Source organism: Cajanus cajan, chromosome 8 (genome assembly GCF_000230855.2).
Source record: "Cajanus cajan strain Asha chromosome 8, NIPB_CcT2T_4, whole genome shotgun sequence".
NCBI classification, from domain to species: Eukaryota; Viridiplantae; Streptophyta; class Magnoliopsida; order Fabales; family Fabaceae; genus Cajanus; species Cajanus cajan.
In genome coordinates this window covers 21,719,696-21,780,643 of record NC_138524.1, presented here as the reverse complement: position 1 = coordinate 21,780,643, position 60,948 = coordinate 21,719,696, and the positions used below count along the sequence as shown (strand labels likewise).

Below are 60,948 nucleotides of genomic sequence, written 5' to 3'. Positions count from 1 at the left end.
ACTTGGACAACTTGCACACCATGTTCTTTTGCTCCCCTTTAAGTGGATAACCCAAAGGAACCTACATGTATACATCTTCAACCAAATCACCAATTGAGAAAGACGTTACTTATGTCATGTTGAGTAAAGCTCGTTGTTGTTGAGTTGTAATGGCCAAAAGAACCCGAACTATAGTCAACTTAACCACCAAAGAGAAAGTATTAAGAAAATCAATCTCGACTTGTGTATATTCCATTGCCACCAAATGAGCTTTACGCCTATCTAGGGAACCATCTGTAGTGTATTTGACTTTATATAACTAGTGGCAACCAATAGCTTTCTTACCTAAAGGAAGGGGTTGAAGGGTCTAAGTGTGATTGGCTTCAAGAGTAATCAACTTTTCAGTTATAACATGTCTCTATTTAGGGTATCTCACTACCCAATGATAGAATTGGAGCTCTTATGATTGAAACTTGCATGATGAAGTCTTGGCATGATTGGGATAGTTTTTTATATGATAAGTGGTGTTGGATGGGTAGGTCACATAACATATGTAGTCTTAGAGGTGAGAAAGGGGTCTATGAGGGTGTGTTGATCGTCGTGGTTGAGATGCAATGGTGGGCATCTGTGAAGGTGATATTGTGTTAGCTAGGTTGAGTAATAGAGGCACCTACCTCACATTGTTTCGCATCTTAAGATAGCAAAGAAAACACGTTATTGATAAATGGTAGGGGATCCCAAAAAAGAATCTAGCCATTGATATGATTGAAATCTTCATCAAGTCCTATAAGGAATGTTAGAACATATTCTTGCTGAGGATGATCAACAAAAGGTTGCACTCCACCACAAGTGTAATAATGAACAGGACAATATTCACCCAATTCCTTCCAAAGAGACTCAAATATAGTGAAATATTGACTAGCAAATAGGGATCCTTGAGTTTAATCAAGAATATTCTTCTTCAATAGGAAAACTTAGGGACCATTATTTTGTTGAAAGTGTTCTTGACATCTTTCCAAATATCTGCAAAAGTTGTCAAATAGATGACACTAGCTATGATTTCTTTGGAAATTCAGTTAAGAGGCCAAGATCAACAACATTGTTGTTTCTCACCCAATATTGATACATATAAGATTTTTTCTTTTATTTGGAATGGAAATAAATCCTTCAATGAACCCAAGTTTGTTCTTGGAGTTAAGAGCCATGCACATGGCACGTCACCATGAACTGCAATTTCCTCCATCAACGATTGAGAAACAAGAATCTAGCCAGGATTGTTCATAGGATGCAAAAAAATTAGAATCATCCATGGAGGATGTTGGAAAAAAAAGACAAAAGCAACAATAGAAAAAATGATCTTGTATAGTAATGCAGAAGAACAAGATTCAAACTAATACCATATTGAGTTGAAAAAAAAAGACATAATGTTTGTCGTGAAATTCGTTTATGGATTCTTTTTGTTCGAACTAGTAGAGTTTTCAATTTAGGTAAGTGACAAATAGGAATTCTTTGTATTATTACAACGTTAAGACATTGCGCGAAATTATAATAAAATAGGCTTTAGATAATACATATTCTTAGTATGCATTGAATTTCCAAGAATGAGCCTTACACACATAAAAGATAGATGACCATAATGAAATAAACATGTAAAACTAGTCGATGTCCAATTTTATGTGAATTAACATGTAAAGATTTTCAAGTGCTCATCGATAGTTATCACAAAATAAGTTCCATGCATATAAACATTCAGGTGAATTGAATGAACAACATATATGTTGATAATGGAAATCATAATTTGTTTGCTTCAAATAATTGCTAGATTACAATACATAATGATTATGAGAAATAAAGGAACTACAAAATTACGTTACACTAAACTAAGATAGAACTATCCTAAGAAAAGAAAAATAAAAAGGGTGGCCAAGAAATCATAGTCAGCAATCTCGTGCACGAGAGCCATGAACGTAGACAGTAGATGCATGTAAGCGTGTAAGTATTGAATTTTTGACCTCTACAAATGAGCCTGCCTTGTTTATTTATAGAAGATAAGGAAGACTGGTTATTTTTCATTAGTTCGACGTGGGACATATAACCACTTCATACTATGCGACGTGGGTAACCCCTCTCAACCGTTATTAACTTCTCACAATTGCTTACTATATTTTCGATTATCGAATAATTCCTTCGAGACTCTTAGATTTAACTTCGCGAAACAGTTATTATGCACAAGTCCCCTATGATATATAACTATTTTGGCATTTACGCAATGTAAGGAACTTGCTTGACCGCTTGTAATTACTCTTTTTCGATTGTCAAATGATGTCTCGAGAATACTTTGAACACTTCAAAAAATTTCACATTTTTACCCCCAACACATAAATAAAAGATATTTTGTGCTGCTCATTGAGAATGAAAAAGTCAAAACTAGATTTATCAAAGGTTATTACAAGTATATATAGGTCTAGTTAACAATAACTAACTTTTCTATCCGATTGTGAACCAATGTAATAACTAAAATAATAGCTTTCACAAAAATGAATCTAATGAAACAAACTTTACACCTTTAATTAATAAAAAAAATTAAAATTACATCTTAAAATTCAAATACTTATTGTTTTAAAAAGATAAAATCAACTCAATTGAGAATTAAAGGATGAATATAAATCATTTAACAATGAAAAGGATCGGAATGAAATTTTCTAATAAAAAATAAAAAATAAAAAAAATTGAAAGAAAGAAATGAATAAGGGTAGTACGGGAAATATATAATATCACATCGAACCTTCAACAAATAACAATCATCATCCTCTCCCCTCAACGGATAAAGAGAGAGAATAGCGTCTTCACTCTCTCTCACACACACAGAGAGAGAAAATGGCAGCATCAGTTTCGTGCTCATGGCTAACCCTTCCCTCCCAAATGAGAAACCTTTCCCTAACTTCCTCTTCTTCTTCTTCTCCTTCCATCTCCAATTCCGCTTCTCTCAGTTTCTCCCGAAACCTCTCTCTCCCTCTCTTCTCACAAGGTACCACACCACCCCATTTCTCTTTTCCCCCATTTTTCCATCGCAAAATGCGAAAGGTTTGGTTTTGGTGCGGTTTTGAATTGTGGGTCTGTTTGGTTTCAGGTAACTGCTTGTCGCTGAGCGCAGTGCAGAGACGCGCTTCTGTTGTTTGCGAGGCTGCGCCGAAGAAGAAGGTGGACTCGGCGGTGAAGAGAGCTCGTCAAGCCGAGAAACGCCGCGTTTACAACAAAGCTCGCAAATCGGAGATTAAGACGCGCACCAAGAAGGTGCTTTTCTACTGTGCTAGTGGAACCGTTTAATTTTGGATTGTGTTTTAATTGGTTGGTTTTGAATTGGCTAGAGAATCTGTTTGGATACAAGCTTGTAAGTGCTTTTAAGAGCTTCTCTAGTGGAATTAGCTCTTTATTTTCTGTAGAGAAACTTTCAAAAGTAGTTCCACCTTGTATTCAAACAGAGCCAGAGTAGAATTGGGAATGAAATAGACTAGCTTATAAATGCTTTTAAGAGCTTGGAATTAACTCTTTATTTTCAGTAGACTAGATTTGTTTTCAGAAGTACTTCTATATTAGATCCAAACAAGCCCAGAGTAGAATTGGGAATGAAAAAGAACCTAGGCGAGGTTGTTTCATTTTGTTGGTACAAAAGTATGAATGAGAGTTCCACATTGGATAGAATTGTTGAGTAGCATGTAAGTCAGAAAGATGGTTTTAGGTTGAAACCACTTTTTGAGCATCACGTGTTGTGGATGACCAATTGTATACCTTGTTTTCATCTTGAGAACGTGAGTTGGAAGTGAAAATTATCGTCTAGGCCCCAAACCTGGGAGATTCTATTGTCACTCTTCTTTAATTAAGTTTCATGAAATTTTACTAAATTGGTAGTTTGATTAATGAGTTGTATGTGTTTTTCTGTGAAGTAATGTTAGTTGCATGTAATGATGCCCTAAACGCTTTACTAATAATGCTCCTAGTTTGTGTTAGTGCGACAGTATTCTATGTCACGTACTAGTGTAATACAACTAATACAATCTCAGTCCACTCTAACATAATAAGAGCTTATTTAGATACAAGCTAGAAGTGTTTTTGAGAGTTTTTCTACTGAAAATGAAGAGTATTTTTAGTAGGGAAACTTTCGAAAACGATTCTACGCTTGTATCCAAATAGGCTTTAAAACACTCCAAAAACTATCAATCAACCTGACATGGTAAAAGATGTTGTAACTGCAAGTGCTTATATTGAGTACTTTCAAACACCAAGATTTATGTTTACTTAACATTGTGAACCATAGCTATGGGTATGTTAATGCACCAAATGCTTCTCATCTTGCTCAGGTTATAAAATACTCTCAAAATACGCCTCCTGATTCTTGTTGAAGCTCGTGTTAATACCTCTCCTCTGTACAACCATCTCAACTTCTAGCTTTTACATTTGCTTGGAGAGGAAATCTTTTGATCAATCTTCTAATCAATGGTGTGCAGGTTTTGGAAGCTCTGGAAGTGCTCAAGAAGAAAACAGATGCGCAAGCAGAGGAAATCCTCCCAATTGAGAAGTTGATTGGAGAGGCATACTCAGTAATTGACAAAGCTGTGAGAGTTGGCACACTGCACCGGAACACCGGAGCAAATCGCAAGGCTCGCCTTGCCCGAAGAAAGAAGGCAGTGGAGATCCATCATGGCTGGTATAGCCCAGTTCCTGAAGTAAGTGTTTGAAACAATCCTCTTGCTGGTTTACATGGAGTAAAATGAGGTATGCCAGTGAAGACTCTGCAGATTTTTTTCACTCTGTTAAAGCATTGTATTTAGTCTTCTTTGGTGTTGGTTCAAATTGGTTTACAGTTCCATACTTCATGTGTACCATCATCATGTAGAGCCATTGATTTTAACAGCATCTTCGTGATTAGCCTTTATTGTACTTTTTCCATGTTGTATAATGTAATGTCTCCTTAAACTTAATGATACTTCCACTGTGGTGAAAACTTAATTGTTATTGTAAAAACCTTCTCATGATAGCAGGTGAATGTGATTGTCACCACTTAATGTTTGCAGCTTTTTAGGAAGAGACTTTGCCGTATTAGATTATTCAGGTATAGCACCTTAATAAGACCACTAGAAGAAAATTGATACATGCAAATTGCAATAGCTACACAAGTTTTTCTCTTAAAATAACGTAGAAGAGTAATGATATTTAAACAAGCTTTCATTTACCATTTTTCCCGTATTAGTATATACGTCATTGGATACACTATCTTGGTTCCATTGGTAGTGTTTGTTGACACATTGATTCTGTTTGGATAAATTTTTTTGGAAGAGCTTTTAAGAAAAAAAATAAAAATAAAAACTGAAATATATTTTTTTTTCTTCTATTTAGCTCATGTATTTGTTAAAAAATATTTTTTTTAAGAAATTATGAGTTTTTATAAATTAGTAAATCCATAAGTTAATTTTTTTATTTATAGACAAGTTTACATATTTTATTTTTATAAATATTTTAAAAAAAGTTTATCCAAAGATACTCATAAAACGAAATGAAATGAATAATTCGTTTAAAGTATATCATTTTGTTATCCTAATATCTCATTTTGTTCAATATTTTAAATATATTAAACAACTCATTTTATTGTTTGTTTCATTGTAGCTTAAATAATAAATTTATCGTTGTAGCTTTCACAATGGTCTGAATTCTGCAACTACCTAGTTTGTGGAAGTCAATTTTTTTTTTTCCACCTCAGGATTTTGGCTTTTGTTTATCAAGTGGCATTTCATCATGTATCAAAATTGGAAATAAACTAACTTCCTAGGAAAGGATCCAAACAGAACAAAGCAAAGATCTATGGAAGACGTACAAGGATGTTTAAGGTTCACCAAAGAATGCTACTGAGTTATTTATTTATTTATTTATTTATAATTTTTGGTCAAGATTGTGTTAACAATAAACAAAAAAGCAAATGGACCTTTGGTAATTGGACCTCTTTAATATCCATCGGGCTTTTCAAAACTAACAATATCAAGTTTTGCGTATTGTTGTCTTATTCTTTCGTTTTACAATTTTCATTATACTACCTCCCTCATAGGATCTTTTCAACTAAATTACATTTAAAAAAAAAAATAATTATTTTAGTTAAGAATATTAAATTTATTAATAATTTAAACTATTTTTTTTTAAATTACCCTTAAGATCTTTTAATTAATCTTGCCTTTTTCTACTTAATCATTTATCATCTAATTAATTATTTTTTTAAGAGGGATATTTATGTGTTTATTTATCTTCTCAAATCTTAATAAAAGTGTTTTTATCTTATTAATTTCAAGTATTTATCTTTTATGTAAAAAAATTGTTAATTATATAAGAATATTTAGAGAATATATAATTAATGTAATTAACAATTAGAAGAGTCTTATTAAAAAAATAAGAAAAAAGTGAAAAATATCTTATATAGCAACAAAAGTAGTACTTGAAATTTGTATGTATCTCTTGTTAGTAGTATTGTTAATTGGTAAGAGCAAAGTTGAGGCTAACTTGAAGTAATTTAGTGTGAAGGAGAAATCAAGGTGGCTTTTAGCATAGGAAAGGTGACATAAGTGGTGACGGAGATGAGTTGACAGAGATCAATTATGCTAACCAAAGAAGACAAAGAGATTTGATTTTCACACCCTTTTTTCATCTTCTCACCCTAGATTTTTTTAATTAAAATTCTTATTTTATCTCTCCCTTCCGTTCTTTTTTCTTTTTCTACTCACCTCCATTTGTCATTCTCTCGCACCTCACCATATCACTCTTGCCTTTCTTCTTCTCTCAGCTGTCTTATTGTGTCCATTACAATGTTTTCGGAATTGAGTCGGTGATCAATTTTCTATGAATTAGTATATTATTAAATATATAATTTATATTAATTATATATTATAAAAAAGTATATTTGTCTCATATATATATATATATATGGAGAGATCCATTTATTTTAGGAGTAAATATACTTAAACTTATTCCGTTCAATAACTTGTGTTTTACACAGTGTTTTAAAACCCGGACCGACCCGGCCGGTCGGACCGGTTGGACCGGGAACCGGTGGTCTAGCCGGTTCGAATCTGAAGTTGGATCGGTTATGCAGTCGACCCGTTTCAAACCGGATTGAACCGGTCAATTTTTCGGTTTAACTGGTGAACCGGTGGGTCAAACCGGTTCAACCACTTTTTTTCTTATTTTTTTTTAAATTTTTTTAAGGGATCATAAATCACAAAAATAATAATGAAAATTGAATCTCTTAATGAAAAGCAAGGAGTCTTATTAAATATAACAATGACTACTTGTTCTAATATATTTGTTTGTAATATATACAACTTAAATAACTTTTATAGTATATTATTAATTTTAAATTATATATTTAATAATGCAATATCTATGTAAATATTACATATATTATTTTGTGATATTAATTGCAAGCATATTATATATGTACATATTATTTATATTTTTAATTTGTATTAATATACCGTTTAACATGTAATTTTTTTATGTATTTTTTTACAAAATAAAAATAAAAATAATTTTAAATAAGATAGAAAAATTGAAATTTAAAATAAGATATGAATTTATTAAAATTTATAAGTATAAAATATATTTAATATAAATATTTTTTAATAAAAATCGAGTCATGCAGTTCAACTAGTGACTCACCGGTTCAACCTTTGACCCACTAACCCAGTACCTTAACCGGTTCGATGACCGGTCCGGTTTTTAAAACTATGGTTTTACATCATATTTTAATGATCTAATCGTTCAATTTAAAATTCTTAATGTATAAATTGATCTGCAAATTTTTAAAAAATTTAAAAATTATTTGATACTTTTTTCATTAATTCAAATTAATGTATAAAATAATTTTATAATTATTCATTAGTTTAAATTAATGAAATAAAGTATCAAATAATTTTTAAATTTTTTAAAAATTTACAAATTTAATCTATATATTAAGAACTTTAAATTGAATAGTTAAATCATTAAAATTTGATGTAAAATATAAGTTATTGAATGAAATAAGTTTAGATAGATTTATTTTTGGAGCAAATGAATCCCTTATATATATATATATATATATATATTACATATATAGTATATATATTTAATGTGCTGCAAATATATCCAAACTTTGGCTTGGAGAAGTGGTACAAGCATTTTTTTAATGCTTCTTTTTCACTTCTTCTCTTCGCATATTGTCTTCTCCATCATGCTTTGGTACGTGAGTATTATTTTTCACACTTTAATTTCCTCTCTTTTTTTTCTCCTATCGCCAAGCAGATAAAACATGTTTTCATTATGTATCCCTTGTGTTATTCTTTTAATACAAAACAAAAACTTGGTCTTATTTTGTTATTTTCAAATACAAAATAAATATATTTCCCATTTATATTGAAAAAATAACAGAATGAAAACAAGTTTCCATTTTGTATTAAAAAATTTGGTTTTTTTTTTCTGAATAATTTATTAGTTTTAATATTTATAGGGTTTCAATTATGAACCTAAGTTGGAGTACACATTTTTTTATTTTATTAATTGAGCATGTCAAATAGTTCAGGAAATTCAATAGAAGCAAAGCGAGAAGCATTTTATAGAGGTTGGGAGTGAATCCCCACCTTTGTGAATTGATTATAGTGAATTATTTATTGGTAAATTAATTTAATATTAAATGGTGAAATTATTTTTTTTAGTGAAAGGTTTTACACTAAAAATTTATAACTTGCATTTGACATTAATGACTAAAAATGTGATTTTTTATATTTTTTTAATAAATTTCAACTAATAAGAGTGTGTTTAAAAGAGTGTGACAAAAAATTGTGTTGTTAGCATTTATCTAATTATATATTAAACTTTTGTTGAAAATGATAAGTCAACTAGCAAACGACTTTGGTTAATGTGCTTGTTAGAACCAAAAGACTTGAAGCATTCACCCTTATACATTGTTTTAATGATAATTAAACATATTAAAATCATGGGACAAAAATCTTGTTTGAAACAAAACACATGTCAACATCTTTTATGAAAATCATCCAATGGACTACATCTTTATAAACCTTCAACCTACAAAAGTTACTTTTAGATAAAAGGTCCATATGAAACTTTTGTAATAATGAGTTGTATACTTGTAATAAGTGTAAATTTTTTATCTATTAGATGATACTTTTATCTAAAGTAATGTAACTACATAGTACCAAACAAGTGCTATGAGATATATCTCAGTTTTACATAAAATATATTTGGAATATTTATGTATTTATTGATAAGAACATGTCTCACCAACCTTAAAGTTCTCTGATCAAGACATCCTATCATAATTGAGGAAAGTAAGCAAAAAAGAAAAATATTTTAAAAATATGCTTTGTGCCCAGTCAGAAGAGAAAATACATTTTAGACATAAAATTGTCACTTCCAACTATTGTGACAAATTCTCTCTCTTTCCTTTTATGTGTAGATCCATCCATGCATTGAATGCATCCAAGTGTGAAGAAAGTTATCTCCCAACAGATTTCTCACTATCGTCTATATAATAAAGCTTCAAAGAAAAGACAAAAGACAGTGTCAAAACATTAATAGTTTATATTTCCTTTTTAAAAAGCTTATTGTTGGATGATCTAAATCACACTTGTAATACTTGTTTATCTTCAAGTGTCGAATTGTGCTTAAACTATAAGCTCTTTCTTGTGAGTATTCTTTCACTTTCTATGTAAGCAACCTTAGTTAAGAGATTATAGTAAGTAAAGTTTGAAGAGATAGTGAAAAATACTTGGGTTAAGTAACCTTTGGGTTAAGTAAGTGTAACCTGAAGATACAATAAATACTTGTCTATAACAAAGCTTGTTATAGGGGAATACCTTCACGTTGAAGGGATTGGACGTAGATCTTGTTGAAAAGTAAACAAGTATAACTCATGTTAAAAGATTTTTTTTCTTTATCCTTCATCACTTTATGAAAACATTTTTCTAAGTGCTATTTGTAAATTTTATCACACACACACATAAAATTCAACTCCTTTTCTTGTGTGTTTATTTTACTTTAGTTGGTGTTGGAACTCTAACTTGTGGGGTTGAATATCTTAAAGTGTAAAGGTAAATATCATATCAAGCATTATGGAAAACGAAGGATAGTTAACCACCAAACCTCCCCTCTTCAAGGGACAAAATTATGACTATTAGAATAGCAAAATGATGGCATTCTTTGACGTATGTCACACAAACATGTGGGACATAGTTAAAAATGGAAACCATGTGCCCTATGATGAAAATGGTGATGAAGCTCCAATAACTACTAGGATAGAAGCTCAAAAAATAAGGTATCTCTTAAACTTGAAAATCTAGAAAACACCATAATGTGTGCTTTATCTGATAGTGAATATGAGAAGGCACCTAACATGAAAAGTTCTTAATGAATGTTGGATACTCTAGTACTTGCTTATGAGGTAACCTCATAGGTAAATGATTCCAAAATAAGCATGTTGGTAAGACAATATGAGTTATTTAAAATGAAGGAACATGAAAACATTAAATAAATGTTTAGTCAATTCCAAACCATTATAAGTAACCTCAGGTATCTTGGAAGAACCTATACTACAAATTATCATATTTACAAAATTCTTTGTAGCTTTCCAAAATAGTGGAGACCTAGTAGTGCCCTAAAAATGTTTAAGGATCTCAAGAGTCTATCTCTTAAAAAACTTTGAAGAGCTCTTAAAGTGTATGAGTAGGAGATCATGGAAGATGAAGGACATAAAAAGGTGACATTTATAGCTTTGAAAGCATAGAAGGGTCACTAAGGATCCTTATCAAAAGCTTTCAAAGTTGAATAATCCTTTAATGAGAAAACTAAGAATGATGACTTTGACATATTCTGTATGGGAAATAAGGGTGGCTAGAGAAACCTCAACAAGAAGTTTTCCAAAAGAAGAAGGTCCATATGGGGAAATAAGGGTGGATCTAGATAGAAAAACCTCAACAAGAAGAAATCTCTCAAAATTTGACCAAAAACATTCATATGTTGTTGGACGAGTTAAGGGTAAGTTTGACCAAAAGCACTAAAAGAAGGTTGTTAGTGCCTTAAAAACTAACAAAAAAGAACCAAGCCCATTTGGGTACCTAAATCCGTTATTATTCCTATTTCCAATTTGTTTAACTATAGGAAAAACATCCATGTCATGGCACTTAGCAGTGGTTGCTCACAACACATAGTGAGAAAAAGGTATATTACTCATGTTTCCTTCTCATTCCTTCTTATCGAGGTTTTTTCTCAAGGTTTTTCCTCATGTTGATATTGATCACTGTCTTAGCTTTGTTGAAATTCTCCTATATTGTTATGGAAAGAACTTGAGCGGTGCACAAAACATTTTAGGTGCTTGGTTTCTATGAGTTTTTCTTATAAGAGCACACATTTTTCGGTAATGTGTTTGATAGTGTTGTGATGCTAACATTATTTGGTTTTGTCAACCTTAGAATGTGTGGGGTGCTACTCTAGGCCTTGTATCAACTTGAAGTCAAGGGCTTCTTTTATGACCCTAGATTGACTATTGGTTAGAGGAATGTTCCTTGCAAAATATGAATTCTTCAAGTCTTGGCTTCCCTCGAGATGGTCTCAACTTCTATTATTTTCTTTTATGTCTTAGTCTTGGTAATTTGGGTCCTCCTCTTGAGCTTGACTTTGGAATTCTACCAATTCCTCCATTTGCATGCATTTAGAAGCCCTCCTTCATAGTTTGTTCATGTTTTTTTTTACTTCTTCCACAGGTCATCAGAGAAAAGGTATTCTTATAGGATTGTGATCATGTGGTACAACACCATGCTACAGGTTATGCTGTAGATGTTCGTGGAAACCTTTTTAAACATGTCTATGAAGACCCATAAAGATTCCTTATTTTTTTTTACCTTATTTTAACCAGTGCCATAAAGGTCAATTGGTGTTGTGAACTAGTCACAAACTACGCCATGACCAAAGTCCTTAAATTATCAATAAAGTTAAATGAACTAGCTCAAGGTGGCCCCTCTTTCAAGAAGTAGAAAAATATCTAACACATAACATCATCATCAATTGGTTTAAAGGCTAACTTAGGTGAACATAAATATTGATGTGCTTATTTAGATCAGTGGAAGTATTATACTTGTCAAACATTAATTAAAACTTCCACCCTTAAGGGTGAGCTTGATGTGTCTTTGGTCACAAAGGAGGTTTGAGGGAAATTTTCACCATGTTGGCTGGTTTCTTAGCTAGGGTTATGTGTGAAAAGGCTCGATCATGAAGGAATAAAGCTCTCCCTTGATAGTCGTTAAGGCTTCTAGAAGGCTACCAGGATCGATTGTCCTCCTCTAATCATGAACATTTGCTCTTACCATTCGTGTTCTCCTTTATGAAGATCTTGAGTTCTTTCTTATTCATCATTCTTTGTTTTTTGTTTTGTAACTTCATTTTTCCATCTCTTTAAGTATTTTTACATGGACATGGTGATTCATCGGGGAGCTTTCAACATTTACACTTTATAATTCTCTGGGTTGGTTATATGCTTTGTCTACCATTCTTCTAATTGTTGCCATTCTTTTTTGGCCATAAGGAAGTTTGTCATGGCCTCATAGGGGGCTCACATTGTACCTGCAAAGATTTGGGTATTTCTTTTCTACTATGTAGATAGTTCTCCTTACAATAGTATTCTCCTTGTTTCCAAGTCTTCCAACTCCTGAAAAAGCACTTGAAAACTCAAGTTAGCAAGTGTGATAACACGGGCATATAGAGAAATAAGAGTAATAGTTAAAATGGACCAAACCTGACAGCTTCCCCTTTTATAAGTATTGGGGTCTTATTTATAGTTTGCATTTATCAAGTTGTATATAGGAAAGATATGATAGGGATCATTTGTTACCCTTACTGTACACTAGTGAAGTATTCCCAAGTTTCTCATTGTCATTTATTAAATAAAATTACTTTATGACCATCATTATTTTTTTAAATTATTGTAATGCTTAAATTAATTTGGTTATGTATCCCTATAGGCCTAGGGTCGACCAACCTTGTTAGGTTACTCAATTGTTGATTGATCTCGTCATAAAAGGTTAATTGATTGATGTGTCTTGCCAGTTACAATAACTTAAGTAAAGCACTAGATAAGGGAAATTGTAGCCTCCTTGGACCATGTCCGACCTACTTCCTAGGCCTGTGGCCGACCTCATTCCTAGGCCAACCTCCTTGAGGCTAATCATCTTAATAACTATCAACCCACAATAAATCCAAACCATCCCAAGTTTATGGACTTGGCCCGTGAGACTACTTGATAATTAATATACTTACTAAACTCATATAAGTCAATAACCGACCGAACATGTTTATGTTATCCAATGTCGACCAAGCTTGACATAAGAGGGTAACCAATTGATCTATCGTTCTAAGTATAAGGAATTGATTAAAATGCAGAATGAAGGATATAAAACGCTACTTGGTAAGATTTGCACTTGGGATACACAAAACTTAGGGATTATAGACTTAACAAACAAGTATCGAGATTAAGATTAGAAGGGAGGCCAAAAAATAAGGGCCATGAAGCCTTACTGTTAGGTTAAGAAGAGAGAGATACTTTGAGGGGAGGGAAGTCCTCATTTTAGAAACAAAACACAATTCAACAAGAATAGGAAAAGGAGAATGATTGAGTGTTCCAATGGCGAGATCATCTTTGTAGTTGGAACAGTTACAAATGTCCATTTTAGCATATGCAATGCACATGTATATTTATTATATATAATAATAAATTTATAACAAATTATCATTACAAAAAATTCATTATTTTAATATATAAATTATATTTAAAATAAGTATAAATAAATATTTTTAAACATATAAATTATATTTTAGATTTATGATAAATGATTTGTATTAAAACATTTTTATTTATTGATAATTATTTTGAATTATTAAAATTTAATTAATAAATAAAATTCAAATTAGATAATAGATTAAAAAAATTCCTACAAATCTTCTTGTTTAAAAAAATTATTGTGCAAGTTAAAAATTTGTGTTTAATGTATAGAAATTGATTTAGGTATCTTAAAAAATATAATAATAAAGACACTAATAAGTCCCACTTAAAATGATCACTTAAAAAATATAATAAATATAAAAATTTATAAATTACAAGAAATTATAATATTAAAGTGAAAATAAAATTATTAAATAACTTTCATAAAACTTCGTGATAGGGCATGTGTATAATTACCTTATTTTATATTAAATAAACAAATTTTTTAAAAAAATACAAACAGAAACGAGTCTATAAATAAAGCAAAAGCAAAAGGCTTTCCATTTTGAATTAATTAATTAGTAATTTAAAAGAGAAGCAAGAGTTGGTATTGTATTAGTCTTGTGTGTTGTGTCCCACTTATGACTAAACCGTACCAAACGTATTTCCAATAATCTTTCTTCGACGGCGCTGCATCATAACATCAACTGTTCGCGCAGGGGCGGCTATGCGTGTTCCCCGCCAGGGATCCAAATAGCCACGTGTCAACATCCAAACTGCACTTCCAATTTCCACCCTTCGATCACCACCAAAAGAAATATCCTAATAATTCTAGATCTTCCAAATTCTTTGTACCAACTCTAAATTACTTTTTCTTTTCTTTTCTTTTCCTCGTAGCAAGTGTCGCCTGTGTTTTATTTTTTAAAAGTCTCAAATAATTAAAGATTATAATTTATTAAAATAATGAATTTTCGGAAGATAACATTTATGTGGGTATCGCTACGCTACTTTTAAAAAAATGAAAAATAAAAATAAAATGAAAATTAAAATTATGGTCTTGTTTTGGTCGGATCCGTGGCACGCGGCGATGGAGTGAAGCGTGCCGACAAATGCATTGGGAATCGGGAAGCATCCTGAAACTGCCGTCATGTGTCCGTTTATGGTAACACACCAGATGTTTTAACCGCCGTTAAGTCCTACGCCGCCTCCGTAGGCCTTGTCGACTCCACGTGTCGCGCCCGTAGAGGAGCACGTGGCGGTGTTTGAGTGAAATTGGAATGGATACCCATAAAAAGCTTCCCTATTCTTTCCTGATCAATGAACGTGCATGTGCGGCCGCGTCTCATGTGTCTGTCGCCTCTTCACATTAGAATCTCATCCCATCTCAACAGTACTATGCTACTACTTTCGTTTTTCAATCTCACTATTTAATATTTATCGCTGGAAAATTAAAATTTAATTTTAGAAATAATTAAATAATTATTTCAATTTTTCATAAAATAAAATATATATAATTTTGTATCTTGTCCTTTAGATTTATTTTAGTTTTTCATTTTTTAAAATGTTTATTTTGGTTCTACATCTCTTAAATTTAGATTTATTTATTCTTTTAAAAAAACGACTATTTTTTAATTCTAAGAGACAATTATAAATTTTTTGTTGTTATATTTAAAATTTAAAATTTGTCTCTTAGGTGTATTTGTATGAAATTCAATTAAAATTTAAATTCAAAAAGGACATACACAAGTGAAAGTTATATGAAAAATATATCTCACGCATAATTAAAAAATAATATGAAATAAATTTTTAGAACTTTTTTGTTTCTTTTTGGACTTATGTATATGTAATTTTTATTATATTTATAACACTTTTTGATTTAAATTTCAGTTACGTTCAATAAATTTTATATAAGTGAAATTAATGAGATAAATTTTAAGTCTTGAACCAATCAATAAAAAATTTAAATTTGTCTCTCAAAAGTAAAAATAATCATTGATTCAAAATAACCAAATAGACTTAGAATATAAATAACTAAAATAAACACTTTAAAAGATAAAGGACAAAGTATAATTTAGTTTATATATCTATATGTGTATATATATGTCTGTGTGTATATATTTATGTGTATGTGTATACACATACATAAATAATTTTAAGTTTTTATTACAACATTAATTAAATTTAATTGTTTAACAAAAGTTTATAATAGTAATTTTAAAAATTTAAATTTAAATAATTTGTATATTTATTTCCTTGAGTTAATTAATAAGGTTGGTAATTATTACAAATAATAATAATAATAATAATAATAGTTGTAAAGTGTATTTATTTATCCTATGTAAAATTTGTTTGGAAAATAAAAATGAGAATGTGCTATACTTTTTATTTGAAAATGCGAGAATCTATTACATTTTCACTTTCGTTAATTGTGTGTATGTTAAAATATATTCATTTTCACTTTAGTTGTGTGTATGGGTACTCATAAAAACACTTCCATGTTTAAGTTAGAGGGGAACTTAGATTAAGAAACGACATTAAGGTAGAATGAAATCTAATCCCCCCATATATGCATGATTGATTGCATTGCATGATCTCAAGAGATAATCTTGCGCGATAGTTAGAAGGTATCGCATGATTGTGCACGTCATTTATTGTACGAAAATATTATTCCTAATGTGTCGCTCTTTAATGTATTCCAGGATCTTTGGAGGTATAGTGTTGCCATTGTTATTTAATTGCTACCCAAGTTGTATTCAAAATGATGGGTTGTTGGTACTGAGTTATGCTTCGAGCTTGTCATGAGCTTGAATCGTGTGCCCGACTTGCAGGGTACACAAGTCCTCCCAATTCCAAGCTTCATAAGAGGGAAGAAACTATATATTTGGTCAACTTCTTTGAGTGTTGGTCATGTGGGTTGTGGCATGTGATGCATGCTTGTGATGGTTTTCCCATGTACTTTAATGGACAATGATTGTCGTTTTTGTTATTAGATTTGGGTTGTTCATTGTGCCTTGATTTTGATTGTGGTTCGTTGATGTGGAGAGAGAGGGGTTAGGAGTTTTGCGTTTGGTTTTAACATTGGCCTTTAGTGACTATTCATGTTTCACTATTGTTGGTTTGTGTGTGGTTCAACAATCGTTGTTGCTTTGGCATTTGTTGTTGTGATAATTGATCAACAGTGCATGTACCCTTCTACTCCCTCATTGCCCTTTTAGTTTTTTGGTATGTGTTGTATTCGAATAGGGAGGAAGCGTGTGGTATTGTCTTCTAAGGATAGTTTTTCTTTCGAAACCGTGATGAGATTACCTCATGAGAATGTTGTTACTGGTCTCCATGAGGGGACATTGGGTGTGGATGTTGTAGGAGTGTTGACTGCTAGTTTTGTTTAATAGGTGGTGATGGTATAACCCATCTTCATTAGGGTTGAAAAGGTTGTGGACTACTTATCAGGATAATTGAGTGAAAACAAAGGCAAAGTGTAACATCCCAAATTTTCTTAATATATTATTAAGGATATTTTAATTTTATTAATTGAGAACATTTTGAAAATAAGAGTAATGGTTAAAAATAATATTTTTTGAATTAGTTGTTATTGATAATTAAGTTATTTATTTTAAAATAGTGAGAAATAATTAAATTGAGCTTTTACTGATATTTTATGTATAAGATAGGGTTGACATTTCTATAAATACATTAGTAAGGCTAAGGTTGCCACACTTATTAACACACATCTCCTTATTTGAAAAGGAGGGAGAATTAAGGGCAACGGAAGAAAACCTTGAAGATCCAAACCAAGAGTTTAACATCCATCAAGGTAAAGGGGAGTGAGAACCTCACTTTGGATGTGTGTTATTTGTTGGGTAGAGAGATTGACCCTCAATCCCATTGTATGTGTTTGAATGCGTGAGGGATTAAATTCAAATCCATTTTTTTGATTGTAATGTGTATATGACATCCCTTTGAATTCCAAACATGTTATGGCATTATAATTGTGACCTTGATCTATAAATCTTTCTTTGATATGAATCTATAAGTGTTTATGCCCTAGTTTGATGTTGTAGGAGGTTGTTGCATCCACCGAAAAATATTTCACATTTAGTGCCGTGGTGCATTTGTCGTTGCCAAACTTTGTTAGGAGTTTTATGTAGCTGTGCATGTTGACTTATTCACCTGCAAATCCTAGCAGGGGTTCATTGTATGGCTTGATACTGTTGCCAGGAAATTGCATTTGGAGAAAGGTGTTCCAATATAGGATGTCGACTAAATTGCCTTGATCCATGAGGGTTTTCTTCACTTTCCAATTGGCGATTTGGACAAAGATGACCATGGGATTGTCTTGATTCGAATCCATGCCTAGGAAATCAATGTCAATAAAAGTAACCAGAGTTGAATAATTCTTAAGTGCCTTTTGTAAGAAGAGTTGGTGGGATCATCGCCATCAAATATGCCAATAGTGGTGTGCATGACACCTTTTAATTTACCTTCCTTGTTATTTGAAGCATTGACATCCTATCTCAGGGGGCTGCGATTGCGCCTATCTTTTCAATTTCATTATCCCTTCCTAGACTTCGTGCTTGTCCCCGAGGGTGATCCTCAGCGACTGCTTCTTTGGACGAACTGCTTGAGGTGACTTGCTTGGATGAGTTCTTTGATTTCGTTGTGGAGTGTCCAACATTCTTCAATGGTATGTCCAATGGTTTTGCAGTATTAACAATGTTTGCTATAGTCGAAGTCCTTATGAGGTTGCTCGAGTTTAGGTAGGGTAAGTATTTTTGTACTAAAGGTTTCCTTAAATATATTTGTGTGGGAGCAATAAAGGGTGTGTGGTTATTATACCTTGGTGGTTTAGGGGGTTTTCCACTTTTGCATTTGTTGTCGTTGTGGGGGCATAGCTTGTCTAACTTGGGGAATTTGCTTTGAATGCCGATCAAGGACCAATTTTTGCATTGACTTGCTTCGTCTTATTCCTTCTTAATGAAAATGGCAATGTAAGTTCGTAGATCGTTCATGTCCTTGGGTGTAGTCGATAAAGGTCATTCAAGAAAGGTCCTTTTTTTTAAAGCATTTAGGATGGTAGTAAGGGTAATTTGAGGTTAAAGGTCTTGTATCTTACTAGCAATAGTAGAGAACCTCTCCATGAAAGCACAAAGAGGTTCGTTGTCATCTTGCCTTATGTTGAGCAACATTGGTGTGGAAGTCTTGTGAGGTCGATTGGTTGTGAATCGAGCTCTGAATAAACTTGTTAGGGTGACTAGTTGGGCACACTAAACTTTGATAGACATGTATATCATAAGACTGCAAAACCTGCAAGCTTTGTGGGAAAAATTTTACACATGATTGCATCATTTTGGACGTAGAGGTGCATTCGTTTTTTGTATGCAGTCAAGTGTTTGTTAGAGTAGGTTGAGTTGTCATATGTCTTCATGACACGGTGCTTCCTCCCTTTGGGAAGTGGTGTGTCGACTATGGTGTTAGTAAAAGAATGACCGTCACGTTTTTTGCTGAGTCATCTCGGTGGGATTCAGGGAAAGGAGTAGCTTTCGTTGTCAAGCTAGGACTCTAACGCAATGTGTGTCTTGGGGTGATCCAAAGGAAGTGTACATAGAAAATAATTTCATCTATTGGCTCTTCGTGACATTGTATATGTACCATTTTTTTTTAGTTTTTAAAGTGTTATCATAACTATTTTATTTTGTTAAAATATGCGTATGTTATTTAGAATATACCAAATTAGATATAAAAAATATTTTTAAAAAAATTTCAATACAATTATCCTTTTTCATTATAGATTTATAGGCTTATAGTTTGTCCATGAGTGTATGCCAATATACATAACTACACATGAATTGTCTCTAACAAAAAACGATTCACTTTTTTCCTTCTTTGTGACATTGTATATATTCCTAAATTTAAATTTTAGTAATATTGAATAAACTATATTTTATCATGAAAAAAAAAAACTCACATCGACGTATTTGAAAATAAATTTGTAAACTTTTAAAAAAATAAGTTTATTGACTTAATTAATATTAAATTAATTTTTACATAGGTTAATAGGTCAGATTAGACTTTAAAAGGATTATATCAAACCTATAAAAAAAACTTCTAATAGATAATAAACTAGACTTATATTTTGATTTTATAAAACAAATTCAGTGTATATATTCAAATTTAATTTGACCTAACCTATTCTCGTCCTTATTCACCATTAAGTAGAGTGAGTTACATTTTTCAACTTATTTTTTGATGGACCAATATGCTCTGTCCCATTTCTTTGGTGGTCAACTATCCCCACCCAATTTAAATGGATTGATCCGTTTTATAACTTGCAAGTTCCAAACACAAAATTAAATAACTTTTGGTTTTCTTTTCTTTCTTCACTAATCACACCTTCGAAAACCTATCATCCAAACATAAGTGTTATGCACATTCCAACTTCAAATATTTGAATTATTCAATTATTGAGACAAATGAAAAATTTGTGAATCAAATTTTGATGTGATTACCTTTAACATTTTTTTATTATGTTAATTTTTTTTAAAAAAATATTAGTAATAATCTCATTTGTGTACTTATATAATTTCTTTAAAAATTTTAAGTATTTTTAAGTATATGTTACTATCAGTTTCTAACTATATCACAATACTTCACATTTGTATTACTTTTAAAGCACGAGTAAATGTAATTATTTATAAATTTTTTTGATGGTTTTAGTCAATGTTCTTTTTTAAAAATTAGTAAAAATGTCGTTTGTGTTTGCTAATATATTTTCTTTGCAATTTTCAAGTATTCGTTACTATCGGTTTCTAACTATATCATGATACTTCACAGTTTTATTACTTTTAACGCCCGAGTAAGATTGTTTTAGGTTGTCCATAAAATGTGTATTGGATTTTCTTGGACACTAGCATGTAAAATTCATTATCTTAAATTGGTTTATTTAGGCCTAAATGAGCTTAAAGTATTTGGCTTGGGAAAAAGTAAAATAACATCTTATGAATTCATTTGATTTGCTAAAATAACATTATGCTATACAAAATAAATATAATTATAAGAAAATATCATCTGACAATACAACTCAAGAAAAGATGGATAAAACAAAAACAAAATTTTTCTTTTTAATAAATTATATGATAATGTCATCTTAAGTACATCATATTCTTAAAAGCAAAAATCCTCATACTTATTTTTCATTTAATAAATATATACATGTTACTACACAAGTATCACCATTAATACTATTACTATATTATCAATATGATCATTGTTAGTTACGGGTAACGGATTCAAGATTCTAGATTAGTTTAGACAATTTTTTAAAAAAATAAAAAACTAATAATCATCACCATAATATATACACATAATAAAATATAAATGTTAAAAATAATTAATAATGAGTTTAATATACAAAATTAGAGATGCAAAATATAATATTTTTAAATATATACTAATAATTTAGTTAAAGTGAGGGTGCATCTATTCATCCTCACAATGATGTAGGTTCGTCAATGATCATCACTATATATTACTATCATTGTTATTATTGTTACAATTGTATTAAGACAACTAATATTAAGAAATTATAATAAATTATATATATATTTTGCTTGTGATATTTTATCAAATATACAGGATAAATAACCATTAAAGTTGGTTTAGTAATTGGAGAGAAAAGACTAGAATAGATAAAGACTTAAGTTCGATCATTATTATTATTTTTATAAATAAAAAAATAGATATAAAACATTTTTCTTATTTTAGTATCTTTATATTGTACCTTATATTTACATTATTAGATTTTCATTTATTCTTTATGAGTCCAATTAAAATTCTTTGCAAGAGCTATTTAAATTTGAAAAATTGGGACAATTTTTTCCCTAGAAAAAAATAAAAAACAGAACAATGCCTGTGTATGACTTGCTTTTATTTATTTATTATTATTCTTAACTGTAGGAAATTTTTTATTACAAACCGTTGAATATGGTACATTAGTTTCCACTTTTAGTACATTAGTGAACATGTAAGACACATTCAACAGTAGTTATAGTAAAATTTACATATATAATCAATATAAAACATTTTTATACAACCATGGAGTAAAATGCAAAGAATTATTTTATTACAATAATATATAATTTTAGCAAAACATTTACATAAAAGAAACTTTAGAATAATAAGGAGATGTAGAAATGAAAAATTGATGAGTGAAATGGGGAAAACATTTGTGGAAGTGTTATAGGGCACATGAAAGAAGCAAGGAGAGTAGTGAGCAGAATATTGATGCAAGTGAATCTACGTAGAGTACGCAACAAGCGCCCAAAAGGAGCGTAGCTTTATTAACGCGCACGCACACACTCTTCTCTCTCTCACCGCTCTCTCGCGCTATAAAAACCCTCCAACACCCAACCCATTGTCTCCATCTTCCAAGCCCACACCACACCACTCTCTCTCACTTTTTCTCTTGTCTCGCAATCGCAAACGCATGGCTCCCAGGGATAACAACACCAGCAGATCCGCCGCCGCCATTGGGCCCGGGCCTGGGCCCGCCCCGGCCCATTTGCCCAAAGAGATCCGCTACAGAGGCGTCAGGAAGCGCCCCTGGGGACGCTACGCCGCCGAGATCCGCGACCCGGGAAAGAAAACGCGCGTCTGGCTCGGCACGTTCGACACCGCCGAGGAGGCCGCGCGTGCCTACGACGCCGCGGCGCGTGAGTTTCGCGGCGCCAAGGCCAAGACGAATTTCCCCACGCGCGCGGAAATGACGGCCCACGCCGCGCGCAGTCCCAGCCAGAGCAGCACGCTCGAGTCCTCCCCCCCGCCGCCGCTGCCGCTGGGACTCACTCTGACCGCCGGCGGCGGCGGCGGCCTCGTCTTCCCCGTGGCGCGCCCCGTCGTGTTCTTCGACGCGTTCGCGCGGCGCGCCTCGTTCAGCGACTCCGACTCGTCCTCCGTGGTGGACTACGAGCGGGTCCCACATCGGAGAGTTTTGGATCTCGACCTTAACGTGCCCCCTCCGCCCGAGGTTGCTTGAACCGCCGAAAGATCCGGTTTTTTCGCGGCCCGGTTTTTTTTTCTTCTTCTTCTAAATATGGCGGTTATGGTAGTAGCTGACATGGTGCTGGAAGTTGTGTAAATAGGGTTATAATTAACCAAAAAAAAAAACAAAAGAAAGAAAAAAGCAGGCCTATGTGTTTTTTTTTCCCATTCTGCTTTTTCTCGCAACGGATGATGATATTTGTCACTGTTGTTACCGTTGCCGTTAACTTTATATATATATATATATATAAAATGACATATTCAAATTAATTAAAAAATCCCTTATTATATTCCCTGTTAGATCCATTTGTTTATACCCATAATCGGCAATTTAATAAAAATGGATAATTTTCACTTAATAAAAAAGAAAATGGTTGGTTGAGATGTAGGAGGCATGTTGGGGTTGTGATTTTTGAATGCATGGTTTTTGATTTCCCGTAATGGGATAATGCATAACGTAAATGTGGGCGAGGGTGGGGCCCACATGGTACGGCGTGTTGAAATTGAAAAGCAGAGAAAAAGAAGAGAAAGAGAAAGAGAAAGAGAAAGAAAGAGGTTGGGGTTTTTGCAGAAGGTTGATGATGGGGGAGCGTGGGTTTGAAGGTTCTCTGTGATGAGGGTTTGTTTGTTGGTTTCGTCAACCTCGTGATTTGAGTACTCTCTTGTCACGTTTCGGCGCGGATCTCAATGCTACGTCAATTCTACGGCCACCATTTGAAACCTAAAATCTTTAGAATATGGAAGTGGGTCCCTATGCTATGCTATAGTGAGGACCATTCCGCATTCCTCTGTTATTTTCCAACAAATTACTCCCATCTCATTTTATATTTATACTACTTACCCACTCACATATGCTCACTCATATCATATACGTGTCATTAAATTCCATTTAAAATCATATTTTTAGATGATTTCAAACGCCATCTTCAATTTTTTTTTTTTATTTTTAAATTTTCTGTAACAAACTTTCGTCTACATCTTTAATCCTTATTTTTGAAAATGATATATCTTTGAATTTTTTCCTCATATAATAATCCTTATTTGTATGATGCTTTAACGTTTTCTTTTAATTTGATTGTAGTTTTATAATATTAATTTAATATTAATTTTTCATTATTAATTATTATTATTGTATTATTTAATTTTTGATAGAAATTACAAAAACAAATAAGAATATATTGAAAAGTTACATAATTTATTTTATAAAATTTAACATTAATGATATTTTTAAAGTCTTATCATAATCTTAAATGACAAACAAAATGAAATAGGAGAATATTTATAAGTGCAAGAACTTGTTAATTTTATAAATACTAACTCAAATTCAATTAAAATAATAAAAATTAATTCTGTTTATATTAAAATTAGACTAGATTGAATTTTATTAGCATCATTATAATTATTATGAATAAAAATATTTTTAATTAAATGAGTTGATCTACTTATAATTTAAGTTTAATTCATTTATAAAATGAAGTTTATATTATTTAAATTAAACTTATTGGTTGGCAAATCAAAATCAACTAATTAATTATTAAATTCTGAAACTAATTATAAGTTGGATGAAGTCGCTGCTAAATTAGCCCTATTGTGATCCATAAATATTTGGTGGAGAATCACAGAGAATTTACATATGGAGAGAGAAAGAAAAAGAAAAAATAGAATAGGTGGGTTAGAGACGATAAATAGAAAGGTAGAGAAAAAGAAATGAAAAAGTATTGGGAAAGTGATGAAACTAGAATAGCAGTTTTAATTAGATTGTGGTTATAAAAGAGGAAATATGGAGAGCTATAAATTGACGTGGGGGCGGCACCGACGGCGAAAACGGTGTGTAGGTAGTAGCGAGTAGCGAGTAGCGAGAGCGAATGAGAAGCGGGGGTTGTGTCATAGGTGAGGGGCCCACATGTGTCCCTTCTCCTCCGTGTTGACTGTGTACCTCTCTCTGTCGGACTTCATGTTGTTGTCTTCACGCTATGTTTCATTGGCCCCACCTTCCTTTTAGGATAGACATACAATACCTCACTACTCTTTACCTTTTACAATATATGTTGTATTCTCGATACAAAAATAGGTGAGAAATAAGGAAATAAAAATATAAAAAGAGAGAATGAGGGAGTAGAAATATAGTAAAAATTAGATTGTTTGGTTTGAGAGAAATATGTAAGAAATAGAAAAAAAAAATAATATTATAAAGTTGTTTGATTGGTATATATTGTTTGGATTATCAAAATTTCGATCTAATATTATGTCCTGTCATTTAGATGATATTTTACGATTTGTGTTATGAAATGTTGCATTTAATGGTAGATCGAAAACGATCGATGATATGTCTCAGTATTTTGGAGACATTTCATGACATGAGCTATGAAAACGTCGCAATTTGTGATATTGAATAGTATTAACAATATGTATTTGAAATAGTAATAAATATTGAGATTTGTGGTATCATTTAAAAATAACAAGATATGATATCACCTATGGATTTGAGGACAAGAAATAAAGGATTATGATTCCAAAATAGACTTGATATATAACGAGACTCCCAAGCTTGAGGGCTAGGTTATACTTATTGAATGTTCTAGGTTGAAACAACCTTTAGGTCTTCCTAGAAAGGGTTTCATGTTGGAACATTTTGGCATCTATCATGGGGGCATTGGTAAAACTCTTTCTCACACCTTGGTTGTCGGACGTGAGAAATAGTTCAAAGTGACGAGGTTATTAAGGAGTAGTGTCAAGGGGTTCGGTGTTGACAGCTTTGATGGTGCTGCCACCAACAAAGCAGATGGTGCGAGACCTATTGGTGATGGCCTTACATTGTAGGAAATCTTGGAAACTATGGAGATCCTAGGATGAGATAATGAAGAAGCACGATGGAGAGTAGAAGAGGTAGAGACGCTATGAAGGGAGGATCTTGAGGCCATAAACAATGATCCCATCCTTCGGGAGATCATGGCTAGGATGGAGACTTTGTGGGAGAAAATGAGGAAACATGAAGGAAAGTAGAGGAGACAGAGAGGTTATGAAGAGAAAGTCTTGAGGCTGTAGACAATAATCCTGCCCTGTAGGAGATCAAATCTACGATGGAGACCTTACGAAGAGACAACAAAGAAGTGACAACAAAGGCACATGCATAAATGAAATACAACTCAAAGGTCTTACCAAGGACCTTTTAGGAATGAGACTTGATATTGAAGAAAGCTTTCAACCGCATTATCAACCAAATAAGTTATCCTCAAAATGGGTCGGCCTATACAAGGTTGTGTGGGTCGTCGGCAACGAGACATATAAGCTACAAACTTTGGATGGTGGCAACATACCCTGAACGTGAAATGCATTAAATTTGCATTTTTATTATAATTGAAATTAGACCACTTAATTTTACTTCCTTTGTTCTTAATGTTGCCTATTTTTCAATAAAGTGTCTCTCCATCCAATGACTTTAACGAATAAAGATGTGTTTTCAACAACTTTTTGATTACACTCTTGGCATGAAGAACATTTTAAGGTTGACGATAAGAAGAAAAAATCCTTGTTATGAAGAGTGTTTTAAGGTCGGTGACAAGAAGAAAAATTCTTGACGTGGAGAGTGTTCAAGGTTAGAGAGTGGAAGAAAAATCATTGATGTAAAGAGCATTTTAAGGCCGACAACAAAAATAAAAAATCATTAACATAAAGAGCATTTTAAGGTCCACAAAAAAAAGAAAAAAACCATTGACGTGAAGAACATTTTAAGGTTGGTGGCAAAAAGAAAAATCCTTGTTGTGAAGAGCATTTTAAGGTTGGTGGCAAAAAGAAAAATCTTTGATGTGAATAGTGTTTTAAGGTTGATGACAAAAATAAAAGTCGTTAACATGAAAAACATTTTAATGTCGGCAACAAGAAGAACAAACCTTAGTGTAAAAAGTGTTTTAAGGTCAAAATTTTGATGTTACAAACCTTGGTGTGAAGAGCACCTTAAGGTTGGAATTTTAGTGACTACAAATATTGGCGTGAAGAGCGTTTTAAGGTCAAAATTTTAATGACTACAAACCTAGGTATGAAGAGTGTCTTAAGGTCAAAATTTTGATTACTACTAACCTTGGCATAAGAAGCATCTTAAAGTCGAATTTTTGATGACAATAGCTTGAAGAGCATCTTAAGCTCAAAATTTTGATGACTACTAACCTTGGCATGAAGAAAGTCTTAAGGTCGAAATTTCAATGACTACTAACCTTGGCATTAAGATCGTCTTAATGTCAGAATTTTGATGACTATAAACCTTAGGTTGAAAAATGTATTAAGGTCGACATTTTCATGACTACTAACCTTGACATGAAGAACGTCTTAATTTCAAAATTTTGATAACTATAAACCTTGGTGTGAATGGTGTCTTAAGGTTGAAACTTTGATGACTACTAACCTTGACGTGAAGAGTGTCTTAAAGCTAGAATTTTGATGACTATAAACCTTGGTGTAAAGAGCGTCTAAAGGTCAAAATTTCAATGAATATTGACCTTAACATGAAAAACGTCTTAAGGTGTGGATTTTGATGACTATAATAAACCTTAACCCCAAGACCATCTTAAGGTGTTGAGCCAATGTACAAGGTGTGAAAAACTTGTTTTACTTATTTACTCGATGCAATGACGGGGTTCACTACTATGAGTTACCACATGATCTTAAACCCTTAATAGTCAATTATTACATGGTCATTTTACACTTACTCAATAAGAATTACAAAGGGTTCTCAGATTTTAACACAACATGTTCATTTAAATACTCAACATTTGAATAATAGTCATTACCAAGTATTATATTATTTCAATCACTAAAGTTTATTCGATGAAATCCCTACAACTTATGTTAGACGACTTTAACAACATCATCAAGAAATCTTTGTATGTCATGTTCATTTATATACTTGGAATTTGAATGAAAGTCATTGTTGATTGGTATATGATTTCAATAAAAAAGTTTATTTAGCAAAATCCATACAAAAAAAAAGAGAGAAAGAGAAATATAGCCAAGCTATCTGATATGACATGTTCATTTATGTACTCGACCTTCGAACGAAACTTTTTTGCCATGTATGATATGCATACAATTGCTAAAAATTATTTGGTAATTTTTCTCCACTTTATATCCAAAGACTATGATATCACCCAAGAAAATATTGGATGTGGCCCCTATAATTACTTTATAGCCTCATTAATTGCGTGTAATGACGTACATCATTTCGAGGGTCCACAATTTTCACTAGTCATGTAAACACCATTCCTAATACTCGTAAGCATACTAATCTTCCTATAGTCGACTATCCAAACTGACAGAGAACATGAAAACACTCAAACTCTTCACACCTTCATGATTGAGCCTGGGGGTTGTATTGTAATAGTCTCCCTTAGGATGACTATCCACATCAATATAGAACATGATGACACTTAGGCTCTTCACAACTTCATGCTTGAACTTAGGGGACTGTGTTGCAATAGTCTCCTTTAGGCCAACTACCCACACCCACAAAGAACACAACATTTAGGCTCTTCATATCTTCATGATTGACCCCACAGGGTTCTATATCGTACTAGTCTCTCTTAGGCCGATAATCCACATTGATAGGGAACTTGATAACACTCAAGCTCTTCAGACCTTCGTGCTTGGGCCTGAGAGGTTGTGTAATGTACAGGTCAATGCATAGGCTACTAAGAATTCAATCCACAAAGCAATCATTAGAGTATCCTTCATGACGAGACTCTTCATGCTCATGCACTTGATTTTGGGGAGTAGTGTATTGTCTTGGTTGTCACATCACCAACCCAATACCGTGTCTTTGCATTTTGGGTACATTTTGCAATGTATGTTGTGAAGGCACAACACCCAAGAGTCAGTCAAAAGTTTCATGATCAACACAGTATCTCAGCATTTAATGAACATTATACAACATGTGCCATGAAGAAACCGCAATTTTTGGGTGTACCATACAAGTTGGTGAATAGGTCATCACTAATTCGATCCACATAGAGATCATCACAGTACCCTTCACTACAAGACTCTTTGTGCTCATGCACTCGAGTCATCAAAATGTTGACCTAATATTGTGTCTTGACATTTGGTTGACACACTACGATGTGTGTTGTGAAGATGTCATGCCTAATGGTAGATTAACAATTCTATGGTCAGTGATGTGTCTCGACATTTTTGGGGTCACTCCATGACATAAGCTATATAGACGTTGCAATTTGTGATATCGTACAATATCAACATTATGTACTTGAAACAGGCCTAAATGTCATGATTTATGGAACCCTTTAAGAATAATAAGGGCATAATGTCACCTACGGATTTGAGGATAAGAGATTTGTGATTCTGATCCTAAATATGGGTTTGATATATAGTAGGAGACTCCCAAGCTTGAGGGTCAGGTTACACTCACTAAATGTTCTAGATCAAAACAAGGGCTAGGTTTTCCTAAGGGGGTTCCATATTAAAAAAGTTTGAATGGATAGTGAGGAAAAAAATATAATTAAAATAATTATAGTTTTACCTTTTTATGTTGTACCAAAAATTTATATATTTATTTTTTTCTATTTTTTTATTTCTATTTATTTTTATTTGAATTAATCAATGATATAATTCCAAATATTTGGATACTTGAATAAAACACTAATCATATTCAAATAAAACAAATCCAATTTGAATAAAATACCAAATATATTTGAATAACAAAAAAATTGAATTTGAATAAAATAATAAACATATTCAAATAAATGGAACCAATTCAACTAAAACACAAAAACAACCATTTGACCTTAAAGCTTTTCATATTTGAATGAGTTTGAGGGACTAAAAGTGTATGGAAAAGAAAAGGCTGACGTCTCTCTTCTCTATCCCACTTGATTTCTGATGTGACTGAAGTCATATTAAACAAATGACTAAAAATATTTAAGTTGAAATGATTCTTTTCTCTCTATGCTATTTTGTGGCTATTTCGATCAAAAACAAACTTAGTGTTAGAGTAAGCCACAATATGTAATTACTTCTTTGAATATTTTTAGTGAAATTATGAATCATCTACTTCATTTTTAGTATAAGTTCACATGAAAGGATATAAAGTACAATGAATATCAGATTCGATTCCAAGTCTTAACTAATAGGAGTGAAGGGAATAAACCATCTATACCTTTTTGAATTGCTCTTCTATTTTCTCTTTATTTCTCCAACAAATACTAGTTTATTAATTTTTTTTTTTTCCTTTTAGAAACATGGTCAAAAACTACCAACTTACGTTTGTGTGATGTGATATTTATTGACTAAACATTCTTTACACATACAAAAGTTTAACCAGAAAGTATCAAGTTAACCCTGAATCTTAAGATCAACTCTACAATCACTGAATTATGAAGCTGAGTTTTTACATTATTATTTAAAGGCCACATGTCTATATTTTGTTTTAATGATTTTTTTATTAAAAATAATGTTTATTAATAAATTTTAAAATAAAATGATTTAATCATTTATAAAAGAAATAATATTTTATATGTATATTATAGATTATTTATTTATTTATTTATAAATGTGTGCTAAAATTAATTAAAGTTGGTGAACAGTGTACATCTATTTCATTGAATAACAAAATTATGAGACAAACAAACTTAACTTTTCTCATGCTTTATTTATTTATTTATTTTTGTAATTAATTGAGAATGGAGTTTTTAAGTTGTAAAAAATTGCTTTCAATTTTATTTTTTAAAAAATAAAATGAACGTTAATTTCAATACGTCCAAGTATTATCTTTGTAAAATGAAGGGGACGTTTAAGGTTGCATAAATTAAGTTATAATTATTGCATTAAGAAACTTAAAGAGAACGTTAATATTAATATTAAAGGATAAAAAAATTGAATAAGCCTCTTCCTTAACTCCCACTTGCATGTTGCAAGCCGTTCTCTTCTGTCCCGATGATTAAAAAAAAATTGTAGGTGCAATATTCAACTATAAAAATTTGTATGAGTATATGAAAAATCGTGGGAGTAAAACTCATTTTACATCAATTTTTCTTGCTACATTTCAAGTAAAGTGGACAATTTATCGAAAAACAAATATAATAAAGCAATAAGGGAAGTTGAATTATATGTTTAATTTTTTTACTTAATTTTTCTTAAAGCACAGTTTTTTCTCTCCATAAATGTAAGCTAGAATGGATCGTACATGTAAAACAAAGAGTATAGAAGAAATTATCAATCAAGATTTTTGTACTAGTTCATTCTATAACTTAGAGTTATGGCCAATTTCTTTTTTATTGAATGATTTTTACTACTCAAGTTGAGTATAAATATAAAACTAAATACTCTTTAATTCTCTTCAAGCTTTACAAACTACACTTTCAACTTGAACTAATTGACACTAAGTATTCAGAGATAGCATAGAGTTAAGGAATTCAAGGTGGATCTCCCTCACTTCATTGGTAGGGATGATGTAGAGGCTTACCTTAATTGGGAGGTGAAGGTGGAACAACTTTTCACTTGCCACCACGTGAGTGAAAAGAGAAAGGTTCATTTCACTACCATTAGCTTCTAAGGGTATGTTGTGCATCGGTAAACTTCTCTAGAGAAAGAGAAGACTCCATAATGATCCTCTCCCCAATTCAATACTGGAAGGATCTTGTCAAGGCCATGAAGAGAAGACATATACCCATTATACTATGGTATGAAGCTTATGCGTAGGCTTCAAAGACTCCATAAAACAACATGAGTATGGAAGAGTATATACCGAAAATGGATTTATATATTATAAGGGCGAGAATAAGGGAAAAAAAGAGAACCACCATAGCTATGTTTCTTAGAAGAGCTACTAGATGAGCTACTACCATACTTACTCTTATACTTTTATTTTTCTTTAATATTTTTCAATTCCAACTATAAAATAGCTTCTGTATCCTCCTTTTTGCTTTTCTTTTTCTAACCTTTCATCTTCTCTCCATAGTTTTAGTACTTCTAATTCAACCATTAATTTGAAATATGATGATTTGGTGGTGAACTAGAACCACTAATACGATTGGAGTTCTTGTGTGTGTTCTTACTCATGATGCAAATGCAAGATTAAGGAAAAATGTTTTTGAACTTAACGTAAAGGTTACCTAATGTGTTTAAAGAAGTCTTTAAAACTTCTTTAACACTACTAATATGCAAGAAAAAATAGAAACAACAAAGAAAACAAGTAAAATATGTAACCTAGGCGTGTCTTATGCGAAAGTTTGGGTGAATTTTTAAGAGTTTTCCAACAAATTTTCACCAGCACTAAACGTCAAAAGTTACTTAAAAAACAAGAAATTCAGAAGTTTTGAGCAGACACTTAGAACCTCTCAAAACTACTTCCAAGATATAGGCCTTTACAAAAAGAGAAAAAAAAATCACAAAGAAAAAGATTTAAAAGCCAAAATATTACAATCTTCAAGCTCCCAAAATTTTCTACCTTGCATAAGGAACAAACAAGTGTTAGTGGTAAAAATTTCTTTGTTGTAGTCTTTGCTCCTCCCAAGTATTTGCACTCAAGCTCCTTAAAGGAAAATGGTATCTCAAAAAGTGCTTCCTCAAGTCTTCTACCAATACCGTAAGAGGCTACCTTGTGATAAGGTTCTTCTAGGGAAATCTACACTTAAAAATTGGCTCCACAAAATACTAGAGAAAATTTTAGAGAAAAGAAATCAAAACACAACTAATAAAAGCTAAACTCGAAGAAAGTTTTATGTGACAAAACTTAAAGAGTGCCAAAGAAATATAAAAATTAAAATTTAAAGTGAGATTTGGAAGCTAGAGCTTAAAGAGTCTTAAGAAATGTTCTAGAATTAGACTTCAAAATCAATAAAGACTCAAATCCACCTCCAAATTAAATTGAAATTTAAGTAAAATGTAATGCAACAAAAATGAATTTCAATTTCTCTTTTTTTGTATTTTTCTTTTCTATTTTTTCTCTTACCTCTTTTTACACTTTTTCTTTTCTTTTAGAGCAAGTTTGTGACTATTTTTCTTTTGATATAGTTGCTAGAAATTTTGGCCACAACTTATCCAAGAAGAGAAACTAAAAATTGCAAAAGAATTAGCAAGTACATACTAAAAAATGAACTAAAATTTGGCTAGAAATTTTTATGTAACTCTTGCTTTAACTTATGCTTCTTTTTAGATCCTTTTGAACTTCAAATATAGCAAGTTCAACTCAAATATTTTATAGCACCAAGTGATTTAGAAGCTTCACCAAATTTGAATTTAGTTGGAGCCACGAAAAGAAAAAGGAAACAAAAAATAGTAAAAGATACAAGATAAGAGGAATCTTAACTCTAAAGAACATGTTAATGATATAATAACATGTAAAAGCAATCAATATTGTTCAACCAACACATCAACATATTTATAAGATTTCAAAACAAAAAGGAATCAACAAAGAAGTAATGAGATGTAAGAACTACACATGACTCTAAGATAACATGTTTCTCATAGATTTCAAAACAAAAACTAGATCTACATGGATTTTCTCATCATGTTTAAACTCAACAAAGCATACATCAAAATAAAGAAGAAAGCATAAGGAACATGAATCCTAAAAGCATACAACACGATTTGGTTCATAAAGACTAGATGTAAAAAAAAATGAACCATAATTTTTCAAGACATGAAGTAGATCCATAGATTTAGGCTACAAGGACTAGATCTACCACAACATAAACTCAAGTGAACTTTTCAACCTCATGGAGATAACCTTGTTGTAGATACCAAAAATGATGGAATTAGTTTCAAGGAAGGTTGACATTTCCTCTTAGCTTTTTCCTATTCCCTTGATCTTCATCCATGAGGCTCTTGATTGGAGAAGCTTGAAAAATGATGGAAAAGGTAGAAATGGTGGCACCACTTTCAAATAAAAGCTAAGCCAAAGATGTTTCTTAACATAAAGAGAGAATTCTTGAAAAGAGATTCAAATGCAGTTAACTCTAAGAGGGAAACTCTAAGACTCTTGAATTCGAGAGAAAAGTTCAATCTCAATATCATGTATATTCAAAAGTGATGTCCAAATACATGATGGGTTATATATATATATATATATATATATATAGTTTGGTAGCTTGTGGTATAAGTTAACTAAACCAAGGTTAAGTGAATCAAGATTAGATTAACTTGTACTCAAACCAATGAAATCTAGTTCACAAAATTTGAAATTCAAATTTGAATCTCAAGTATTTTTGGAACCTAGATTTAGATCTAAAAGAGCAAATGAGAGTTTACTACATGACATGGTGGGGAAAGTGTGATGGGGTCGTGGTAGTAATAAGAAACGGGGTGTTAATGCAAGCATGTAAAATGTGTGATTAGTGTATGAAAAATGGGACCAAGTGGGTGTTGTGTGAAGCCAATCAAAAAGTGTGGGAAGGGAGAAATGGACGTCCACTTCATGGAAAATGCCCTCCACTCTATCTTGGCTCAAACAAGTCTAATAAGCACATCTTCCAAATACTAATTATACTCCCTCCTAAAATATTAAGTATGTCCCTAAAGGAAAAAATACAAGGAAATAAATACCTAATCTAAATGACTCTGAAATACGAGGTAAAAAATAAAATTAATAGAATATTTACAAAGGAGAAGAAATTGATTATAAAAAAGTAACCCAAAGCTCAACATACTCTTAAGTCTTCTTCTTTCAAGCCTACTTCACTCTTCTTAATTCTTTTTGGAGTTGACTACCGAATATAATTTCTCCATAGACTAATATTAAAAATTTACTTTTTTGAATTATATTTCAAATTATGGGAGCAATGTGTAGTTATATATGTATGTTATATTAACAAAAATTTAAAAGTTTGTTGGAAAATTGCTCCCAAAGGCTACAAATAAAATTCATCCCTAAAGGCGTGAGATTGCAATAGGAATATGTGATTTGGTTTCTAGGCATAATGACTGGATTATTGTATCACTAGTGGAAAAATAGGATACTACGTCACCCATTTTACGTCGGATATACAAAGACCTGACGTAATAAAAACGCGGTGGCACGTTTCGTAATTTTCTTAAATTATTTACGTTGGACCTCTAAGGGTCCGACGTAAATTTTAACATCTACGTCGGCTATGCATTGTGTCCGACGTAGATGTTAAAATCTACGTCGGACCCAATTAGGGCCGACGTAAATAACCCACAGGATGCTTAAAAGAAGGTGTCTTGTGCGCACTAGCTAGTTCAAAAATTTCATGGTTTCCTTCTCCCGCCTCCTCCTCAAATCGTCCACCTTTTTCTATCTGTTTTTCTTCCTCATCCCTCCGCCTCCTCCTCAAATCGTGGCTTTTTTTCTTCGTGTGATGATGTTTTTCTTCTTCGGAGGGTTGTGTTTTTCTTCTATGAGGTAGCATCTTCTATCAAGTTTGTGTTTTCTGGGATGTTTTTTTTTCGTAATAATGTTTTTGTTGCATTTTGCGCAAGTTTTTGAAGCTGGAGAAGTGACCAAGTCTGGGTTTGGAGACGCAGTCCTGGGTCTATCAAGCAGAACGGCCCGTTCTCCAATCAGAACGGGCTGTTCTCCAAGCAGAACGGCCCGTTCTACTTGCACTCAAATTTTTTTTTTATAAAATTTTTATAACTTTTTTACGTCGGACCTACACATGTCTGACGTAAATTTACATCGGTTTTCGTGTCCCGACGTAAATTTACGTCTCCCGCTTCTAGTCGGCATTTTTTCTGACGTAAAAACCCCTAAAATGACCGACGTAAAATGTGTATTATGTACTAGTGTATAAAAGGATGGGTTTCACCAAGATATTAATTTATTTTGATTTACATGCTGAAGACAATAATTATAGATCTTTTATCAAACTTTCCAATGATATATAAAAAATTTTAAATGGATAATTATAACTTAAGGTATGATATTATAAGTTAATAGTGTTTAATATATATATATATATATATATATATATATATATATATATATATATATATATATATATATATATATATATATAGGGAGCATATTAAGTGAAAGGGAATTTATTATGAGAGATGAGAGGGTTAAAGTATAACCCTCAGATTAATTTCCTCTCACTTGATTAAACTCCAAATTTTCTCTCACTTTATTAATCTAAGGGTTATATTTTAACCCTCTCATCTCTCATAATAAATTCCCTCTCACTTGATATGATCCCTATATATATATATATAAAAACTCTTCAAATTTTCTCTTTTTTCTTCCTTTTTTTAATTTATTGTTTTCTTGGACGAGGATGCTCATACAATTCATTGTTATTTTATTCCGTTTTTTTTCTTCTTTTTTTTTATAATTTTTTTTTCATTTTTATTTATATTATATTATAAAAATATATTATTATTTTTCATGTGTAACTGTTAAGAAGTGTAATATATAAACATTTAGAAGTACAAGTAAATATATAAATTTCATTTCAACCTAGATCTATTGAATCGAATCTTTAGAAATTAAAAAGAAGCATTTACCATGATTAATTAGAAATTGGAACAAATCATGATTGAGTCAGCCTTAATGCGAGGAAAATAATTGATGTTGACTTTTGAGGATTTAGTCAGTTTTTCTAGTAAGAACTGACAGAGTATTTTCTTCTTAATTTGGAATTCTAAAATCTTACTGTAAGAAATTTAGAATTATAAGTAAATATATGAAGACTTAAATTTAATCATAATTGTCTTTATAATTTTTTTTATTGAAATAAAAAATAATTTTTTTTATTGAAATAAAAAAGAATTATTAGTTAAGTCTTTTGGTATCTTCTTTAAAAATCTTTGTTGCAAAATTTTCATTGTCAAGAATAAAGATATAAACACCATTTTGACTTAGGTCTACTGAATCCAATCTTAAGAAGAATAAATGAAGCATTTTTGTGTGTTATTAATTAGAAATTGAACTAAATCTTATTTGAGTTATTGTTAATATGGAAGGTCATAAATCATAATAATGCGAGGAAAATAATTGATTAGAAGAAAGTAGTTTGACATTTTTGTAGCATTGTTTTTAATTTAATCATTATTTTTAGTTACTTACAAGAACGTGGATTAATTGCTAAGGCTGAAAAACTAATATTATCGTTTATAGTAGTTCTATCATATCCAAATAAGATTATTTTTAATGAATGGTACTTATGATATATATATACCAACAAAATTATTAATTCTAGTTAGTTTATAAGTACTAAGTAACTAAAAAAAAATATTAACTAAGATCATGACTGAAACAAAGACTATTTTCAATTAGAATAATTAGATACATTAAGGTGCATAATATAATTAATTAATAATTTATTTATTATTTCATATAAATAAACTAATTAAATATAGTTTATTTTTAAGCCATTCAAAAATTATGAACAATATTTTTTTTGTTCACTGAATGAGCGATATATTACTTTCAATATTTGCCTTACTTTTTAATTGACTGATTTAGTTTCATTATTGTACATTTTTACATAAAATTACTTAAACACTTATAATTTAATTTTAATATATTGCTTTATAGTTGAAGACAAAATCATCATTTAATGAATTAAAATATAAAAATAACATTAAAAATATTATATTAAAAGTACATACTAAGTGTTTATGTAAATTTTAATATTGTAAAAAATAATATCAAAACTAGATTAATGAATTAAAAACTAAACAAATGTTAACGACACCAAAAATAAGAAAAAAATTACAAGCAATTACTTAAGTATATAAAATAATGAATATATTAATTAATTGAGTCATGCAAATAAAAATTATCTAATTATTTTAATTTAAAATATTATTTGTTACATTAAATATCTTAATTAGTATTCATCATCTTGCTAGTCATGTCAACATTACCGTGAAGGATTTAAAATGATAAGAAAAATTTGCAATGACTAAAATAAGACAATACATTGACATGAATATGAATTAACTAGTATAAATTTATTAGTAGTCTTGAGTTTGAATTTTGAATTTATAATTATGTTAAAGAGTTTTTTACTCAAATAATATTTTTAAAAAATATTTACTTAAATAATAACTGTACAAATTTATTTTTTCAATTAGTATTATTTACTGTTCACGTTCGGAACGGGCCGTTCTGAAATCAAAATGGGTCGTTCCGGATTAAAAAATAATACATGAAAAATGGATCAGAACGGGCCGTTCCAAAATCAAAATTAGCACATAAAAAGTGGAATGAGAAGGGCCGTTTTACAAACAGAACGGGTCGTTCTGGCCTATAAATAAATTTTTTATTTTATTTTCACTTATCAAATACCAAAGCTCAGAAACTAACATCAAATAATTAAATTTATTGAATACTAACATTATAAATATATCTAAATAAATTTATTAAAATTCAATACAAAATAAAGATCAATGGTGGCAAAAACTAATTATGTTGTTCTCTAATGTCCATCTCTATTTTAATCCTGCTAGACTTTGACCGACCCTTGAAAGTTTGCTTGAGTTCTGGATTTGGCCACAAAGTTAGACCAGTGTAAGTAGGCCAATAATCTTCATGTCGGAGCTCTCCGAACTGTCCTTCGTATACCTTTCTGGAACTTGCCGCAATCATACCACATTTCATTTAGCCTTACTGTAAATCTCCCAGCGGGTCAAACTTTTCTCGGATGTTGCGTTTCTTTTAACTTTGTGGCCAAATCTAGAACTCAAGAGAACTTTTAAGGGTCGGCCAAAGTCTAGCAAGATTAGAACAGAGATGGACATTAGAGAATAAGATAATCGTGTAAAAAATTATTCCTATTGTCACACCCCTGGTCACACTAGGAAGACATATCCAAATATTGGTCATGAATTTAGTTTCCGCCACCAATGATCTTTATTGTTGTAATGAATTTTAATAAATTTATTTAGTTATATTTATAATGTTAATATTCAATAAATTTAATCACTTGATGGTAGTCTCTGAGTTTTGGTATTTGATAAGTGAAAATCAAATAAATTTTTTTTATAGGTCAGAATGGCCCGTTCTAGATGCAGAACAGCCCGTTCTGGTTTCACTTTTTATGTGCTAATTTTGATTTTAAAACGGTCCATTCTGATCCATTTTCCATGTGTTATTTTTTAATCTGGAACGGTCCGTTCTGATTTCAGAACGGTCCATTCTGAACGTGAACAGTAAATGGTGCTAATTGGAGAAATAAATTTGTACAGTTGCTATTTGGGTAATTTTTCTTTAAATAGTATTATTTTTGTAAAAAATTCTATGTTAAATAGTCATAGCGAGAATTTTTTCGATTATAATAATTCTATCCAACTTAAACATAATTATCTATAAAAAAAAGTTCTTCTAAGTGTTGATGTACTTTAGAAATTAAAGTGTAACAATTTTGACTCATAATTATATATAAATGATATGGATCTTTTCGACTTAATTTAAATTTCCACTTAGATTTATATTTTTTTTAAGAATATATGATTAACATTAAATTATAACAAAATTTTTCTATGCTCCATTTATGTTCATCGTTGTTAATCATTATTCTTCATGTTCGTTGTTGTTTTTGACAACAAGTTCTTTGCACAATATTATTGGGCTCAATCATATAATAGTAAAAAAAATCATCGTTACTCTTAATACTATCTTCATTGGTTAATCATCCAATAAATGCATAAGTGTACTCTTTAAATATCTTACAAATAAAGAGAAAGTGAACAACTTGATAAAAATAGAGCTTAATGGAGTGAAATTTTTTTATTTATTTATTTTTATGTTTATGATATATATTTTTTAAAATAAAAGTATTAAATTTATGTGACAATTTTAATTAAGCTGAAAAGATCTTAATCGTTTATATAATTAAAGCTCAAGATTGTTGCACTTTACATTTTAAAGTGCATGTTGCACTTTAAAGGAGCCTTATATATATAAACTATAGTATCTCCACTAGAGACAATAGGAAAGACTCTTGTAAAGTGCAACATGCACTTCAGAAGGTAAAATGCAATAGAGGTTAATAAGGAGTACACTTATGCAATAATGATGAATGTAAGGAATCGTTAAACATTGAAATTTATCCATGATTCAAACTCAAAGCTTCCTTTACCTCTAGTTAATCCAAACCGAGAAAAGGAGAAGAAAAGGAAGAAACACGACTCCAACTTGGCATTTTTGACTCTATAAGTTTTGAATCACTAACAATCACCTAGGATCAACTATAGAGAAGGGAAAAGTAAGGATTTTTGGTAAAAAGGGAGAAGAAGGTTATGAACTCCATAGAACTTCTCTATAGCTTATCTACAAAATTTCTTAAAATATGAATTTATGAAGTTCACGTCTTAAGAAAAATTTTATATTTCATTCCCTAGTTAAACCAAGTTAACTAAAAATGAGACTATTTTAGAGACAAGCTAATTCTTAGGTTCCCTAAACCCTCAAAAGCTCTAAAACAATCATCAATTTTAATTTAGATATTATTTTAGTCTAAGAGTTTGTTATTAGTTATTCTCGTCTCAACAAGTGTTCTCACTTAAGTCACCAATTATATTATATATATGGATTAAGGCATTAGTAGGTAGGTTTTTCTCACTTATATACTACTCAACATGTGTCCAACTTTAACCAATGTGAGACTTATTTCACACTTAAACTCCAACACTTTCCCTCAAGTGTGAATTTCTTCCACATGGTTACGCTCCCTCTCAAGCGAAAGTTTTTTTTTAGTCCAGGAGTATTCAATGGCGGCCTTACTTATACTACCATTGCACATCAACAACACATGTCCTCCACACCTCTAGGGAGACTTTCAATATAAGGATGATCCCACTCTTGGATCTCTTGTCAATTCCATTATGTAGGATCTTACTCTACCAATGATCATCAATCACTTGGTCGAACCATCAATTATAATACCACTATTAGGGAGTTTTACCTTAGGGAGCACTATGCACAATATGGATAGTCAATTCCATTATTCAAGATCCCACACTTTGCCAATGATTATTGGTCACTTGGTCGAACTATTGACTCTAATACCGTCATTGGAAAGTTTTACTTTAGGGATCACTTTGCATAAATAGCCAATTCCATTATTCAGGATCTCATTCTACCAATGATCACTAATTACTTAGTCAAATCATCAACTCTGACTGTTGAAAGTTTTACATTAGAAAACACTAATACAATGTATACCGTATGGTGGCCGAATCGCCCGAATACCCGAGACCGTTGCTTGGTAGCCTCGGCCACGACTAGTGCTCGGTCACGAATCTCTTCTACTGTGTCCAAGTTTGTTCGGAGTTCGGCTTCACTGCTTGCTTCGTTAAAGTGGGCTCGGCGGAATGACGGTTCTCCAATTTCCACCGGGATCATCGCGTCGGATCCATAGACCAACCAGAAAGGTGTTTCTAGTGTGGTTGACTGGGGGGTGCATTGATATGCCCATAACACCTCGGGTAGCTGCTCGGCCCATGCTCCCTTTGCTTCCCCTAGACGTTTCTTCAGTTCTGAAAGGATGACCTTGTTGGCTGACTCGGCCTGACCATTCGTTTGCGGGTGTTCGACCGATGTGACCTTGTGCTGCACTCCTAAGCCGGCTAGGAATTCGTTTAGTTTTTGGTCGGTAAATTGCAGGCCGTTGTCGGTCAGAAGAGTGTGTGGGACACCGAAACGGGTGATAATATTCTTCCATAGAAACTTTTGGACTTGATGGGCCGAGATACACGCCAAGGGTTCGGCTTCGATCCATTTGGTGAACAGGTCGACGGCAACGATGAGAAATTTGCATTGGCCCTTGGCGACCGGGAAAGGTTCGAGTATATCGGCACCCCAAGTGGCGAATAGCCATGCTGGGGGAATGCAATGTAATTGCTCGGCCGGCTGATGGACCAAATTGCCATGCTTTTGACACAGCAGGCACTTCTTTATGAACATAGCGTAGTCGGTGTTCATGGTTGTCCAATAGTACCCGGCTCGTAGGAGTTTGGAAATGGTTGTCCTTGCTCCCGAATGCAGTTCACATATACCCTCGTGCACTTCTCTCGTCACATAATCAGCCTCGGCGGAGTTGAGGCACTTGAGTAACGGGGTAGAGAAACCGCGTTTGTACAGCTGGTCGGCGATGACAACGTATCTGCCGGCTTGGGTTCTTAGCCGTTTGGCTTCGGACGGATCGGTCGGTGTGTTTCCATTTACGAGGAACTCTTTGATTTTGGCTCGCCAGTCTTGGGAATCGTCTTGATCGGCGCAGTCGGCATTGACATTTGCCACCACTTCTGCATCGACACTAGGGCGGTCGATCTCTTGTTGGATTATCGTTCTCAAGTGCCCCGGCTTTTTGGTCGCGGCCAGCCGAGCCAACTGGTCGGCACGGGCATTGTCTTTGCGTGGGATGTGCTCGACCGACACCTCCTGAAAGCCCACTTTTATTTTTTGATAAGCGTGATAATACTTCATCATGCTGTGATCCTTTACATGGAAGCTTCCACCAACTTGCTCGGCCACCACTTTGGAGTCGGTTCGACATTTGACTTTTGATGCACCCATGTCCTCGGCCAGTCTTAATCCTGCCAATAAAGCTTCGTATTCGGCTTGGTTGTTCGAGGCTTTGAACCGGAAGCGCAGGGATTGTTCCAATGTTATCCCTCTCGGTCCTTCTAGGATCACTCCTGCCCCGCTCCCCTGGCTGTTTGAGGATCCGTCCACATGGAGGGTCCACCATGGTTCCTCGAATTGGCCTTGTGGGTGAAGTTCATTTATGAAGTCGGCCAAACACTGAGCCTTGATCGGTCCCCTCGGTTTGAATGTGATGTCAAACTGCGAGAGTTCTATCGACCAGGCCATCATTCTTCCGGCGAGTTCGGGCTTCCTTAACACCTTAGCGATGGAGCAGTCGGTGTGTACAACAACTTGGTGGCTTTGGAAATAATGGCGTAGGCGTCGGGAAGTGTGTACTAGACCGAGCGCCACTTTTTTCGATCAACTGGTACCGGGTTTCTGAATCTTGTAGCAGTCGGCTGACAAAATACACGGGAGCTTGGTTGCCTTCTCTTTCCTGCACCAGAACCGAGCTGATCGCCTCCTCAGACACGGCCAAATACACCAGTATTGGGCTGAGAGGGTCAAGCTTCGCAAGGGTCGGGGGCGTCGCCAAATTCGTCTTCAAGGCTGTGAAGGCTGCTTCGCAGTGTTCGTCCCACAAGAAGGTCGATGCCTTCCGCAGGAGCTTTGTCATCTGGCTGATTTTGTCGCCTAACCGTGGGAGGAATCGGGATAAGGCGACTAGTCTCCCAGAGAGGCGTTGCAATTCCTTGAGGTTGCTTGGGCTTCTCATGTTCAACACGGCCTGACATTTGTCTCGGTTCGCTTCTATGCCTCTTGCCGATAGCATAAAGCCTAAGAATTTGCCTCCCTTGACCCCAAAAGTACACTTCTCGGGGTTTAGCCTCATGTTGTGCTTGCGGAGTTCGCCGAAAATTTCGGCTAGGTCCGTGATGTGCTTGGTGAGAGAATTGGACTTGACCACCATATCATCCACGTAGATCTCGATGTTTCGGCTGCTTTGCCCCTGGAATACTTTGTCCATTAACCTCTGATAGGTTGCCCCGGCGTTCTTCAATCCAAAAGGCATAACTCGGTAACAGAAGTTGGCGTTCTCAGTGATGAATGTCGTCTTCTCCTCGTCGGAAGGGTGCATCCTTATCTGATTGTAGCCGGAATAGGCGTCGAGGAAGCTGAAGATAGAGTGCCCGGACGCTCCGTCGACAAGTCGGTCGATGCAAGGGAGTGGATAGGCGTCCTTGGGGCATGCTTTATTGAGGTCGGTGTAGTCGGTACACATTCTCCATTTTCCATTCGACTTTTTTACCAAAACCACGTTAGCTAGCCAAGTCGTGTACCTGACTTCCCTTATGAACTTAGCCTTTAACAACTTCTTCACCTCGGCGTCCGCAGCTTTTCGCTTCTCCTCCCCCATCTTTCTTTTCTTTTGCGCGACGGGTCGCGCGTCTCGGCATACGGCTAACCGGTGGCATAAGAACTTGGGGTCTATCCCTGGCATATCTGATGCCCTCCATGCGAATAGGTCTCGGTTATCCCTAACAACGCACTTGACTCGTCTTGAGTCGGCTTCGCTCAACTGAGATCCCATATTTGTGATTTGTTCAGGTGTTTTGCCTAGCTGAAAAGGCCTGAGGTCCTCGGTTGGCTCGATTCGTTCTTCTTCGCCTAACCGAGGATCGAGTTCGATGTCTTCCGTCGTCTGCTGCCCTACTACATTCACACCCTTCGTCCTCGGGGAGTCGGCCATTGGCTGTACCTTTAGACTGGAGAGATAGCATTCTCGTGCCGTTTTTTGATCAGCATGTACGGTTATCACTTGTCCATCTCTCGACGGAAACTTCATGCACAAGTGGGGGGTCGAGACAATCGCCCCGAGGGCGTTAATGGAGGGCCGACCTAGTAGGATGTTATACGATGTGTTTGTGTGCACCACGATGTAGCGGATCTTGATCTCTCGGGAAGGCTTTTGATCGAACCCGAATCGGGTGTACAGGTCGATGCACCCTCTCGTCATCACCCTTTCGCCTGAGAAGCCTACCAGTGGCTCATGGTACGACTCTAGGCTCTCCTCAGGAATTTCGAACTGTACAAATGTATTCCAGTACAATATGTCGACCGAGCTCCCCTGATCAACCAAAGTTTTCTTTACGATGCAGTTGTGTACTTCGACGGAAATCACCATGGGGTCGTCCTGAACAGGATCAACCCCCCGAAAATCTCGGTCGGAGAAGGTTATGGGTGGCATCCTGGGCATCCTTGGCTGGTTCACACTACTTACCGACCGCATTGCCCGGAGGTGTCTTTTCCTCGCCGATGAGGTGGAACCTCCCCCGGCGAATCCTCCGGCTATCGTATTTATTATCTTTCTCGGTCGGTCATCGTCTTCTCGAGAATGCCTTGACTGGTCTCTCCTTTCGTTTGACCGGGATCGGCGGCGTCGGTCTCTTGGTGGGGGTGCTTCCCGTGAGTGGTGGCGGTTACTCCCCCTCGACTGGTGGTTCTGGGGGGTGATGAAGCTTGACAGGTGGCCCTGTTTGATGAGGTCCTCGAGTTTGTCTTTTAATGCCGAGCATTCTTCGGTCGAGTGTCCTCTGTTTCGGTGGAACCGACACGCTTTCGCCTTATCGGCTCTCGGGGGAGTGTTCGCCCTTTTCGGCATCACAAGGATTTCAGAAGCGAGGGCCTGTTTCATCACCTTGACCCTGCTCGTATTCAGGGGGGTCTAGGCGGTGTAACGTGGTCCTCTAGGCGGTCGAGTGCTCGAGGACTCGGCATTCGCCTTTTTCAGGGGCTCTCGGCCTGGCTCTTTTCGGCCATAACCCTCTTCGGCCCTGGCCTGGTTTCGGGTCTCCGCCAGTTCCTCCATTTGCATATACTTCTCGGCTCTTCGTCGGAGGTCATTCATATCAACGGGTGGTTTTTTGCACAAACTGTTCACGAATGGTCCCGGCCTGAGGGCCGTGCTCAGCCGATCCAATGCCACGGCAGGATTAAGATCACCAATCTCCATTGCAATCTTGTTGAATCGGTCCATGAAGCTTCTCATGCTTTCTTTCTTTTCCTGACGGACCCCGGCCAAGGCCAATGAGGTCGTCTTGTACGGCTTACTCGTTGCGAACTGCAAGGTGAACTGGGACGATAACGCACCAAACGAGTCAATGGAGGCACTCGGCAGTCTCGTAAACCAACTCAAAGCTCTTCCTTTCAGTGATGTGGGGAATATTCGGCATAAAGCCGAGTCGTCCTGAGTGGAGAGGGTTGCCTGGGTCAGGAAAACATTTAAATGTTCCTCGGGGTCGGATGACCCGTCGTACTTCTTGATCGGCATGTTTTTCCAATGGTCTAACAGGGTTGCCTCCATTATTCTTTGGGAAAAGGGATGCCTTAGGGAGTGAGTGGTGGTATCGGCCTTGTTAGCTATCAATGAACTGACGGGAGTTCGGGTCACATGGTCGGTCGGGGCGTGATATGCCGACTCCTCTTGGAGGGTAGGGGTTGACGGCACATTTGTTTGGTTAAGACCTCGGAGCTCGGCATTTTGTCGTCGCAGTTCGGCCAACTCCCTGGCGTCGGCCTCTCTCTGCCTTTAGATAGCGGCCATTGCCTCTCGTAAAGCACGCAAGTCATATTGGAGATCAGGTTGGTCTCGGTTAGTGTTCGGCCGGACCTCTTGTATCACAGGTTCTGGTTCGGTTTGAGGCATTCCATACGGGTAGCGTTCTTGGTTGGTCATGACGGGGTTGCTATCGGGATTAGGAATCGGTTGAGTTGCTGTTGATTGTCCTTTGCGGGTTACTACCATGTCTTGGTCTCAGTCGTAGAGTTCGGAAGGGGCTGAAAACGTCTTCTCGGCCCCACAGTGAGTAACTAATTCTATTATCCAAGATCTCACTCTACCATTAATAACTACCGGTCACTTAATTAAACTATTAATTCTAATATTACTGTTAAGAAGTTTTATTTTAAAGAGTACTGTATACAATAGATAATAAATAAACTACATAAGTAAACTTGACGCACAATTAACATCTATTTTAAAAAAAAGTAATGAATTTTGAATTGAAGGAAAAATTCGACGGCATAGTTGTAGTATGGTAATTGGTAACTCGGTCTAGGGTTGTGGTGAGAAGAGAGAAAGTGGAAGTGATTGAAAAGAATGAACAAAAATGGGTCCACGTGAGGAACGGTTTGGATGAAGGTTGTTAGAGGCGTGGCGGCCGCTGACACGTGGGTCCCATGCTCTTGCGTTTTTCTTAATCCGTGAAAGTTACCTTTGACCAACGTGTTCAACACTTTATACAAAAACCTTACTCAATAAATTATATAAATTAATGTATTCTTTCCACTTTCTTTACTTAAATTATAATTTATTTTGATACTACATATTTTATTTTCTTTAAATAAATTTTTGAATTTAATTCTAACATAGAAATATTCATATAAAAAACTAATAGTCGCTGTATTATAAATACCCTATCCAATCAAAATGACTTTTTATAAAGTACGTTTACTCTAAAAACTTTTTTTCAATATTTACAAACTTCTAATAATAATATATTAATCAACTCAGATTTATCTTTTTTATTTTACTTTTCATGTAAATAGTAAATACTATCTTTCTTCTTTTTCTTAACTCAATCAATTTATCTAAGCCATTAGTCAGAGGCAGATTCTCTTTCCTAGTGAAATCATCTGAATTATTTTATTATCATAAAATAAAAATAAAAAACAACACGATATCCATAATCCATATCTTGATTCATTAGAATCTTATCTCCTTACTCAGTTCACGACCCACCGCACCGAATGCAGCGGTTGTCGTACCATAAAAGGTCGAATGATTTGTCTCCACGTGGGGCATTGTTGTACGAGATGCAGTGAAACCAGCAAGTTGTCGGTGTCCAAGGGTCAGAAAACGAGGTACGATAGAGTGACACGTGGCATTGGGCATTGGTTAGGTTAGGAATTGTGGCGGCTGAAGTGTGTTGTTGAGCTGTTAGGTTTCTTAGTTGCATAGCGAAGTTAGATAGATAACATGGTTTGTTCCCACTGACATCACATACTATTGGTATTTAGTAATCACACCAAACTCTCCACTCTTGTGCTTTGCACTTTCCTCTATTTCTTTCTTTTTTTCTTTTTTTCTTTTCTTTCCATTCATGCTAGGAATAGGTTCGGTTAGTTTCAATTTTCAAACGTTTATTACTTGTTGGTTATGCAATTTTTATCTGTGTCACACTTTGTTTCTTATGAAGAAATTATATTTGGACTGTGTAGTACTATTTCATAATAAAATAATTAATGTTAATATGACGAAGGGAAAAAATATATTGTTTAAATTATTTTAATTTTTTTAATAACCTAACTTTTTATCACCTTTGATTGAATATCTTGTAAACATATTCGCGAGATTAATAAGTTTGGTTGGAAATGATAATTTAACAAAATATAATTTTTAAAATGCAAATTTCGTACAAAATCTTTTAAGTATGTTCGATAGAAATAATTAGCAAGGTTTACTATAATAGTTGTGTGTAACATTGTGTGTTTTAGGTGCTTTTAATTTTATGATTTAAATGTTATTATGAAAATTGTTTTAGAGTTTTAAAAGTTCGGGATTTTAAGAGTTAAGTTATCTCTAAAATAGTTTTTTTAGTTAAGTTAATTCAGTTAAGAAATGATATATCGATTTTTTTTAAGACATAAATCTTATAAATTCATATTTTAAAAAATTTTAGAGAGAAATTTTTTGGAGTTCAAAACCTTCTTCTCTTTTTTTTTTTTTTTTGAAAATCCTTCTTTTCCTTTCCCTATAGTTGATCCAAGGTGATTGTTGGTGATTCAAAACTTCTGGAGCTAAGAACCCCAAGTCGAAGTCATTCAATTTCTTCCTTCTCTTTTCTTCTTCTTAGTTTGGATTGACTATAGGTAAGGGAAGTTTCATGTTTGAATCATGGATAAATTTTGATGTTTATTGGTTGTGTTACATTCATCAATTGTTGGTTGTTAAGTGGATTCTTATTGAAAGATTGAGTTAAGTTTATGAAGGTGTTTTGAAGCATAGCATGGTAATCTTGATCTTTACTAAATGCATGTTGTTTTTGATGATGAAATTGTGTTTTATATGGTGTTTATATGTTGTATGTTGCATTGCATGTTGGTTTTTTTACTGGATTTCAGGTGGATTGCGCGAATCAAGCTTCTACATAAGGGTGAAAATTGTCATCGCATCAGACGTGCCCTCATGGTGTCGGGAGCAATTTGAAGTCAGGGGTTCTTAATCTCTTGACGTTGAGCGCAAGATTGGTGGTGTCGAGTATGAAGAGAGAGAATCATCTCTACTTGAATTGACATTAAGCACCAACGGAGTGATGCCAAGTGTGAGTTAGGCAGAGACCCTCTACCTATTTGGGTTTGGGTGTGGGTTTTTGTCACACTAGGTGCGAGAGTGGGAGGCTCTTTGCCTCAGCCACGCCAGGCATGGGTAGTTTGGCACTGGGCATGGGGAAGACAGGAAATCCCCTGCCTTAATGGCATTGGGCACCCAAGGGATGGTGTCGAGCCTGGGTTATATGATTAAAACATGATGTTGAAGTTGATTAAATGGTTGAAGGATGATGATTTGTTCACTTGATGAAAGTTTTATGTAAATGATTCATTATACATTGAATTGAGATAACGTATAAAGATGTTTATGTTGTTAAGTTGTAAGTTGATGGATGATTAAATTGTGAAGTTGTATGATACTATAATTGGTTAAATTGTTAAGGTGTTAGGCATGTGGTTTAGATATATATTTTTGCTAAGATACATAAAAATTAGATGAGTGTAAAAGATGTTTTAGAAATTAAAATATCCTAATGTGTAGATATAAGTTGTGGTACTCTGAGGGTTCAATTGAGAATCCTTTAGTAAGTAAGCTAGCTTTTAAATCAATAATTATTTTAAGTTGTCTTCTCTTGGTTTTATGTGAAATTCGTATGTGGACAAGGTTGAGACATATATGTATAAAGCGATCAACTGAGTAAGGTACAAAGTCTAGGACTTAGTTCCTAACTGAGTATTGGAAGGATATAACATTTGAAAGATAGTCGATAGGCTAATTCCATACGAGACTTAGTGTTGCAAGCTAATATTGTGGTAAGCTCATGGCTAAACTATTCTACCTTGATAAGAATACTAAACTTTATAGTTTAAGCGGCGAAACTTGAGAAATCAAATTAAATTTTTTACCTAGCACTCTTTGAGGCCTAAAATTATCTATACTTGACTTGTTATGATAGGTCAAATGATGTGGTTCGGTAGGGTCTAACTACTTAAACTACTCACCTTTATTGTAGTAGATCTTTATAGTTGATATGCGTGACGACAGATTTGTTGTTTAAAGTTGATATGGTGATACATGGCAAGGAGGCTACTTGAAGATGTGACTGGTTAAGAGCTTAGTGGGCCCGATGGTCTTAGTGGGCCTAGGGTACTCTTCACTTAGGCTTTGTATGAATGACCACCTTTTATTATGTTCTTAGTAGTGTAGGATTTCATATTGTTTTGGTCTTGTATTATGCGCCACTAGTATAGGGATTTTGGGCTTTAGGCTTATTGGGCTTTATTTTGGGCTTCATGGGCCTTTGGGCTTTTGGTACCCAATATTGGGCTCATTTTAATTCTTGTAATTTTTCCTTTACATTATATTTGATTGGCCATTGTATTTAGGCCATTAGAGTAGGAATATGCAAGGACTTCATTAATAGGTACATTAGGCTTAATCCAAATTACATTTAGAAGTCATTTGGTTTGAATTTGGATCACATGGTTTAGGCACGGTGGAGGCTGAACATGTGCTCACCAAATTCACTCCAAATCACTTCTAAATGAAACTTCTATGAAGCTAGAAGCATGGATCACGGATTAGCACATGGCTTACCAAAATTTGAATTTCAAATTCAATTTGAAATTCAAAAATTGGCGCCAATGATGCTAGTATGGGATTGGCGCCAATAGCAAGTCTTCCGCACCTATATATGGATCTCCTTGTGCACCTTGTAGTCACTTTGAATCATTTTGAGAAATCTGAAAAACTATTCAGCCAATTCTCTCTCTCAAAGTCACGCAACGAGTTCTTGGTTTTAGCCTTAGGAATTCCTAAATTCTAAGCCTTGGCCGTGAGCTTTCCTTTGATTTTCTAGCTAGGATACTTCCATCTTAGCCTAGGGAATTCATCCTTTTCTTATTCTCAAGTCCTATCTCAATCCAGAATCATTGATCAAGGAAGAAGATTTGTGTTAGTGGAGAAGGAAAAGGAAGATCAAGCTTCACTTCATTTGCCTCCTCCCATCAATAATGATGTGGTTCATAAGTTAAAAGTTGATATGTAGAGTTGGATTAAATGTTGGCTAAGTTGTTTATGTTGTATTGTTGCAAACTGATGTTGTGAATGTATGTTGATTTCTTTTCACAAGCTTACCTTTTTTTTCCTTGTGGTTGAAATTGTTATGATCATATTTGGTATGAGAGCAAAATAAGATTAATATGATTGACTTGTCGAATTGTCAAAGGGTCTTCTGTTGATGACTCATTTTGATGTCAGTTTGATGTGGCATAGTAGTTGTTTAGAGGTGTTTATTAGTAATAGTTATTTTGTGTATAGTTAAAATATTTCGTGCATATTGTACATATGTATAGGATATGTATGTGATACCTTCAAGAGATTTATGTTTTCAGTTTGATTGGCATGAAACTTTTAAATTTTCTATATCCTATACATATATCTGCTACATGTATGTCCAGACGATTGTTGCATGATACTCTAAACTAGTTGTGTATATTTTACGTTTTGCTATGTAGTAACCGAACTATATTAATTGCAATGATCTGTCGGGTTATTACATTTTTATGGTATCAAAACCTGGTTGAGTCTATTAGAACACTCTTTACAGGTGGACATACAAAAAAATTATTACAAAATAATCTTTTTATATATTGGTATAGATTCATTAATTAATAAAGTAAGAAGCAATTAGTAATATCATTATACCTATTACTATTCATAATTTGAAATTATATATATATTCTTTAATCATATAATATATAAAGTAAATTATTCTAATATATTTTTAATATAAATATTTATTTCAAAATTATTTATATTTTTGTACGAGTATATGTTACAAAATTAAATTTGATATATATTTCATTTTTTTTATATTTTAATAAATATTCACTTATACTTGTGGATGTCCATACTTATACATAAAAGTCATAAATATTTGCTTAATTTATACCTCGTGTGATACATGGCCAATAATAAAGAGGTAATTGTTTATGTCACCTTGTAATTGTTTATGTCGTCTTGTCCTAATTGTCATATGTAGTTATTAGTATTTCATCTTACATGCTTCTAATAACTTATTAAGAAGGAATGACAAAATGGACGATATCTAATAGGTTAAGTTAGGTGTTCAAATTTGTTAGCTCATCGTTAGGAGTGACAAATGAATCCATTTATCTACCATTATTCATTTGATCCATCCATAAGTAAATCCATCCATTGGAATAAAAATAAATAATGAATCAGATCCAATCCATTCATTTAATTTTATGGATGGTTAGTGATTCACTCAATACTTTTCAAAATTCATTGGATTACAATAAAATGTTTATTGGATTGTGGTTTTAAAAGACTATTTTGACATAAAAGAAAATCTTATGAATTTTAAAAGATTACATAGGAATCTAATGACTTAAATTAAGAGAGAGAGAGAAATAAAATATTTCAAAAATAAATTATTTTTAATTTTTAAAAGAATACTTTTATAAATGGATTGGATATTTATCCATGAAAAAGTAGTTAATGAATGGATTGGATGAACTTTTTATACAAATTATGATGTCCTATTTAAAAAATTATCTAATCCATTCATCTGTCATTTTTTTCCGTCTAACTTGCCAACTCAACAACCATTTGCACAAACACTTCATATTTATGAATTTTTACATAAATTTATCACTATTTATATAGAATTATCACTAAAAGACATCACACATATAAAATTCAAGTTTATTTGAAAAAGTTGTACGGAAAAAAATTCTCCTTTTTAAATAGATATCAAATTTTTATTTGATGTTTTCATCGGTAAGTAGTTTATCTCTATTCTTTAATGTATTAATTTGAAATTATTAGTAGTAAGCACGAATTGATTTGAATTACATTTTTGTTTTTTTATCCAATCCAATTAATTTAATTGGATTAATTTGTATTAGTTTTCTCTCACTCTCACTTTTCTTTTTCAGTAATCCAAATCAAATCAATCTAACAATGGCAATTTTGATTGAGGTTGAATCATCAAATTTATAGTTTCAAAAACAAATTAAAAATTTAAATCAATGTTATATTCATTTTCATATATTGTGAGTAGTTGAAGTAGTCTCACTTAAACTTTGACCCTTACAAAGTTTTTTCTTGATAAGCCAAATAATTAAAATTAAAGAGAGTGCAAGAAGTGCTCTAACTCATTACAAAAATGTTAAATGTGATATATATACTATGCATCACTGAAAATACTGTTCCAAACTAGGTACTTTCATCTAAAAAGTTACTACATATGAAATATAGAATAATTATAAATTACCAAATAACCTTTTCAACAAATTATTTTATATTTGACTCTTACAAAGTGAAAAGAATAAAAGAAATACAATAATAAAAGTATGAAATGTTTATAAATTATAGAGTGTCAATTGAAGTGTTTTAATATTAAGAATGAGTTGAAAGTTTGGATAGACTGCTATCGCAAATTAATCTAGACATTTGTTTTTGACAAATTGTAAATCTTTCTAAAAATATAAAATTAACAATATATAACAATTAATTGGCTTGATTTGGATTAGATTTTTGACATCAAAATCATAATGTGATCCGCAATTATTAAATTTTTAATTTAATATGAATTAATCATTTGAACAGAACCAAAATTTTCGAATTGGATTCATCAATTTTTTTAAATTGATCTGGATACATCAGTAATCTAGAAATTATCCATGAAATAAAAAATAATCATACTATAAAAATGAATTAGACTAGGAAAAGATAAACCAATAGATATAATATGAAAATCATAATTTATTTATTTTTAATCCACCATTAAACATTACATAAACTAATATTCTTGATCGGATGGAATTGTAACTCTATGAAAAAAGAAAAAAAAAAAAACTACTCTTCGTAAAATGGGGAATATAGTGAAAACTTAACATCGATAACGGCATATGCACTTATTTTCAGGCCAAAGGCAGATACCAATTGCTGACTTCCCATATTTCTTGAGACAATCATCGCCACATTCTCCAATACAGTAGTCAAATAGTTTTTCTTCACAAATTTTGGCCTCTATCACCCTCAATGGCCCTCCTTTTTCTGTCATGCACTCATAAAAAATTAGATATTAAACTATGAATTTCAATCTCAGAAACTTATTTGAAAGCAACAAAAATATAATTTTTAAAAAATCAATGATTATCTTGAACAAATGAGAAGGAAAACATACCAAGTACAACGGAAAGAACAAGCAAAGCAAACAAAACTGAAGAAAAAGTCTTCATCTCAGTATAATTTTAGAGCAGTGTACTTCTTTCTTCAATTAAGTCTGTCTAGTGGGTTGAAATATGAAGCTAAACATACATATATATATATATATATATATATATATGACAAGTATTTGTCATTTTTTTAAAAAGTTTTTTTCTTTATTACCATTTTTAACTATTTATCTATTATTTTTTTTAATTTTTGACAATAAATGATCAAATATTTAATACAATTTTCATTAATTTTGTTCCCTCATTATATATTATCTTCATTGATTACTTATAATTTCTTTTAAAAGCATTGATATATTTATACTTAAAATTTAAAATATTTGAATGGAAAAATCGACACATAAAAGGTTAGTTTAGATGCAAATCTGTCCATTTCCATGTAAAATAAAATAGAATCAACTAATTACTAACAAAATTAATCGAGTATTTCGTTTAATGAGCTTAATTCCTAATTTAAAATATTTCTCATTACTTTTTTTATTAAACAATACAATTATTATGTATTTTTTTAAATAAAATTAATATAATTAATTTTCAATACTTATTTTACTTTATTGTAATTTTTTTTTATGTATATTCCACATTCAATTTATTAGTTAAATCTGTCGATATTTTTCTTAAAGTGATTATAACACTTGTTAATGTATTCACTAAAAAAACACTTGATAGTGTGATATTATCATATTACTTTTTCTTTATTTTAAAATTTATATTCTTTTAAAAAATTAATAAAAAACTTCTTATAAATTAATCACATTAATTTTTTTTTATTTATCAAAGATTGCAATGAAACATTGTGATTTAAAACTTTAAAATTGTGTTAGAAACTAATTTCATCAATAATTATTAAAAAAATTGATAAATCAAATATTTCTTAAACCAATAAATTAAAGTTGAAACAAATGATATATACTTATAAAAATAAAAAAACTATATTGTGGACTATATAAATACATATATAAATAATTTTAATTAATTATCTCATTATCATGTACAAAAGAAAATAACAATTCTATGTTACATTCAAAAGTTCTTCTATCGTCATTAATTGATTCAAATTTGTCAAGATCTTCTCATATGAATAAAATTTCTTCTAAAATTTGTTCACATATTCTGCTCATCAAATACTAAAAGAAAATAATATCAAATATAGTAAATATACTAATTTGTGATATAAATTTACAATAATTTACCTATTAAAAATAGTAAATATGGTATTTGGTTATATAAATCTATGATAATTTGCATATAAAATTTTAAAATATAAAATTTTGGTATTAAACTTTTTTCATAACGGCATGAATGTTTTTATATTATAATTTTTCAATCATAAAAAATATAATTTTATACAAAGTTACGGTTAAAGAATAAATAGTTATTATAATAGCTTAAAAACACTAAAAAAAAAAAACTCAGAAATTACATTCTCATTAAGAATAATGTTTTGATACTGAATAATTGTAAGGATTATTGTAGTCTGAAAATAAAAGAATACTTACTTTTATTTATATGGATAAAAGACAATAGAGATAACTACTATAAAATAAAAAAATCCAAAAATGAAAAAAATATGAATATGTTACAAATGCAAATATACATATATATATATATATATATATATATATATATATATATATATATATATATATATATATATATATAGTACATGAGAGGAAATAATTGAAATATATATAGTATAATTGAGTATAGCCAAATAAAAGACTTTAAGATGCTAAAATCATTATCAGATTAAATATCAGTAATATTAGATAACAATGTTAATGAAAAACATTAAATAAAATAAATAATAGTTGTAACATATATGAAGTATTAAATTATAGAAAGTGGATATATTGCATAATCAAGAGTAAATAAAAATTGGAAGGAAAAATGATTAGTAATTAGTAAAGAGGAATGATAATGATAAAACATAAATCTAATAATTATTAGTAATTATTTATATTGTAATTATTTTTAATAGCAAATATATATATATATATATATATATATATATAATTTTATCAATGTATTTATATTTTTTTAATATATATAAACTATAATAAATAATTTTTTTAATTTATATTTTATTTAAATTCTAAATATAGTAGTATTGATACTTAGTAAATTAATATTATTAGTATGAATAATTATTAATTAGTACAACGTAAATGCAATAATTATTACTATTATTTTTATTTAAATTTTAAACCTCAATTTTTAAAAAAAGATAAATATGCTAAGGCATCACTATGTAGAAAAGAGATCCTAACTAGGTTAGCACTTCAATCCACACCAATCATCTGTATATAGCATATCAAAAATACACTAAATATAAAGAAAAAGTAAAACAAGTACAAATGTTAGTCCTTTCTCATCCTATGAGAATCTATAGTGTGAAATACCACCTCTATCCCTAGAATAAGAAGTCATAATACAAGATTGAATGAAGTCCACTAGTAAGACCCTGGGTGTCTAAGACCAAATCCAGCTAAACTATCAGCATAATCATTTCTCTTCCTATAAACATGAGAGAAACGTAATCTCATACTCCTAACAGAAACCGGCATGTTCATCCATTGCACATACAAACGACGAGGAACTAATGAAGGGGAAGAAAAGCTCTAATAACTAATAATGAGTCAGACTCTATCCAAAGTGATATCCAACATGATCCCGAGCAATTTGGACTGCACGAATAACGGCCAAAACTTTCGCTTCCAGAGCTGATATGACCTCCACTGATTCGACTAGGCAACTGGTCGAGGCCGTACCCGGTCAAATAAAAAAACAATTAATGTAGTACTAGGAAGTGACTCCTAGGTCGTCTCCCAAGGACCAATTGTCTCAGTCAAAGGTTCAAACACACAGTGGGGGGGGGGTTGGTTCAGATTATTGAGTTAAATAAAACGAGCAGAAGTATGGATTACTTGCAGTAATTAAAATAGGTCAGACTCCTGAACATAATGCACCTCTGATTTCCTTGGTTCACAACAAATAATCTGTCCAAACATAATCCTGTTCAGTCCATGATTAATCAACTAAGCGAAAACTAACATGAGACCTCACTACACGAATTAAGCAAACGTGAACCTTGCAAGACCTCCTTCCCCAGGATTAAGCAACCTGAGATACTGAATGTGAACAACCCAGAGTCATTAAGCATGGCTCAGATGTTGAACGCCTCAGAACAGAGATCCCACAAGGGAGGATCAAGCGGAGCAGAAATGCAACGCACAGAGAACCTCTTTCAGAGGATTGCATTCTGTCCAAGGGCCCAAACCCTGGGATTTAGCCCTCCATTAAAATAGAAACAGAAACGAAAATACAAGAAAACATGAAAGTGGCAACAGCAATGCAAGCAAAACGTAACAGAGAAGAGGAAGAAGAAAACGAAAATGGAAGCAGGAACAAAATACAAAACGTGAATAATAATAGCAAAACGTGAATAATAATAGCAAAACGTGAATGTTCAGATACAAGAGGAAGATCAACCAGAAAACAACCAGAAAACAACCAGAAACCGTGAAGAACAAAGAGCCACCAGCATAAAACGAAAAAAAACAAAGTTCCAAGAGAGACAACAACGTGGTCACATCAAGTCTGCATGTGGGTAGCTGCTCCTCTCCCTAGAAAAACCCTAATAGAGTGTAAAAATGGGCCCCCACTGGTCTGACCCGAAAATACAATAAAAATAAATGAAAAAGAAAATAAAATGCTGATATGGCATAAGTGGTGCAATGGTGACATGGCATGTGATGTGGCAGATCTTCTTGAAGTCCAAAAATTTATTCCAAGCCCAAATAATTATTAAATTGCCCTGAAAATAAAAATTGGGATAATAAGATCCAGAAAATTCAATTTAGTTAAAATATGAATTACCGGTCCAATTAAAGCCCAAATAGAAAACAGTGCAGAATATAAACAATTAAGCACAAATCAGAGATTAAGATAAGCACAGAAAGGTAAGAAAATAAGGGAAAATAATGACTCATCAAATTCCCCCACACTTAGCCTTTTGCACTCCTGGGCAAAATCAAAAAGCAGAGCAAGGAACAATTTAAAAGATACCAAAGATAGCAAAGAGAGCCACATGGAGAAAAACGAAAACAAAAACAACAACACACAAACAGACAGAGTTACATAATCCTCATTGAATCCTGAGAAAAGAGAGGAATAGGCAACATGCAACACACAAAGAGTCAAAGAAACCAGATACTTATGGAAATCATCCAAGCATTTCAAAACATGGCAAGACAATCAATCAACTTAAGAGGTGAATCAAAAATAACAGAACCTCACAAGATGCACTGTATCACTGTATCTCTCAAGTGTCTAGGCAACTGTATACTCTCAAAGCACTCATGAAAAACAAGCAACAGATAGACTTGACAAGCCTCTAAAATCAACACTCAACACACATGCACATGAGGATCAAAAGGTCTTTTTAGGGTTGTAATGAGGCCAAGGACAGGGTAGAAGATAATATATGGGATAAGTAACTACAAACCAGAGGAAGCAGAGGAGCAATGGGGGATAAGTCAAGAATAAACATAATAAGCAAACCCAAAACCTCTAATGACCTCTAAAATAACCAATCCTCTTCCCCTTTGCCTCATACAATTTCTCTTTTTTTTTTTCGTTTTTTTTTTATTATTATTATTTTTTTATTATTATTTTTTTTAATAGCATGAACAGTACACACGAAATTTTGAGATAATCTAATATAAGATGTGCAGAGAAATAAATATACAGCATGAAGAACCAACTAGCCAATATATATCATCCAATGAAACATACACACACACCCCCACACCCCCACACTTATTCAAGAACTTATTCCCAAAACAATTCCAAAGCTCCAAAACTCCCTAAGGTTAAGGTAATCATGGTTTTTCACTTAAGGCTTGTAATGAGGTTCAAACAAAGAAGGGGAAATAGGCTTAGCAGGGGTTATCAGAGGAGTTAATTCAAGGTAGGCTTATTTGGCTAGAGGCTTATCAGAATAAAAATGCCTTAATCCTTTCCAAACATGCATGTGGACCAAGAAATATCAAACAGAGTCAAGCCAAGGATATTGTGCAAGCAACCAAGAGGCAAAACACACAAGAAAGAGCAGAGAAAGGGTCAAACCTCACATAGGGTAAATCTGTCACATTCAATTCAACCTCTCAAACCTCATAATCAAATTGCCAAGCAGAGAAAGACAGGGATTTCAATCCATAGAATATCAAGTAACTCATATCCAAGAGTGAAGCAAGTGCCCACAAACTATCAAAACCCAGAAATCAAAGAGAAACATGCAAAACTGTACATGACACCTAAACATAGAACCTAAACCAAAATTGACAAATAAACCCTAAAAGCATCTAAACAAGACACCCCCCCACACTTAAATCACACATTGTCCCAATGTGGCTCACATCATAAGATCAAAGCAATTAAAATAATCAACAGAATGGGACATGTGCAAAGAGGGGGAAAAGAGAACTCCCTAAGTCATGGAGATGGTGGAAAGGAAGTGGGGTCGAGCAGAGACATCTCCTCTACAACTGCATTCAACAGGGAAGGATTGCTGAGGAAAGGTTTCAGACGGTGCCCGTTAACTTTGAAGCTCTTGTCTGTGGATTCACTTTTGATCTCAACTGTACCATAAGGAAAAACATTAGTAACAACAAAAGGTCCAATCCACTTAGAACGCAACTTACCACCCATGAGACCAAGCCTTGAATTATACAGTAAAACTTTCTGCCCAACCGTGAAGTCCTTTCTAGCTATTAAACTATCATGGAACTTCTTGGTTTTCTCCTTGTAGAACTTAGAGTTATCATAGGCTTCCAGGCGGATCTCATCCAGCTCACTCAGTTGCAACTTTCTTTCCTCACCAGCCTGATCAATGGAGAAGTTGCAGGTCTTCACAGCCCAGTAGGCCCGATGCTCAATCTCAACAGGTAAATGACATGCCTTGCCAAAGACAACCCGATAAGGAGACATCCCTATAGGTGCTTTGTAGGCAGTCCTATGTGCCCAAAGAGCATCATCCAACCTGTTACTCCAATCTTTTCTGTTGGGCTGTACAATCTTCTCTAAGATTCTCTTGATCTCCCTATTTGAAATCTCAGCTTGCCCATTAGTTTGGGGGTGGTAAGGTGTGGAAATTCTGTGCACTACCCCATACTTCTTGAGCAAAGCCTGCATAGATCTGTTGCAAAAATGGGTTCCTTGATCACTAACAATGGCTCTGGGTACTCCAAACCTGCAAAATAGGTGAGATCTAACAAAATCCACTACAACCCGAGCATCATTAGTTCTGGTGGGTTTGGCTTCCACCCATTTTGAAACATAATCAACAGCTAAAAGAATGTAGGAAAATCCAAAAGAAACAGGAAAGGGACCCATGAAATCAATACCCTAAACATCAAACACCTCACAGAATAGCATGGGCTGCTGAGGCATCTGCTGTCTCCATGTGAGGGATCCTCCTGCTCGCTGACACTGCTCACAAGTGCTACAAATCTTCCACGCATCTCTGAAGATGGTGGGCCAGTAGAAACCACAGTCAAGCACCTTGCGAGCTGTCCGCTGAATGCCTAGATGGCCACCTGGTGGGGAAGAATGACAAAACTGCAGGACCGAATCAATCTCATTATCTGGTATGCATCTCCTAATCACCTGGTCACTGCAAAACTTCCACAAATAGGGGTCATCCCAAGTATAATGCTTAGCATCACTCTTAATTTTATCAATTTGAGCTCGTGATGCTAAGGGAGGAAAAACAGAAGCAACTAAAAAATTAACAATGTTTGCAAACCAAGGGGTAGAAGAAGCAGAAACAGAAGAAATAATAAACAAATTTTCATCAGGAAAATTATCCTGGATGGGCAAGATGTCAGCACTATCCTCAGGTCTTTTAATTCTGCTGAGATGGTCTGCCACCAAATTTTGAGCTCCACTCCTGTCCCGGATATCCAAGTCAAACTCCTGGAGCCAAAGCATCCACCTGATCAATCTAGGCTTTGACTCAGCCTTTTTCAGCAGGTACTTCAGAGCTGCATGG

At 33.1% G+C, this 60,948-nt stretch overlaps 3 protein-coding genes across 3 annotated transcripts; 2 read left to right on the top strand and 1 right to left on the bottom strand.

Moving 5' to 3' along the window:
* The first annotated feature begins 2,773 nt into the window (after positions 1–2,773).
* PRPS20 (chloroplast 30S ribosomal protein S20) lies at positions 2,774–5,037 on the top strand. Its single transcript, XM_020382446.3, has 3 exons — positions 2,774–3,007; positions 3,110–3,273; positions 4,485–5,037. Exons 1-3 carry the CDS (start codon positions 2,857–2,859, stop codon positions 4,713–4,715), a joined length of 546 nt encoding a protein of 181 aa, XP_020238035.1. The 5' UTR covers positions 2,774–2,856; the 3' UTR covers positions 4,716–5,037.
* Positions 5,038–22,157: 17,120 nt separating this feature from the next.
* LOC109817227 (ethylene-responsive transcription factor 4) lies at positions 22,158–23,098 on the top strand. The gene has a single exon (XM_020382442.3). The coding sequence runs from the start codon at positions 22,245–22,247 to the stop codon at positions 22,791–22,793; it is 549 nt and encodes a 182-aa protein (XP_020238031.2). The 5' UTR covers positions 22,158–22,244; the 3' UTR covers positions 22,794–23,098.
* Positions 23,099–40,862: 17,764 nt separating this feature from the next.
* LOC145950315 (uncharacterized) lies at positions 40,863–42,581 on the bottom strand. Its single transcript, XM_083061400.1, has one exon. The coding sequence runs from the start codon at positions 42,579–42,581 to the stop codon at positions 40,863–40,865; it is 1,719 nt and encodes a 572-aa protein (XP_082917526.1).
* Positions 42,582–60,948: the final 18,367 nt, after the last annotated feature.

What these genes read in the sequence shown, in the direction of transcription:
- LOC109817227 (XM_020382442.3), top strand. Translation starts at nt 22,245, where the DNA reads ATGGCTCCCAGGGATAACAACACCAGCAGATCCGCCGCCGCCATTGGG.
- PRPS20 (XM_020382446.3), top strand. Translation starts at nt 2,857, where the DNA reads ATGGCAGCATCAGTTTCGTGCTCATGGCTAACCCTTCCCTCCCAAATG. An exon ending in TCTCCCTCTCTTCTCACAAG is followed by an intron (nt 3,008 to 3,109) that starts GTACCACACCAC and finishes GTTTGGTTTCAG; the next exon opens with GTAACTGCTTGTCGCTGAGC. An exon ending in TTAAGACGCGCACCAAGAAG is followed by an intron (nt 3,274 to 4,484) that starts GTGCTTTTCTAC and finishes AATGGTGTGCAG; the next exon opens with GTTTTGGAAGCTCTGGAAGT.
- LOC145950315 (XM_083061400.1), bottom strand. Translation starts at nt 42,581, where the DNA reads ATGGCCTGGTCGATAGAACTCTCGCAGTTTGACATCACATTCAAACCG.